This window comes from Nicotiana attenuata, chromosome 6 (assembly GCF_001879085.1).
Source record: "Nicotiana attenuata strain UT chromosome 6, NIATTr2, whole genome shotgun sequence".
Lineage (NCBI taxonomy): Eukaryota > Viridiplantae > Streptophyta > Magnoliopsida > Solanales > Solanaceae > Nicotiana > Nicotiana attenuata.
The window spans coordinates 6,767,785-6,839,873 of record NC_031994.1 but is presented as its reverse complement, the minus strand read 5'-3'; the positions used below and the strand labels follow the sequence as shown (position 1 = coordinate 6,839,873).

General features: G+C 36.2%; 3 protein-coding genes across 3 annotated transcripts; 2 read left to right on the top strand and 1 right to left on the bottom strand.

Annotated features, from left to right (window-relative positions):
* On the top strand, positions 237-5,070 carry LOC109226564 (dihydrolipoyllysine-residue acetyltransferase component 4 of pyruvate dehydrogenase complex, chloroplastic-like). Its single transcript, XM_019391354.1, has 7 exons — positions 237-1,220; positions 1,487-1,678; positions 1,803-1,890; positions 1,997-2,067; positions 2,164-2,247; positions 4,160-4,301; positions 4,379-5,070. The coding sequence occupies exons 1-6, from the start codon at positions 357-359 to the stop codon at positions 4,262-4,264; spliced, it is 1,404 nt and encodes a 467-aa protein (XP_019246899.1). The 5' UTR covers positions 237-356; the 3' UTR covers positions 4,265-4,301; positions 4,379-5,070.
* On the top strand, positions 13,479-21,839 carry LOC109226563 (glutamate decarboxylase). Its single transcript, XM_019391353.1, has 8 exons — positions 13,479-13,752; positions 14,584-14,788; positions 17,468-17,668; positions 18,557-18,771; positions 19,349-19,602; positions 20,026-20,078; positions 20,652-20,936; positions 21,412-21,839. The coding sequence occupies exons 1-8, from the start codon at positions 13,667-13,669 to the stop codon at positions 21,601-21,603; spliced, it is 1,491 nt and encodes a 496-aa protein (XP_019246898.1). The 5' UTR covers positions 13,479-13,666; the 3' UTR covers positions 21,604-21,839.
* Positions 24,058-44,944, bottom strand: LOC109227607 (universal stress protein PHOS32-like). Its single transcript, XM_019392806.1, has 4 exons — positions 44,770-44,944; positions 43,123-43,232; positions 42,899-43,017; positions 24,058-24,151 (listed from the first exon to the last, which is right to left on the bottom strand). The coding sequence occupies exons 1-4, from the start codon at positions 44,942-44,944 to the stop codon at positions 24,058-24,060; spliced, it is 498 nt and encodes a 165-aa protein (XP_019248351.1).

Genomic DNA, 72,089 nt, shown 5'->3' with positions numbered 1-72,089 from the left:
CTGTTCTACCCTTATTTATGTCTTAAGATATAATCTTTTTTCATTGAATATTTATTTTATTTATTTGTTATCTCCATTTTTAAGAATAATTATTACTAAAGTTAAAACAGGCAAAAAAATTATCAATTTTATGTTGAACAACTATTTTAAGACAACTTCTAAAATGAAATAACTATTTTTGGCAAGCAACGACTATTATTAATATGAGACAGGTGGGAGTAGTTGAAATTACTGAAATGTAATGTCCAAACGAAATAACCGTTCCTCGTCTTCTCCGCCCCTTTCTTCTTTCTCTTCTTCACATATATATACGAGCTTAACTAAATTAATTCTTCTAAATCACTTCGGCATTTCCAATGGCGTCGCTTCTCCAATCCAAGTCCCCAGCTCTCTCATTTTCCTCCACAATCTCTTCTCCTTCTTCCCTCCGATCTTCCGCGGCGGCGACGGCGGCGGCATTCCCTCGCCAATACAAACTCCCCGTTGTCCAATCGAAGATCCGTGAGATTTTCATGCCCGCTCTCAGTTCTACCATGACCGAAGGCAAAATTGTCTCCTGGACTAAGTCCGAGGGTGACGTCCTCTCCAAAGGAGAATCTGTGGTGGTTGTCGAATCTGATAAAGCTGACATGGACGTTGAGACATTCTACGGTGGCATTCTCGCTGCTATTGTTGTCAACGACGGCGAGACAGCTCCTGTTGGCGCTCCTATTGGGCTATTAGCTGAGACTGAAGATGAAATTGCCGAAGCTAAGATTAGAGCCAAAGGCCAATCCAAACTAGAAACCTCTCCTGCTGCTACCACTACCACTGATGCTGCTGCTCCACCATCACCTCCACCTCCGTTGGATGGACCACCAATTAAGATTGTCGCCACGCCTTATGCGAAGAAGTTAACGAAGCAGCACGAAATTGATATCAACAAAGTGACTGGGACGGGGGCATTTGGACGGATTACCCCGGAGGATGTCGAGAAGGCCGCAGGGATTACTCCTAAAAGCATCCCTTCTGCAACTGCAGTAGCTGCTCCGATCCCGGCTGCGGCTGCTCCTGCAAAAGCGTATCCCACTAGCTTTCCTGACATTCCAGGGTCGACTGTTGTTCCTTTCACCACAATGCAAATTGCAGTATCAAAGAATATGATGGAGAGCCTCTCTGTTCCCACATTCCGTGTTGGATATCCAGTTAGTACCAACGCCCTTGATGCGCTGTATGAAAAGGTAAGTTAATCTATAGTCAAACCTTTCTATAACAACTTCATTTGAACCGATATTCTTTTGCTGCTATGGTGAGCTACTGTAATAAATGACATGTTATAACATAGCATAAAAATCGGTTATAGCGATGTTGTTATAGAAAGGTCTTACTGTATTATGTTGATGCATCAAATGTTGTGGTGGAAAATTCATAGAAATGGCAAATGAACTGATACCTATTTGCCTTTACGTTCTGGGCTTGACATGCTTTGGAATTCAATTAATAACAGGTTAAGCCAAAAGGTGTTACAATGACTGCACTGTTAGCTAAAGCTGCAGCAGTGGCCCTGGCTCAACATCCGGTTGTGAACGCCACTTGTAAAGACGGGAAGAGCTTTACTTATAATAGCAGTATTAATATTGCTGTTGCTGTGGCAATTAATGGTGGATTGATCACCCCAGTGCTTCAGGATGCTGACAAGGTAGAATTACATTCTCTATTTCTAAATGAAGCAACATTCTCTATTCGCATGGGTTGGTTAGTGAGCTCGAGAAAGATGTAAAGTTTAGTGATATAATGCTTATCGTTTTGTTACCTTGGTGTAGTTGGATCTTTATCTATTGTCTCAAAAGTGGAAGGAATTGGTAGACAAGGCTAGGGCTAAGCAACTTCAGCCACACGAGTACAATTCAGGTAACAATATGCTTTATTTGATTTGTTTGTCTTTGAATGTGAACCTCTGTAGCTAATTCATTCAGTGAGATCTTTGAGTACTGACATTGAAAGGTTTTGTTTTCAGGGACTTTCACGTTGTCCAACTTAGGCATGTTTGGTGTGGACAGATTTGATGCTATTCTTCCTCCCGGTCAGGTTAGAAATTAGATGTACCATTTTCTTCTATTTCTGTTTACAAGTCATCCTGTTCTTAGGAAGTAGCAACTATTCTGAAACTGGGATAACGTTCAGGGGGCTATTATGGCTGTTGGAGCATCAAAACCAACTGTTGTCTCCGACTCTGAAGGTTTCTTCTCTGTCAAAAATAAGATGCTGGTATGTCTTGTATCCAGTTCCTGTGTTCAAGCTGTTGTTGATGAAGTCAATCATGAAAACCCTTTGTTTCTTCCTCTCTTTTGTTGGTTGGTTTAGAGAGTGTTTTGTTGGAGGAGACGGAAAATCAAAAACGAGTTTTAGTTATATAAATGCTCCCTCTTATTTTATTTAAGTTTCTCGCATAACTTGCATGACCCATCACAAAAACTAAATTTGTTTAGTTTTGATCTAAATTGTGGTGAAAGCCATTACTATATTTTCCCCTTGAATGTTGAAAGTTGGAAAACAGAATGTATTACATTCACTATCTACCTATTGAGATCTAAGAAGCCTTGGCCTTCCTTCAGGTGATTGCAATAGAAAATCCTGTTACTTGTTTTTCTTCAACGTTTGGCGGCTTTGAGAAGATTTTAATAATAACTGCTTTATCCTTGTATTTCTTTCTTCTATTATGGGTCTCATATCTTGTTTCATTATTTAAATTCTTTTTCAATAAACTTCATTCGTTTGTCTTGTATATTGTTTCCACTCGTTAACTTCTAATTAAAATTCTGATTCTCTGAAAATCACACATTGAGCTTATGAAATAATTAAGTGTTATCAATGAGATATCCTCAAAGATCTATTACCCACATTCATCCTGACATAGCCCTGCTTTTCTTCTACTTCAGTAGTTCATTCCTATTCTTATCCGTTGCATTACATAGTTGTCCTACATGAGTTTTAAAAGGGCGTTCAGGGAGGTCTATAACGTTCTTGGGCTACTCTACTCATAGTCTAAATGTGTTTGGTAGAGTGGTCCGATTTTTTCACTAATTCCTTTATTTATCTCGTGATCATGGTCCATGGTCTGCTCCGCATTTGTGAAATCAGTGGCCTTATGATTGCATAATTTATTACAACAACTACGCCTCAGTCCCAAACAAGTTGGGTTAGCGATATGGATCCTCACTTGTTTCTTTAAGCTCAACTCATATCATCATCATTACAAAATACAAAATAAAAGTGAAAGTGAAAAATAATTTTATATGGGTTTTGCTAACCTACTACATAGTTGTAGTAGGTTAGCATTGTATGCATATTTTAGTTCTCCAAGTTTTAGGAATCTCTTATTTGCTCTCACATTTTAGCTCCTTTGAGGAGGTTCTATTTATCCCTTATGTGGTGTCTGAATGCTATTTGCACCTTCTATTTCATGTGGTCATTTCTGATATAATCTAATCTTGTATCATCATGCATGCATCTTAACATTAATTTCTACAATACTCACCTTGTAGTAAGTGATGGCCGTTAGAGGTGAGAAACATACTCCCATATAGTATTGGTATGTAGATCTTGCCTCTCATTTGGAGAGGTATTTTCATATCGTATAGCATTCCTGTTGCATTTTCTCAATTTTGGTCATACTATTTTCAGTTATATATGTTACATATTCTTCTATCTTTTGAAATGGCGGAGTCTAGATATTTGAATTGTCATCGATTAGACATCTAGTCCTGTCTAATTACACTTTTGACTCATCCTGTATATACATAAAGCTAGAAGATATAGCACTGTGTCTTGTTGGTTCACCGATCTACTACATGCATCATCAGACCATTTATTAATTGGTTATTCCTTGTGCTTGTACATTTCTTGGATGAGTCCTATATCTCTGCTTCTTCAATGGAGTCTTCTCGAACTGCAAACTTAGGCATGAGCGTAATGATATTTGGCTCTTTGGTACAGGCCAATTTTATGCTGGCTATGTTGCTTGAAAGAGAGTACATTACAACTACTGATATCTTAATTAATCTCAAGTACAATCATTTGAATGTAAAGTAAAGACACGCTTTGAAGCTTAACCGAGGCCCTGCTATAAAATTGCGTGACATAACGTTCTTAAGCTAACCCTCCTTATTATGTTATACAGGTGAATGTCACGGCAGATCACCGGATTATTTATGGTGCTGACTTGGCAGCCTTCCTTCAAACATTCTCAAATATTGTCGAGAACCCAGAGAGCTTGACAATGTAGATGCAGTCAATAGCTTCTGACCGTTTTCTGCTATGTTGTACGTAAAACTTGATGGCCTTTGTACAATGAATGGATTCATGAAATTCTTCATTTGACACCTAGTCCTGTCATTAGACATTGCAGGCAGTCAAAAATGAAAAGGCACAAGAACAAAGGAGATGGACATGAATGTCATAGAGGTAAGAGCACAGCTACAAATGGAATGACGAAACATCTAGTGGGGGAGGCTCCCAGTTAATAATATAATTACACTTGCTTTGTACCTGCCTAGCAAAGTTCTCAATTTTTCAGATTCTTAATACATCTCGACTTCCTTTGGCCATAGATTTTGTCAAGCTTTTTTCAAAAAAAATTTTGGTTTGTTTATAGATTTTATCCATGTTTTGGCAGATTTTGAAAACAAAAGTTCCAAATCCCAAAACTAGCTTTAGACCTGTTTTGGCCTAAAATATCACTGTTTGATTTTTTAACAATTTCAAAATTACCCCAAACTTTTGTATTTTATTTAAAAAAATAAAAAAAATAAAAATAAAACCACCATCTGTTATGACCCAACTAACCACCAGCTAATTACTATCATTTTCTTTTGGACTGATGGATCTTGTAATATTATTGCAATATGATGAATTATAGTGGTTAGTAATTGTGTTATTAGCAGTTGATATTAAAATATCAGGTTATGGATTTAGGATAGTGTATTATGTAGTTCATTATAAAAATGATAAGTTTGTGCCAAACTTATCTATGTTTAGGACTATGGTTTGTGATAATGATAATGAATGGAATTGATACAGGATTAGCAAGTTTGTTTATTTGTTTGATATTGTTGGGTATTTTTGATAGATTTTAGAACTTATAGGTATAAGTCATATTTCATGTTTTTTCAAAAAAGAAAAATAGTGAAATCTTATTTGAAAAATTATGTCCAAACAGATTTTCATTTTCAAACCAAACTTCACCAAACTCAAATTGTTTAAAGCAAATTTCGGAATATGGCCAAACACTAGTTTAATTTTCGGAAACAACAACAACAACCCGACCGGTCGGGTTACTTTGTACATTATTTTAAAGAATTTTACTTCTTGCAGAATATAATCATTGATCGGTTCTTATTCTCTAAAAAGGCAGGAGTAACGATTCGTTCGGTCGTTTTCGTTCGGTCGTTTTGAGCTCTAGCATATCTTTGCAAACTGAGTGGCTAGAATGTTGGATAGGACATCCAATCGAATGCTAAACTTTTTGCTTTAGATATGCAGTGTTCGTTTGACTAATTTAGATTCGCATAAGTAAGCTCATTAAAGGTAACAATTGAGTGGGCGTAAATTTTTACTATGAAAGCGCTCCTTACTAAGGTGTTCTCATTGTTAGAGTTCGAATTCAAAATAGAGATTTTTACATTCCTATGCCACATAGGAAACCTTATTACCCTTAATGTTTAAGGTTTGACTTAATTACACTTAGTATATCAAATTACCAATTCTATACTATAATTAATTAAGGGTATAATTAATTGTACATTTTTTACTCCTTAATTAAAGGAATCTGCACGTTTCTCTCTCCTAACCCCTCAGTCCCACCCACGTTTTACCCATACCCACGTTCTTTTTACCATTTTCCATCTTCTGAAACCAAATTCTCCCTCTAAATTCACAGAAAATTGAAGAAACCCTTCAACAAAGTTGGTTCCCCATTTTACTCCAGTTGAAGTTCATCAATGAAGAACAACAAAGTTCATCAAAATTGAAGTCAAATCTTTAAAGTTCATACACACATTTACCTTCAGCTTCAAATTTTCTCAATGAAGAAGAACAAACCTTCAAAGAGACAAGAGAGCAGCAATTCCACCATTGACAACCATTAAAAAGCTTTGAAACTTTGAATTCAAATTTGGGTTTTCAAAAATCATTATTTGTTTTGATTGGGTGTTGTTGAAAATAATTGGGAATATATTTTGGAGTTTATATCTCAATTTTGAGGGGTTTTGGTGAAGATTAGACTTGGTTTTGACTGAAATTCAGATTGAAACTCGAAGAAGAAGAAGAAGACATATTGCAGAAATTGTAGATAAATTGTAGATAAATTGTAGACTGTTTTTTGCAGAAGATTTTGTAGAAGTTTTAGTCGTTTTGGATTTGTGAAAACAGAAAAAATGCATCTACAATTTATCTACAAAATATCTACAAACTGGATACACTGAATTTTAATATCCCAATTCCCATTTCAATTGTAGCATAATTGGCATTTTCGACATAATTGCATTTTTTTCAGAAGATTTGTAGAAGTTTTAGTCGTTTTTTGATTTGTGAAAACAGAAAACAAAGCACCTACAATTAGAATACAAATAATCTACAATTTATCTACAAAATATCTACAAACTGGGTACATTGAATTTTTATATCAATTCCCATCCAATTATAGCATAATTGTGATTTTTGACATAATTACATTTTTTCAGAAGATTTGTAGAAGTTTTAGCCGTTTTTTATTTGTGAAAACAGAAAATAAAGCATCTACAATCAGAATACAAATAATCTATAATTTATCTACAATTTCTGCAATATGTCTTCTTCTTCTTCTTCGAGTTTCAATCTGAATTTCAGTCAAAACCAAGTCTAATCTTCACCAAAACCCTCAAAATTGAGATATAAACTCCAAACCATATTCCCGATTATTTTCAATAACACCCAATCCAAACAAATAATGATTTTCGAAAATCCAAATTTGAATTCAAAGCTTTCAAGCTTTTTAATGGCTATCAATGGTGGAAAATATCTGGAAGAATATTTACTTCCATAATTGTAGCGCGCCTAAATAGGAATATCTAGAAGAATATGATTTGATCTGATTTACGCCAGATCTTTTTAGAATATTCTGTTCCTCAATTTTAGCTCGACAAATTAGGAAGATTCAGCTACTATTAATTAGTATTTAATGATTGGTATAATAACTGTAGAAAAAATGTGGATAGGGCGGGTAAATTAGAAACTATGAACATTTTTGGTAATAAGGTTTCATATATGGTATAGGAAAGAAAAAATCTCTTCAAGATATCTGGATAAGAGTATAGCAATTTCGATTATCTCACCACATTTTTTGGTGGTAGGTATGATTTATGAAACTCATCAATGAAAAATTCAACTTGAAATTCAGCAAAAGTAAATTACAAGAAAGAAAATAAAAGTCACTCAACTCCAAAATAAAATTTTAAAAAGATTTCTATAAATTAAAGAAAAAATTCACATCTAAGAATATAGTTGAAATTACTGAAATGTAATGTCCAAACGAAAAAAAGGAAAGAGCTATCAAAATCCATCTCTCTCGTACAGGGTGTTTTCATTGCTGTCGCACTCTATTTTCCTCTCTTTTTCTCCCCTTTCACATTTCGAATTGACTCAAAAAGAAAATTTTAGAAATTTTTATAACAAAAGTAGAAGCTTTGGAACTTTATAATGGAACAAATTTAGATCACAAAAGTAGTTTTTTTTCTTAAATTTTAAATCCCTCCTAATTTAGGAGGATCTATAATGTTTCCACACTTTCCCTCTAGTGGCGGCGGAGCTGAAGTTCTAATGATAAGTTCTCTAAATTAAATCGTAATAATTTTGATCAAATTTTGTATTTGTACTAGAAAATCTGCTGAACACAATCAGACATCTCTATAACAACATCTTTATATAACAACAATTCACTATAAAATTCAAGTTTTTCTTGAAATTAATTTTTATGTTATGTTATAATCTATGTCCTCTGTAACAACACTTCACTATAGAAGCCAAAAGATATCGGAACAAACGAGGCCGTTATAGAGAAGTTTGACTGTACGTAAATAATTTATTCACTCATTAAATTAAAGTGCCTTTTTTCATAAAAATTCAAAGTTATAAATTCGCTTCTTCCCCAAGATAACTAAAAAACGCATCAATAATACAATACCCTTTGAATCTGCCTCTGAATGATTATGACTTCTAACTAATCTGATTGTATAAATATTTTTTATATTATCAGCGCATAAAATTTAAATTCTTAAAAATATCATAAGAATTTAAGATGAACAACGTTGCATTGGAACCTCAAAATATCTCTTCAATGTGCAGTCGGCAATGTAGAAATGTCTAAGATTTTTTTGAGGTTCACTATTCATACTTGACTTTCAATATAAAATTATTGCTTTTTATAATTGTCTGGTATCCCAAAATCATTGATATGATAATTCAGATTCACGTCATGTATAAGTGTCATCAAAGGAAAAATGTCATGTCAACAATTATTTTTTATTACTATACTCGAATCCTGCTCTTCTGGTTAAGGATAGCTAGAGGATTCATGCAAGAGGCAGAGCTACAGTATCGGCTACGGGTCGGCCGAACGCAGTAATTTTGGTTCAAATTATGTATTTGTCTTAAAATTTTTATTAAATATGTATAAATTATTGATTTGGAACCCAGTAATTTAGAAGGATTAGGATCCGAATATATAAGTTTGAAATCTTGGCTCCGTCTCTGGTTCATCCATCCACTATACTTTCGACGGGTAAGTTCTTTCAAGTTTATAAGCAGGGTGGAGGTAAAAGTCAAGCTACGGATCTGATCGAAACCAGTAGCTTTTGCCCAAATAATATATTTGTATTAAGAAATTTGTTAAATATGTGTACATATTAAATTTAGAACCCACTATCCGGTACAAATCGTCATTCTATAATCCAGAACCCATCAGACTTTGTTGCTTTAACTTTTATTAAGTATGGTTCCATTTATTGAATTCCTTTAATATTCTAATCAATCATGATTCATGTGTGCATGTACACACATACGCGTAAAGGTGTAAATTAATGACAGAAACAAGACAAAAAACAAAATACTATGAAAATTTTTCAAAAGTCAAACATCCTTTTAATTGAACTTTAAATATGGTTTTTTTTTCTCAATATTATGCTAAAATATAACAATATAAGAAGTTTGCTATACTTGATTAGATGCAGTATTAGAACACAATTCCAATAGAAGTATTTTCGTAAGACACAAAAATACGCATATTTTATTTGGCAAGAGTTGCATGAAATATTCCAGAACCTTGTTTCTTTCTTTTCAATTTTCTAACAATTAACTATCAATTCACATAAAAAGAAAAAAGAAGAAATTTATATAGGATATTAATTATCAGCCAATGCAACGCGGGGAATTGAAAATATCTATCTAACTAATAGTCCAAAGAAAGGAATATCAAGTCATACCATACCGGTATTTCTTCGGCGTATTATTACTTTTAGCTACGCCAAAAATTATTTATCTTCGATAGCCGAAAAAGTGTATAAAATTTATATAATTTTTGTATATAATATATATAATGCATATATATACAAAATATATATATTTCTGACTATTATTTTCAGAGCGGTTATACAATGTCATTTCCCAATTTATTCTTTCTTACCTAATAATTTTTAACAAGAACTTAGTATTCTATCCATCAAAACTTAAGCGATTACAGAAAGCACTTTATGTTTTTTTACCACGAAATTTAAACTCTAGTTGCTTATATTTTTTTTTTAATTTTATTAACCACTAAATCAGGCTATGCAATAATAATTACATATTTTTCTTTTAGTGACTTGGCACTAGTCTCCTTCAATCAAGGCGTCAAGCCAGCCAAGTGGTGTCTTGTGTAAAGTGACTTCTTTAATTAAATTAAATGATAGTTATTTTTTTGTTTCCTTTTATTTTTATATTGATAGGTTAGCATATTATTTGTCCTAATATTATTGATTTAATTTGATATATATAGAGCAGAAAGACACAATGAATGAATAAATGATATTATCTTTTTGGAAATTACCAGCTATGTCCATTTATAAGTAGCTCATTACAAAAATTGGCCAATTGATAAAATATTACTAATATTAGCCAAATTAGCCAATTAGCTATTTGTAGCAAAAAATATCAAATTTTTATTTTGTTTTGAGTGGGTGTTATTAGAATAGATTGGGCACAACTTAAGGAGCTTGAATCTCGGTTTTGGGATGATTTGGTGAAGTTTTGAGGTGGTTTGAATTGAAAATTCGAAGTAAAAGCTGAACATGAAAAAAAAAATGATATGTGTATCACACTGTGTATCATTTGTGTATCACATATATATCATATTTGTATCAATTGTGTATCACATGTATATCCATGTATACCTGTGTGTGTGATACATGCGTGATACATGTTTGATACATGTGTCGCAGAAGACATTTTTGAACTCGATTTAATTACGAATTTTGATACAAAACCAGTCCAAATCACCTCCAATCTTCCTCAAATTTTGTATATTGACTTATCTATATATTTTCAATGAATTTCAACTATACCCATTGAAAAAGTTCCTTTTTTGTTTAGATTTTTGGAATATTATATAGATTTTTGTATTTCATCACCTTATTTGCTACTCCGTCCATGAAATTTCCTTTCCGTCTTGTATCTAATGTTGCTAATCACGCTTAAAAATATGGAAGGTGATTTTTGCATGTGATTCTTTGAGAGAAAGAACCCTATTATTTGGTTTTTCAATTTTCGTTGGCTAGTTTTGGTAAGTCTATGACTAATGGCTAGAGGTTGGTAAGTTGAGATTTATTTGGGACATTTGTGTAAGTTTCCCTTATCTTTTTATCCATCTACTTTTCTTATAACATGGGCAACGAATTTCTTTTTATAAAAAAATAGTTTGTCTTTTACTTTTTGATTTTTTATTATTGCATTTTAAAGATAAAATATTTATTTAAAAATAAAGCAAACAAAAGAAGTATGCAATACTATATGACTGGTGGGGATATTATTTAATTATTAAATGACTTAGGTGGAGGAGAAATTTTAATTATTTAATGGTCCTTGTGGGATTGGTTCAAAATAAATTATTTTTATATTTATATATTCTTTAATTTATTTAGTATCCACCTTCCTTTTATTAAATTAAAAGGAGAGATGCGGGGAGGTGCCAGGAAGTTAACCTATCACCGACGTTTCCCTTTGCTCAAGGCAGTCACAATTCGTTAAATAATTTTAATTTTTTATATTTCAGTATCCGTTTTGAGACCTGATAAATTGGAATTCGTGGCGAATAAAAAACGCTCCGTATCAAAAAAAAATAAATTATTCTTACAACTTGCACCCGAAATCTTTTAGTTAAATATGAGGAACATATCTTTCTTTTTTTTTTAATTACGAAACACGGTCTTAAGTCAGTTTGGGTTAGTATAACTTAATCATCAAATTTAATTTTAAGATATTAAATCCTTCATAAATAAAAACGACATAGTTCAATTCCTCTGAAAAAAATTATTTTTGATAAGTGATTAGCATAAAATTTGGAGAAGAACTTGTCAAGTTCACATTTATTTCTTCTTTAATATATATAATAATTAATAAAAATAAAAAAATCATGAGGTGGACCAAAAAGAGAGTGGACAATTAAAAAATTTATGCTGAGAATAAACATCAGAAAAATCTATGGAATAAAAATAGGTGTCACTTTGGGGAGGGCGAATTTGATGATTTAAAAAATTAGTATAAAATATTGCAGCAATTTTCATAAAGAATTCTTCCAAACATAACTTGATTAGCTGTAAGTTCCCTTCTAACAAAAATAGCAAATTGTTTTAAAAATTAATAAGTTGGAAGTACAAAACACTAGTATATAAATATATAAAAAAATAAAAGTGGTAAGCTAAAAAAATCACAATTATAATAATAAACTTCTATATTTGCAGCATCATTACAACTATTACAGCTATAAAGTTAAAAAGTCTTATCTGCTAAACTTGCCTTTAAATATTAAATTCTCATTAATAAGTACCGTCATTATTCTTTTATTTTTATTTTTTTATCTAATCACTTTTTGAATGAGACTAACTGCTATGTAATGACTTAGAAAAATCCAAATCCTCCAACCTAACAAAGTTTTAATAAATAGTAGGAGAGGTTGTAGTTGAGTGGTAAGTACTCCCTTCGGTCCAAAATAAGTGATTTTTTGGCCTTTTTTTGTGGTCCAAAATAAGTGATTTTTCCAGATTTCAAGAATGAATTAATTATTTTTTCCCTACATTGTCCTTGGAGTAAATAGTGTTGGAATATGTGTTAGGAGTGTTTATGTGAGATAGTAAAGGTTAATATGGTCAATTCCATTGCCAATTAATGTTAAAAGGTGAATTTCTTAATCTGTGTGAAAACATCCAAAAAATCACTTATTTTGGACCGGAGGGAGTATTCCTTTATTCTTACACTCTGTTTGGATCATTGTTCCCCATCGTTTTATAATGTATTGTATTGTATTGTAGTATTGTATCGTATCGTTTTATAAATACAAAGTTTGGATAGATTGTATTGTTTGTTATTGTTAAATAATAGTTTACTGTTTGGTTTGACTGTATCGTACTGTACTGTAACTGATAAGTTTACTAAAATACCCTCAATAGTTTAAATATTAAATTTATCAAAAATTATGCATACAATAATTTTAAAAAACAGAACAGAAGAAGGCAAAACACCTTAAGCAGAATTGAGGAGCGAGACAGAAGAAGGCAAAACAAAAGAGCATAGCTAATTAGAATCGAGTTAAAGCAAATTAGGAGAAAATATAAAACAGAAGGCGTTAAAACACCTTTAAGTTGGCGGCAGAAGTTCTGGACAAAAAAGAGTAGGTTATGGGTTGGAGAATTGGAGTTAAAATAGATAAAAAGGTAAAGGGTAAAATAGAATTGTGGAGTAATAAGTTAGGGCATAATTGGAAAGAAAAATAGGAAACAATCCCACAACACCAAACCGGTTGTTTCAAAAAAGGAGACTTTTCATTGTTCCGGAACAATGGATTTAACAATACAATACAACCAATTTAAATGAAACAATCAAAACAAATATTATTTTGGGATAACAATACAATACGATACGACGGGGAACAACCATCCAAACAAGCTGTTAATTATAGGTTTTCGAAGTTTAACTATGGTCTCGCTTTTAGTAGAGAGCATTTTATCTCGAAAGGGGACTTCCTCGCACGAAACTAAATTAGTCAGGCCGGAACGAATATCGGTCACCAAGTAAAAGAAGAAAGGAAAAATGACATCGTATAGCTCTCAAAATAATAGCCGCATATATATATATATATATATATATATAAATTTTGTACACTTTTTCGACTAACAAATGTAAATAATTTTTGGCGTGTGTTAAAAAATGGAAAAAGTAGTAAATTTCAATAAAGACGTGCCAGCTCTTCCACATAATAATTCCAAGTTTCATTATTTATTTATAGTGACTCTTTTTCTCTATTTCTTCTTCAAGAAAAGAAGAAAAATATCTCCTTATTTTCATTTTCTCTATTGTACGTTTTAGTCTCCGATCTTCTCCGTCGTACTACCACCACTACGCCGCCATGGTTCTGTCCAAGACAGCGTCGCAAAGTGACCTCTCCATTCACTCCACCTTCGCTTCCCGATATGTTCGAACTTCTCTTCCCAGGTACTATTAATATACGTCTCAATTTTAAACAAGTTAGAATTAATTTACGTCGTAAATTCTTTTTATCCTTTCTGCTTAAAGAATTTATATATTTTTCAAAAAAAATAATAATATTTTGTTGTTTGGTTGTCAGAAAAGATTAGTTGAGGAATATAGGGAAAAGTCATTTTTCTTACTTTTAACTTCAGATCATTGTGTTGATCAACATTTAGATGTTACTATCAATCTTTAATACTCAAAATTTCTTTAGAACACTATCGATTTGCTTATATTACTATTAACCATTGATCTTTCACCCAATCAAACACTATTTTTTTTCTTCGGAAAATAAATCCATTTTTGAAAAATATTTTCTGAAAAATAACTCTCGTCATACTAAACACACCCATCATCGCTATTGTTACTATACTTCTTTTCATTTTTTACTGAGCCAACAGTCTTCGGAAATAACCTGAGGTAAGGATAAGGTCTGCGTTCACACTACCCTTCTCAAACCCCTTTTGTGGGATTTCACAGCGTATGTTGTTGTCGTAAACTAAACACACCTATCATCGCTGTTGTTACTGTGCTTCTTTTCATTTTTTTACTGAGCCGAGAGTCTTTGAAAACAGTCTCTCTACTTTCATGAGGTAGGGGTAAGGTTTGCGTATACACTACCCTCATCAAACCCTACTCGTAGAATTTCACTGCGTATGTTGTTGTTGTAAACTAAACACACCCATCATCACTTAGGCTTTCTTTTCCTAAGATTTTCTTTAGTATATTCTTGAAAATGGAGCTAATTTTTTTTGTTTTTGAACTTTTCTTCTTTTGGTTTTCTTGATATTTTAGGTTTAAGATGCCAGAGAATTCAATACCAAAGGAAGCAGCATATCAAATCATAAATGATGAGCTTATGTTAGATGGAAATCCAAGGCTAAATTTAGCATCTTTTGTTACAACATGGATGGAACCAGAGTGTAATAAGTTAATGATGGATTCCATCAACAAGAACTACGTTGACATGGATGAATACCCTGTGACCACTGAGCTTCAGGCAAGTCTCTCTCTTTACGATCGCAGTGGCAGAGACAGAATTTCTCCTAAAGAAGTTAACAAAAAAAAAGTTAAAAAATTAAAAAGATTGTGACCGGTGAAACGTATCTAAGGGATTTAAAATATAAAATATAATCGAATCCTGCCTTATATATACAGTGTAATTTTTCGGTGAAAAGTATTCTAGTTTTGCCCCTGGCTGATCGTATTAAAAATATTATACACGGTCAAGACACTTATAATAGAGTTTAACTTGTATACATCAATGGTGTAAAAAATTTATTTACAAGTAAACTTTAATAAAAAGTGAGATCTGTAATCTTGAAAATAAAATAAATTTATTACAAAAGATAAAAGTGATGTGACAGTGTGTAAGAGAATAAAATATGGGCAAATTTAAGTGGTACTCATGCATCATAGGCCCACGTCTTCTTTTTTTTTTTGTTCCTACACATGCAATAATGCAAATCGTGTCCTTCACATAAGTGCTATAAATAAAATATCTTGGGACTCCCATAAACTTGAAACAGAGTGGGAGTCGGAATTTTAAGTTTATGGGAAATTTCAATCCTTTTAAATTATTGCGTTCTAGTTAATAATTTATAAATATATTGAATGAATTTTCTAAGGCAAATATAAAATTTTAACTTAAGCTATTAAATTCGACCGAATTTGTCCCGGCATCTAGTTCCGCCTTGACTAGACACACTTTATTCAATGTACACACTCTTATTCCAAACATCCATAAAAAAAAAAGAAAAAAAAAAAGAAACATGCCATATATATAAGTTATTAGTACTACCTTCGTCCAAGTTTACTTGTCCACTACTAAAAATAGATATTAATTTTTACTTATCAAATTTAAAAAACCAATAGATAGTTTATCTTTTTATACCTACTTTACCCTTCTTATAATGTATTAATACTTATTTCTAATTCATTTTCAATATATAATAAATATGGGTAATATAATAAAATTATTATGTCAATTATTATTTTTTAAGACGTGTGTCGAGTCAATAGTGAACAAGTAAACTTGGACGGCTGAAATAATGAACATCCATTAATGCATATCGCCCGTCCCCTACCACCTATCTCTTTTCTACTTTAGTAAAGATCTTTCACTTTACCATAGCATAAACCTCGCTAATCTTTTCTACCATCGATAGTGTAAAACAATAAAAGTCACACCCTCCTCTCCCACCAAAAATATAAAATAAATATTGATTAAAAACTAAGGGAAAAACAAAAAACATAAATGTGGATCCCTAGATCATGCTTTAAATAAATGCTCCATAATCTTCGATCTCGATACTTTTTAATAAGTTTTAATAAGTCCTTGTACGTCTACTAACAGCTCCTACATATTTTCCAAATATTAAAAACAAAAAGGGTTAGGTTTAGAAAGGGGAATTCGAGTAGGGTTATTCAGAATTTAAATTTAATAGATTTAATTTTTAAATTATTAGCGCTAAATTTATTATACTTTAAAATTATGTGTTTAAATTTAATATTTGTTGAATATTAATGGTTTTAACATCCAAATTTAAATTTCTTGATAAAAATAATAAATTCAGTTGAACCCGCATCTAAAAAAAAATAACAATAATGACAAAGATGGTTGGACTTCTTCCTCCTTTTTTTTTTCTTGGTGGGGGTTGGTTTGGTGGTGGTGGGGGGTGGGGGGGTGGGGGGGGGGGGCACCACTAGAGAGAGTTGTACTTATTTTTCTCCATTTTGAGAAAAATATTACTATTATCTCAATATTTCAGATAGGGACATCCTTTAAAATGGACAAATTGTGGGGTAATGGAATAATGATGTTGTTTCCTTTAATTTGTTTTTTTCCTTATGTTTTACTTTACCGACATATACGTTGGCTTTTGCTATTCTTCTTTGGGTTGTAATATTAGTTTTTTAAAAACAAGTTTAAATTAAATATTAGTTATTTTGTAGGCGATTGCAAGTAGTAGTTTAATTTTAATTTTAAGGTACTTAAAAGACCTTAAAAAAGAATGTTGAAGTTTAGGGTTTCCATTTTTTCTTCAAAAAGGAATATTCTAGATCGCATTACAGTCGTCATAAAAAATATTATTCCTTCCGGTCCACAATAAGTGATTTTTTGGCTTTTTTTATGGTTCAAGATAAGTGATTTTTTCAGATTTCAAAATGAATTAATTATTTATTTCCTACACTGCCTTTGGAGTCAATAATGTTGGAGTATGTGGTAGGAGTGCTTATGCGAAGAGATAATAAAGGTTAATATGGTCAATTTTATTCCTATTACCATTTTACCCCTCATTCTTTGTTATTACAGCATAGGACTGTCTACCACATGTGATAATATTATGTAAACTCATAAATTGTTTAATGACATTATCATTTTAAGTTAAGTTATATATACATCATCAGTGTAAGTGTAATGAATTTTACATCTTCAAGCCATATTTATTTGTTGAGCAAGTATCTTAACTTATTACATTAGATTGCAAATTTCACATTTTAAGGAGGCTTACCTACAAATATTCGTTGAGAGTCTGAGTGACGTGATAATGAAAAATTCTTTGCACACAAGATGTATATAACTTAAAATCGAAAATTATATCGACAAACTATGAATACGTTTAATTTGGCAGAATTACATGTTTTAAATTTTTTTTTTTTTATAATTATTTTGCAGAATCGATGTGTAAACATGATAGCTCGTTTGTTTAACGCACCACTTGGAGATGGAGAGACTGCAGTTGGAGTTGGAACTGTTGGATCCTCTGAGGCTATTATGCTTGCTGGATTAGCCTTCAAGAGAAAATGGCAAAACAAAATGAAAGCCCAAGGCAAGCCCTTTGACAAGCCCAATATTGTCACCGGTGCTAATGTCCAGGTAAGATAAATGTATATTTTTAGCCGCACACAAAAAATAATAACCGACGAAATATATATCTTTTGGTATATGTGTTTTATATACATATTTAGTAAATGCAATTAGTTTCAGCCGATCGGTCAATTTTGTATTTTGCTCAATCTTAGAGCCCGTTTGGCCATGAAAATTATTTCACTTTTTTTTCAAAAAAAAAAAATCACTTTTTTTTCAAAAACAATTTCACTATTTTTCAAAATCGGTGTTTGGTCATAAAATTTTAAATTTTTCATTTGATGATAAATTTGAAAATTTTCAAAAATTTAAAAAACTCCAAAAAGCTGTTTTTCAAAGTTCACTCAGATCACTCACAAAAATTTAAAAACAACCCAAAAATATATTCATGTCCAAACACAACTCTAATTTTCAAATACCATTTTGAAAGAAAAAAAAATTCGCTTTTTTTCAGAATTTTACAATTTTTATGTCCAAACGCCCACTTAGCCTAACATGGATCTTTACACAAATAGCTGATCGAATTCATTGTTTACTTTTCTTAGCTGGTATACATAGATTATACATTAATTATACACATTTATATAAATATTTATACATATATTTTATATCCGATGCTATTTTTAGTTTAAACGGCTGGATGACCGACTATTTAGGTTAATTCTTCTAACTTTATTATATATATTGACGGTATAAATAATTTTTGTACCATAAGTGTATCTTTCTAGGCTACTAATTCGATTTCTTATGGACTGTTACTTGTATTTATCTTTTAATTTACTTGTTAGTGTAAATTTTTCTTTGCACTGTTGCGTAGAGAAGTTAAACTCTATAAAATACATGAATTTGTTTCCAAAATTTAGGAGTTGAGAGTGGGCTAATTAGTAATTTTACCAGGTGTGTTGGGAGAAATTTGCAAGGTATTTTGAAGTGGAGCTAAAGGAAGTAAAATTGAGTGATGGATACTATGTGATGGACCCTGAGAAAGCTGTGGAAATGGTGGATGAGAACACAATTTGTGTAGCTGCTATCTTAGGTTCTACCCTCAATGGTGAATTTGAAGATGTTAAGCGCTTGAATGATCTCTTGGTTGAAAAGAACAAAGAAACAGGGTAAGTCACGATTTCGCAGAGCTTTTTGGTTGTTAAGTTATAGCGACAAATGAACAACATCCAATAATTCAGACCTTTCTGGTTTGTACTAAAGTGGCTTAAGTAACCTTAAAGGAGTCCGTTTATACTCTTTGTCTGAGCTTTCAGAAGTATATCGATCGTATACATCTTACTATTAGCGTATGTCGTCTTCTAACATTATTGAAAAGAAAATAGGGGATCATGTACAAATTATAATTTGTAGTCATAAACTTATAGTTTTGAATTCACTTTTAGGGTTAAAGTCTTATACTCGTTTGTATTAATACCTTTTTTTTTTTTTCTTCTCGTTATATAAATATCATAATAGAAGGGGTGCTTTAGAATAAAAGTACAGTTGTCTCCGTGTGACCTATAGTTCACGGGTTCGAGCCATAAAAACAGCCACTAATATTTGTATTGGAGTAGGCTGTTCTCGTCACACCCTTTGTGACGCGGTCCTTCTCCGAACCCTGCGTGAATACAAAATATTTTATGTACCGAACTGCCTTTTTTTTTTTTATATTTAAATATCATAATAGTTGATAATTGGTATCAGGTGGGACACTCCAATTCATGTGGATGCAGCAAGTGGTGGATTCATTGCACCATTCCTTTATCCTGAGCTTGAATGGGACTTTAGATTGCCATTGGTGAAGAGTATTAATGTGAGTGGTCACAAATATGGTCTTGTCTATGCTGGTATTGGTTGGGCCATTTGGAGGAATAAGGAAGACTTACCTGATGAACTTATCTTCCACATTAATTATCTTGGTGCTGATCAACCTACTTTCACTCTCAACTTCTCTAAAGGTATAATTCCTTCATTACTAGTCCTTAACTATGTGCATAATTATACACGAGCCAGGATTTGAGGTTAATGAGTTCTAGATTTGTCATCAAATTCATAACTCGTCAAAAATCGAGTCCGGATGATGCCATTCTCTTTTTCTAAAGGGGAATTTTAGAGGAACGGTAAAGTTATCTCCCTGTGACTTATAGGTCACGGGTTCGAGCGATGTAAGCAGCCACTAATGCTTGTATTTGGATAGGTTGTTTACATCACACTCCTTGGGGTATAGTCCTTCCGCAGACCCTACGTGAATGCGTAATCATAAAACATATGATGCTCCAATTAACTATATATATATATATATATATATATATATATATATACCACTTGAGTTATATCACTAGCCTTGCAAATCTAATCATATTTTGCTATTGGTAATGCAGGTTCTAGCCAAGTAATTGCTCAATATTACCAACTTATTCGCTTGGGTTTTGAGGTGAGTTCAAGATTAATTTTGTTATTCTCAATGAAGCTATGGGGAGGCAATTGCTACCATTACTTCTAAGTTCTATTAGTGCAATTTAATCAACTATCAATTGCATAAAAATACGAGTTTAAATTATATACATCATCACTATAAGTAATTTTTACACTATCATATCACTTTTATATCGGTAATATCAAGTAATCATTCTTAATTTAAAGATTACAAATCTCGCATTTTACGGCGTCTTGCCTATGGATATCTTTTGAATGACCTGATGTAAGAAACTTGAACTCTAAAAATCATATCTTTTTCACAAACAACACACTTAAAATATACTCTTTACAATTTGAAATTTTCGAAAGGGAAGCCTTGGCATAACTAGTAATGTTGCTACCATGTGACCAAAAGGTCACGGGTTCGAGCCGTGGAAACAGTCTTTTGTAAAAATGCAGGGTAAGGCTGCCTACAATAGGCTCTTGTGGTCCGGTCCTTCCCTAGATCCCACGCATATCGAGAGCTTATTGCACCGGACTGTTTTTTTTTTTTTTTTTTTTACAATATGAAATTCCCATGTTAAAACAGGGTTACAAGAATGTTATGGAGAATTGTCAAGAAAATGCAAGGGTACTAAAAGAAGGACTTGAAAAAAGTGGAAGATTCAACATAATCTCCAAAGAAATTGGAGTTCCATTAGTTGCATTCTCTCTTAAAGACAACAGTCAACACAATGAGTTCGAAATTTCTGAAACTCTTAGAAGATTTGGATGGATTATTCCTGCATATACTATGCCACCAAATGCTCAACATGTCACAGTTCTCAGAGTTGTCATCAGAGAAGATTTCTCCCGTACACTCGCAGAGCGACTGGTAAGTATCATTACGCCTCAGTTCCAAATAAGTTTAAATTAGACTATATGAATCGTGACTTCTTCATTTAAACGAGAAGTTGTGTCTTAAAATGAAAGGACATTGTAAATGTAACCCATGCAAAAGTCAAAAAAAAAAAAAAAAAATCTTCTTGTCTTGACATCTATTATCAAAATATCTTTTTGCTTTTCCTCCAAAAAACACTTCCTTCTTTCCAAATTATGTACTTAAAAAAAAAAAACTTGAAATATGTCATGCTTTACTAACCAAAATTCTCCACTATTTCATTAGCATAGAAATTCGAAAGACTTGTCACTTGTTATATTTACAAGAAGAATTAACCCTAATAGTACCTCAGTCAACCACTTAAACTAAAAATAGCCAGTGAATGGATAATATATGTATAATTAATGTACAAAGGCTATTTGCGTTCAATTCCTTTGTGTTTTTCATTAATATTTTTCTAATTCAACAGGTAATAGACATTGGAAAAGTTCTCCACGAGCTAGACACACTTCCGGCGAGGGTCAACGCTAAGCTCGCCGTGGCCGAGGCGAATGGCAGCGCCGTGCATAAGAAAACAGATAGAGAAGTGCAGCTGGAGGTTACTGCTGCATGGAAGAAACTTGTTGCTGATAAGAAGAAGAAGACTAATGGAGTTTGTTAATTTAATTTAACAAAAAATGTTTATAATATGATGATTTATGACTACTAGCATTGGTATTGCTTGTTTTTATATTTGAGTTGTTGGGTTTTTTGAGTACTTGAGGAGCTAGCTATTTATTGCTAGTGCAAAACTGGTTGATTTTGGACTATATTGTATTATTATTCCCAATTTTCTTTAGTACTTAATATGATTTTCTTTTGCCAAGAGATATTTATCATGTATTTGATTTAGAAAAAGGTTGCGAGTGCTTGACGTCTTTAATCAATATGATTTTCTTTTATTACCCATGGAAAACTTGTGATCGATCCTATATATTCAAAGTTATATATATACATGGGCGGTGGAGGCGGACACAAGAATTCATGCAAAGGGGACACAATATTTTGTTCAATCAATGGCCTATGAAGGCTTTTTGCATTAAGTGTGTCCAGTGATTTAAATAAACCATTTTCAAAGTATACACATATACATATACAAAATTTCTGCCGAATTTTATAGGGTCCAGTAACCCCTCAACATAAGCTATAGGTCCGCCTCTAATGAACAGAGGTAGAAAAGTCCAGCTACGGGTTCAGGTTGAACCCAATAAATTTTACTCAAACAGTTTATTTGTATTATGAATATCATTATAGTATTAAATTTTAACTTAACTATTAGCACTTAAAGTCAAGCAACTTGGACGTCTTTTGCAATTCAAATTAAGCCTTTGATAAAAACAAATGATTTGACAACAATAAAGGAAAATAGAAAGCATCAAAATTATACATGATTATAATCTTGAAATATGACACTGCCCCACAACCATCTCATTAACCCCGAGAAGTTTTATTTTGTGTCTCATACAACTGACACTAATTGTATAAGGCTCCTTTTTGTCTCAAAAAGTTGTGGACCCCAATCTTACACTTCTGGGTTCACAGAAATCTGGGTCCACAAAACTGTAAGACAAAAAAGTTGCCTCATACAACGGGAGAAGTGCACGGTTGGCCACTAATAACATAAGTATTTACTTTTAAGCCACCGTTTAAAATGTCTTTAGTCTTTAGCCACTGCTTTAATAAACTTTAACTGCCCGGACGAAAATACCCTTCTGCTCATGTCCTTAGCTTTTGTACTTAACTTCACGACTACATATCCTTAACTTTTGAACTTGGAACTCTAAGTTTCAGGACTTCAGGACTACATGTCCTTAACTTTTGAACTTGGAACTCTAAGTTTCAGGACTACATGTCCTTACCTTTTGAACTTGGAACTCTAAGTTCAGGACTTCAAGGCTACATGTCCTTAACTTTTGAACTTGGAACTCAAACTTCAGGACCAAGCGTCCTTAACTTTTGAACTTGTAAGTCAAAGTTAAGGACCTATTGTCCTTAACTTTTGAACTTGTAACTGTAAGTTAAGGACTGCTTGTCCTTTACTTTTTAACGTGTAACTGTAAGTTAAGGACTGTATGTCCTTAACTTTTGAACTTGGAAATCAAAGTTAAGGACCTATTGTCGTTAACTTTTGAACTTGTAACTGTAAGTTAAGGACTATAACTTTAGAACTTGTAACTGTAAGTTAAGGATTGTCTGTCCTTAACTTTTGAACTTGTGTCCTTAACTATTGAACTTAACTTTAGGAATTCAAGACTACATTTCCTTAACTTTTGAACTTGAAACTCAATGATTTGAATCTCTTTGAATTTCAACTTTAAGAAAAGCTTTCAAAATTTGTTGCCGATTTTTGATAGAGTAGAACATTTTATTCAGGCGGCAACAGTTTATGAAGACCAAATCTTTCAAAAGAGAGGTAGGATAAAGCAGGTGGTCTCTTTAATTCCTGCTTAAAAATCATAGCACAGAATGATAAAGAGAAGATCCTATGAAGAAATTAGAATTCTTTTAACCTGTTTCTGGTTATCTAACCATGCTTATAAAGCTGTAAGATATCTCAATCGGAGTTCCGAGTTTAGAGAGAAGCGAGGGTTTGAGAAGAAAAGCAATGGAAGAAAGGGCAAAAATATCTTTTTATATTAATTTTAATAGAGTTGTGGCTATTTTTGCTTAACATTAAAATTGCTGGATAAAAAATAAATACCACTTTCAATAGTGACTACCACGCGCCATTTTTACTCATACAACTAGTGTCAGTTGTATGAAAACACAAAATAAAATTTTTCCATTAACCCCACTCAAACAAAAAACCACATAATATCTATGAATGTGATTCACACCCCAACAAAATACACAAAAAGCAAACAGTGGTAAAGTACTACAATAATATGTTTATTGTAATTTCACAAGCAGGGTATCGGAAGGATGGTGCGTATACAGACTTTACTCCTGCACACGAACCTAGAAAATTTGTTTTCGATAGATTCTCGACAAAAAGGATAATGTACCAGCTGGAAAAATGAAATGTTATCCAAAGTAATTAAATAAATTATATTTTTATTTTGGAAGCCAGACAATCTTAGGCCTTTGTAGGTTGAGGACTGCCTTTCACAACTGTGACCGGACAAGATGCATTATGCACCACGTACTTGCTCACACTTCCAAGTAACACCCTGAAAGTATGTCAAATTGTAAATTTAGCCCCATTCTTTTATGGTATATTTTTCTTAATGACATAACTTGAAAACAAAAAATAATTAACCATGTAATAAAATATTTTTTTAATCATTTCTCTAGTAATGGACCGCTTGTGTTTGTCTAGGACTGCTAGCGGTTTATGTTATGTTTCATACTTTTGCATACTATTTGTGTTATTCCCTTTCTATATATTTGCTGTCTCTCACGTTGTTAATATTATTTTTACTGTTTCTGTTGTTGTTACAGATTTTTTGTCTCTAAGCCGAGAGTGTCTCGGAAATAGCCTCTCTACTCTTGCGAAGTAGCAGTAAAGTCTGCGTACTCTCTACCCTCCCCAAACTCCACTAGCAAGATTTTACTAGGTTGTTTAAGGTCTGCCTCGTTTTTTAGGGTACTATTTAAGTACATGTGATTAGTTGTACACCACCAAAAAAAAGTTAAGATGGATTCTGAAAAAAGGACAAATGACAATTTTCTACACTAGAAATAATCAAATTGTATTGGGAAAAATTTACTTTGCATATTAAAGATGACGTGTCATGACACGTGGACTGGTCAAACAGTCAAAGAATTAAGGTTGTTCAATAAGTACGGGTAGCAATAGACACGAGCAAGTTAAACAGAAGAGACACGAGCAAGTTGAACAAAAGAGACGCGAGCAGTCATACAAGACATTCAATGCTCGTACTCGTTCAAGACATTTAAAGGTCAAAGATCGTGAAGAATCAAAGGAATGAATCTGACAGCAAATAAAAGCCCAGATACAACATTCAATGCGCATTAAAATGCGAGAAACGTTAGAGAATATGTATTTAATGTATATGATTGCATAACGTAACATGTAAGGTCATTGATTGCTCATAATTACCTTATTATGACAAAGGTAAGGTCTGAATTCTCATAATAGCTATAAAAGGGAAAGGAACACATAATTGTAGACACGAAACACTATTGGAATATACTCTAATTATTTAGCTTTCATACATTGTTGTTCTCAAAATTCTTTTCTTTATATTATTTTCCGATTATCAGTAACTCGTATTCTTCTAAGTCTTAGCTTTGAGTAAAAATCTATTTTTTGGTTAAACAAATTGGTTCCGTTACCGGGAATCTGATAATCAATTATATCTCAACTTGATTTTCCTTGTGGAATCAACTATGTCGAACAACAATGACAACGTCTAAGGAAACCCAATCAATCAACAAAATCAGGGAGATCCACAAAATGATGCTATTCAAGATCAAACACCACGAGACTCACCTCGACAATCTCGTGAAGGCACTCCTGAAAGATCTCACACAGAAGAACGAGGTCAATTTGAGAATGCTGAAGCTATGGATGATGCTTTACAAAAGCTTATCGCTACTCAGGTCAACAAGGCTTTACAAGCTTTTGTTAGTCAATTACCTGTTGCTCCACCCACACCTACTCCAAACAACAATACTTTGGAGAACCCTCGTTCTGGACTGGTTAATTCAGGCAGCGGTGGAACCCCCAGTGAAACACAGGAGGAAGACCCAGGTAATCCAATTAATTCTGATTTACAAAATCTAGTACTAACATTGCAGAAACAGCTTAAGGAACAAAACGATCGCATAGAACAAATACCTGGAGTACCACCTGTGATCAAAGGAGTAGATATAGATAAATATTCTCAACAGCCATGGAAGCCAAGTGCCGCCCCTCTCCCAATTCCAAAGAAGTTCAAAATGCCCGATATTTTGAAGTATGATGGTACAACAGACCCACGAGATCATGCTACTGCATTTACAACAGGAGTCAAGGGCAATGATTTGACTAAGCAAGAGATTGAATCAGTCTTGGTCAAAAAATTCAGTGAAATGCTCACTAAAGGGGCTCTAACATGGTATTCTCTCTTACCTGAAAATTCTATAAATTCTTTTGCTGAGCTTGCAGATTTATTTATCAAAGCACACACGGGAGCACAAAAAGTTGAAAAAAGAATGGAAGACATTTTCAAAATCAAGCAAGGAGATTCAGAGCTGCTCAGAGAATTCGTGGATAGATTCCAGCGCGAAAGAATGATGTTGTCACGAGTACCTGACAATTGGGCAGCCATTACCTTCACCAGTAATTTGAATGAGAAAAGCTCAGAAGCCATGAGACGACTTAAGGAAAGTCTTCGAGAATTTCCAGCAATAATGTGAAATGATGTCTATAACAGATATAGTACCAAGATGAGGATTGAAGAAGACATTATTTTACAACATAAAACAGAAGAAAAAAGCTCAAGGCGTGTAGAAAATGAAAAGAGATCCGGTAAAAATAGGTAAGAACTTTACATGGGACCTGCGGGAAAGGACTCACAATCAAGGCAATATAATCAAAGGTACGATCACAAACCTAGAAACAGGGAATCAGGCTCCTCATCAAGGTTTGGAAACGATCGAAATACACGTGGGTCACGAGACGAGAATGGAAGTCTAAAAGCAAGGTTTGGTGGTTACAGTTTTAACGTGAGCAACTCAGAACTCGTAGCTGTTTTGAGAAGCATGGGAGATAAGGTACGATGGCCGAAGGAGATGAGATCAAATCCGAGTAGACGAAATCCTGATCATTGGTGTGAATTTCACAATGACCACGGGCATAAAACATCAGATTGCAGATTTTTGCAAGGTGAAGTTGATCATTTGCTTAAACAGGGGTACCTCACTGAGTTATTCAGTGAAAAAGGTAAACAAGCATATATGAAGAACAGGCAGGAGCCTCCGAAACCACCCTCTCCCAAAAGAACTGTCAATGTTATAAGTGGGGGCAAAGATATCAATGGTGTTTCCTATACCGCAACTAATAAAACTTCCAAAATTACAATCACTCATGGGAAGCGGTTGCGACATGTACTGGAAGAAGAGAATATTATATTCAGCGATGCAGACGCCGAGGGTCTCCTGACTCCACATAATGATACACTAGTAATATCTTTACTTGTACATGACACTAACGTGAAACGAGTTTTGATTGATCCAGGTAGTTCTGTAAATATTATTTTGATACGAGTATTGCGCGAGATACAAGTAGAGGATAAATTGATTCCAAAAGCACATACTTTGTTGGGATTTGACAATTCTAGTGTTGTAACGAAAGGAGAAGCAATGCTTACTACGTTCGCAGAAGGCGTTTTTAAAGATACCAAATTTCAAGTCATAGATATGGAAATGGCTTACAACATGATCCTTGGGAGGCCATGGATTCACGACATGGATGCTGTTCCATTAACCTTACATCAAGTTATTAAATTTCCATCACCATGGGGGATATGTCAAATCAGAGCCAATCAACAAACTTCTAGAAGCATCAATTCCGTTGCCGATTCAACTGTTAAGAGTGGCGACAAATAGCAATTATAGAACTCAGGTGGGGGTAACACGGTATCAACCTCATCTGAACAAGAGCAAATAGATGTGGATTCAAGACCTGATACAATTCAAGAACCGGAGGAGAACGAGAACATCAAAACAATGATAGAAGAGTTGGAGGCCGTTATGTTATTTATACATTGGCCCGAGAGAAAAGTGTATATATGAGCTAATCTTAGCCCGGAGGTAAAACGTAAACTGATTGAATTAAAGCTAATGTAGATTGTTTTGCTTGGTCCCATTCTGACATGACAGGAATACCACCGGAAGTCATGACCCATAAATTGAATGAATATCTATCATATCCCCCAGTCAAGTAAAAGAAAAGAAAACAAGGAACCTTCAATAATAAGGTGATTCAAGAAGAAGTTTAAAAACTACTGAAAATTGGCTCAATTCGTGAGGTAAAATATCCTGACTGGTTAGCTAACACCGCTGTGGTTCCCAAGAAGAACGGGAAGTGGCGAGTTTGTGTAGATTACACATACCTTAATAAAGCCTGCCCAAAAGATTCTTTCCCTTTACCGCATATAGCTAAATTAATTGATGCTACTGCAGGGCATGAGTTATTAAGTTTTTTAGATGCATATTCAGGCTATAATCAAATTAAGATGGATCCAGGAGATGAGGAAAAAACTTCTTTCATAACAGATATGGGGACTTACTGTTATAAGGTAATGCCCATTGGTCTCAAGAATGCAGGTGCAACGTATCAGAGGTTAGTTACCCTAATGTTTCAAGAACATTTAGGTAAGACCATGGAGGTGTATATAGATGATATGTTAGTTAAGACTCAGCATTCAGAAGGTCATATATCACACCTGTCTGACACGTTTAAAATTTTACGAAAATATAATATGAAGTTGAATCCAGAGAAATATGCATTTGGTGTGGCATCAGGTAAGTTTTTAGATTTTCTTGTTTCTAATCATGTTATTGAAGTGAATCCTGCACAGATTAAAGCTATCGAAGAAATCCCTGATGTACTTTCGAACAAGAAAGAAGTTCAAAGATTGACCGGAAGAATCACAGCTTTGGGAAGATTCATTTCTAAATCATCGGAAAAGTGTTTCAAATTTTTCTCAGCCCTCAAGAAGCAGGATCATTTTGAGTGGGATGAGGAGTGTCAACAGGCACTTAGGGATTTGAAAACATACTTATCAAATCCACCTTTGCAAGCAAAACCCAAGGCTGGAGAGAAACTTTTCATCTACCTGGCTGTTTCGGAAGTCGCGGTAAGTGCAGTTTTGGTTCGAGAAGAACAAGGTAAACAATCTCCTATCTATTATGTTAGTAAATCTTTGTTAGATGCAGAGACACGGTATCCACAACTGAAAAAACTAGCACTTGCTTTAATCATGGCATCTAGAAAGTTAAGACTATATTTTCAATGTCATCCCATTGTTGTAGTAACTGCATACCCCTTACGTAATATATTGCATAAGCATGAATTGTCAGGAAGATTAGCTAAATGGGTCATAGAACTAAGTGAATATGAAATCATGTATCTACCTAGAACAGCAATAAAATCCCAAATATTAGCTGATTTCGTGGCTGACTTTAGCCAAGGGATGCAGTTAGAAGCAGAAAAGGAAGTACAAAAACTTAATGGGGCTAATCCAGGAACATGGACCTTATTCACTGACGGTTCATCTAACGTAAAAGGTGCAGGATTTGGAATCGTCTTAGTACCACCTACGGGTGAAACTATTAGGCAAGCTATTAAATGTCATTCTATAACTAACAATGAAGCGGAGTATGAAGCTGTCATTGCAGGTCTAGAATTGGCACGAGAACTTGGTATAAATCAAGTGGTGATCAAGAGTGATTCGCAACTCGTGGTTAATCAAATGCTGGGGACTTACACAGCTAGGGAAGCAAGGATGCAACAGTACTTGGAAAAGGTAAGGGAACTGATAAAGCAATTCCAAACCTGGAAGATCATACAAATATCAAGGGATGAAAATGGTGTAGCAGATGCCTTGGCCAATCTCGCATCTGCAGCTGATGTGGTAAGTGATGCAAACGCCTCAGTTATACATTTATTTCATTCAGTTCTCGAACCTGATAAGAATGAGGTAAATTTTAATAATTTAACTTGGGATTGGAGGAACGAAATTGTTGCTTTTTTACAGTACGGTACCGTCCATGATGACAAGAGGCAAGCGCATGCACTTCGAAAAAAGGGTGCTCGTTACTATTTAAAACAGGGAAACCTTTATCGTAAAATGTTCGGTGGTCCTTTAGCAAGATGCCTCGAACCTTCTCAAGCGGAGTATGTGATGAGAGAAATACATGAGGGGCATTGCGGGAATCACGCAGGAGGAAGATCACTGGTGAGAACCTTGATTAGAGCAGGGTACTATTGGCCTAAAATGGAAGAAGAAGCGGAAAGCTTCGTGGCTAAATGTGACAAATGCCAAAAGTACGACAACAATATGCACAGACTGGTAGAATTATTACATCCTGTCATTTCGCCGTGGCCATTTATGAAATGAGGAATGGATATAGTAGGACCATTAGCTCAAGCAAAAGAACAGGTAAAGTTTCTTCTCGTACTTACTGATTATTTTACTAAATGGGTAGAGGCAGGAGCATTTAAACAGGTGCGAGAAAAGGAGGTAAAGGATTTCATTTGGTGAAATATCATCTGCCGATTTGGTGTACCAAAGGAAATCGTATGCGACAATGGACCTCAATTTATCGGAGCTCAAGTCACAGAGTTTCTTGAGAGTTGGCAAATCAAAAGGTTTACGTCTACACCCTATCACCCAGTGGGTAATGGGCAAGCAGAATCAATGAACAAAGTCATAATCAACAATTTAAAGAAACGGTTAGAGGAGTCAAAGGGTAATTGGCCTGAAGTGTTACTCGGAGTTTTACGGGCATATTGCACAACGACAAAAACGAGCACAGGTGAAACACCCTTCTCTTTGGTTTATGGAGCTGAAGCATTAATCCCGGTTGAAATAGGAGAACCAAGCATAAGATTCTCTCAAGCAGCACAAGAATCAAATGATGAGGAAATGCGAGTCAATTTGGATCTGTTAGAAGGCAGGAGAGAAGCTGCATTGATAAGAATGGCAGCACAAAAACAAGTGATAGAACGGTATTACAACAGGAAAGCACGCCTGAGATATTTCAAAATTGGGGACTCGTGCGTAAAAAGGTTTTTCAATCTACAAAGGCAGCCAACGCGGGTAAACTAAGTCCAACATGGGAAGGACCCTACAAAGTTTGAGATATTGCAGGAAAAGGAGCATACGAGTTGGAAACAATGGACGGGAAGGTGCTTCCTTCACATTGGAATGCAGTTCATTTGAAGAGATACTACTTCTAAGGGAAAACCCACGGTCAGGTATCAACATGTTAAATTATATTTTTCAATCATTATAATTTTACTAACGATTTTAGATGATAGGCAAAATGTTAACTCGTGTTACATGATGAGTCACGACCTGTAAGACCAAATGGAATAAACTAAAATTCCTAGCCCAGGGTTACAATTATTCTGATAGAGATATACACGGGTTAAGCAGTCTTCATCTATAATCGCACCCCTGAGTCCCGTATGTATTTCCTTTTTAGGAAAAGGACCAGGTGATGAAGGAGACTATCAAGTGCTCGAGGCTTCATACTTCAACACTCAAACACTTGGGGGACTACATACACATATACAGTCACGTGTATAAAAAGGCAAGGAAGATTTAGAAAATCAAGACTAGAAGACTCAAGTATGGAGTGAAGGTTACGAAGTCATGGCATTCATCATAGTATTCTTTCCCATGAGAACAATGGCATTCATCATAGTATTCTTTCCCATGAGAACAATGGAGTCACCTCTCAAACTCTTCCTAATGTTCTGGAGCCAAAGGGACCCATGTACCCCAAAATGGTTAGGATAAAGACTATGTAGTAATACGGGTTAGAAGGAAAAACCCTGTATTTATTGTTTTTCTTTTGTATAAATCTGTTACAAGAAAAACAGTTACGAGAAAGTTATAGATGTAATTCAAATAAATGTAAAGTATTACTCAAAACTTGTCAAGGTTCAAAAATAAAAGCTTGTCAAAGTTGTTGCAAAAAACATGTGTGTTCCTATTTCTTTTATCGTATGATAACACCATTATGAAGTTGAGACGTCTTCTTCATTAAGTGTCAAAATATAAAAGGGCCCTCTTTTATAAAACTCATGTTATTTAGTCATGAGGTTAACAGAAGCATTTTTCAAAGAAAAAAAATGCAAACTATTCTTTAAGTCCTTAAAAATAAAAAGGCAAGAATAGAATAAACGGAAGTTTAATGATAATAAAAACTTCTTAATATTCAAAACTAGAGACTAAGTATAAACTCAGTCATCGAATTGTTTAATGCCCCATAACAAGACTTGGGGACTTGTACTTCTAAAAATCAACCCTCAAGTGATAGCCAAGGGTTTGATTACAGAAATTCTCAAAAAAAAAATCCAAGAACTCTAAACATTGTTTTCCAAACAGGTACCTGCAAAAAGGGAATTTAAAACAAATGTACATTTTTTTCATTAAGAAGAAAGGACTGAAGTAGGATCATCAGCGGGCTCAACTGGAATAACATCATCAACAGAAGTGGGTTGGACGTCAACTTGACTTGCAGTAAGAGGCACGGTTGAGCTTGAAGAAGGTGCGTCACCCAAGGCAGCTTCAGTATTCATGGGGACTTCAACTGCAGAAGTTTCAACCAAGGGAGCCTCACTCATTGGAACTTCACCCATGGGAGCATCAACTCCGAGAACATCACCCACGGGAGCATTAACTCCGGGAACTTCAGCTTCGAAAACTTCAAGCGCGGGTGAAGGAAAGTCCAGTGGTTGCTGAGCCTTTTCAATGGTCTCCATTACCTTGGCTAATTCTGACTCCAGATTAAAATTTTCTTGACTAGCCTCAACTAAGGCATCACGACGAGAGTTCAGAAAAGCCCAGCTCACATCAACTGCAACCTTATCTTCAAGAATTTCATAGTCTCTTTCCCAAGCAACAATTTTGTTCTTGAGACCTTCATTTTCATCCAGGCTGAGTTGTAAGAGGCTTGGAGAGAGGCATGAGATTTTTCCAAGGCTTGCACCTTGTCTTCAGAAGCCCGCAAATCTTCTTGTGCCTGAGTCAAACTCTGCATAAGATCCCCGGCATAAACTTCTTTTTGGTTCAACAGAGCTTTCAACTCATTAATTTCCTCATTTTCTTTAGTCAATTGCTCTGAGAAAGAAGCCTCAAGACGCTCTTTCTCTCACTCTACTTGACTTGAAGAAGCCCTAATGACTGAAAGCTCTGAGGATAAGGCTCTCACCTGCCGTTCCAGATTATTCTTGTTCTCTTGCAAATCTTCAATAGTGATTTGTGCACTGTCAAATGAACCCTTCCAAGTAGCTACTTCGAAATGAGATTCACGACCAGCCCTCTCCGAATTAAGAATAGCTTTTTCAGAGTCACGTGCCACTTTCTCTAATAAGGAAACTCTGCTCATCAGCTCCGTACCAATAAGGTTGGCCTGAAAATGATAAGGCAGGAAAGTTAGAATTTTTAAAAAAAAAAAAAATTCTTCTGGCAAAGTAAGGAAAGGGACATACCTTCAAGGTGGAATGAACTATGTCGTTCATCAGAGTCAAACAACTATGGCTATTCATTTTTTCTTTTTCAATTGGGCCTTTTAAAGGCTCGAGCCAAACATCTGCCTGACCAGACTTCCTCAAGAGGTTGTTATTGGCAGGAACTTCGATAGTCACGCTCCTCATAGCAATACTTCTACTTGAGGAACCCACTTCTGTAGTATGGGCAGTAGAAGGAGGAGAGGTGGAAGAAGTAAAACCAGCAGAGGGAGGTATGGAAGCAGATGAAACAGGTACGGAAGCAGATGGAGCAGGTAAGGAAGGAATCAAAGACACGATAGAAGAAGGAAGGGAAGGAATTGAAGATACAAGAGTTGAAGAGGAAGACAAGGGAGGTTCATCTAAAACAGGTCCTAACTCACCACTTTCAAAACCACTAACAAAAAGCTGGTTAATCGACTCACGAGTGTCATGGGGGTGGCAACATCATCATCAGAGACAAGGTTAACAGGAACGGCAGGAGAAAGATGAGGGGAAGTTTCAGTTTCGCCAGAAACGATACGTCTCCTAACTCTTGGCCTTGTCATCAACGAGCCACCTTCATCTTCTTCATCGGAGCTATCATCATATGCAGTTTTTCTTTTCAGAAGAATATCTTGAGCACTTTCCAAGGAGAGTTGAGTTCCTAGATGAGAGGCCGCAACTTTATCAGCAGTAACGCCTCTAATAGCAAATCATGACAAAAGAGAAGGATGAAATTTAGAACAATGAATTTTTACATACGAGGAAGATAGAAACTCTTACCGTGAGTCTTCACTCTCCAACCATAAATACTGGAGATACACTTCCAAGTCCTAGCCTCCATGGGTGCAGCCTTCAACAATTTATCTACCCAACCACGAAAATTGGGAATGTTCTCCACAACTCCCATGGTTGCTAAAGAAGAAAAAAAAAAGAGAAGAGGAAAACAGACTTAAAGAAATCAATAAACTCGAAAGAAAGAGGTACAGGAAAGGGTAAGGTACTTACGTGCAAAATTCCACTTCTCAGGGAAGGGAACATTTCCTTCACCCACCAAATCAACTATGGGGGCAGCAACAAATCGAGCATACCAGCCTCGATCTTTGTCATCTTCCGGACTTACCAACACTCTCTTACTCCTAGCCACTAAGGTAAAAACACCATTACGAAATAACCTAGGGTAGTAGAGGTGAATTAAGTGAGGGAAGGTAAAATTAACATCTGCCAAGTTAGCCAGGTGTCTTAAACAAGCCACAACCCTCCACACCAACGGGCCAATCTGTGCTACACAAACCTTGAAAAAACGACAGAAATCAAGAATCACAGGGTCGATAGCTAGTTTAAACCCAAGAGTAAAAGGGTATGTATAAACGAAAGAAATTCCAGTCATATATGAAGTAATCCTTTGATTTGGGTTAGGGATTACAATGGGAAAATCATCTTTCCAATGACAATCTTTACGAACTATGGGAGCTAAAAGCTTATAACCAAAGTGGGGAAAGCATCAGCACGATCTAGACCTTCAATTTGGCTTTGAAGTGATTGTCTATCAAGGTGAAAGGAAAAATTGTTAGGAACTATTTCCTCTACCAAAGACTCTTCTAGTGGTTCAGAGGTTTCCTTGCCCTTAGAAGATGATCTCTGGGTAAAAGAACCCCTGGTTCTAGAAGAAGAACTAGGGTTAGAAGAAGGCCCGGCAGAACCACCACCGCGAGAAGACCCTAAACTACAAAGTCTTCCACCCCTTCTATGTCTGACAGGGGCATTGGGATAATTTTCTAAAGCAGGGGCTTTTCTAGGGTTAGGGTTTAAAGAAGACATGATGTGGAAAAAGATGAAGAGAATAAAGATTTGCACAGTTCGAATGTTCGAAAGAGTTTTTTGTGTGGTAAAAGTTAGAAAGTAAAACTATATTTATAAGCAACCGTCAAAAAGTGAAAACGCAGTAATGGAAGAGTCACAATAATAGTAACTGGTACTTCGTGAATAGTGGAGCTGTAAAAAAGAGCCTTAAAAAGGGGTGCAAGTTGCAGAATCAATAAGGAGTTGACACGTGCGAAGAACATTAAATAGATGTGCCCATTGAAGCGTAAATCTTGTCACAACATTAATGGTGACAAAAATTGTTCTTTTATGAAATCCACTTCCCAAATATTCGACTGACGAATAAATAGAAAGTGGGGGGGGGGGGACTATCTGTATTGGGAAAAATTTACTTTGCATATTAAAGATGACGTGTCATGACACGTGGACTGGTCAAACAGTCAAAGAATTAAGGTTGTTCAATAAGTACGAGCAGCAACAGACACGAGCAAGTTAAACAGAAGAGACACGAGCAAGTTGAACAAAAGAGATGCGAGCAGTCATACAAGACATTCAATGCTCGTACTCGTTCAAGACATTTAAAGGTCAAAGATCGTGAAGAATCAAAGGAATGAATCTGACAGCAAATAAAAGCCCAAATACAACATTCAATGCGCATTAAAATGCGAGAAACGTTAGAGAATATGTATTTAATGTATATGATTGCATAACGTAACATTTAAGGTCATTAATTTCTCATAATTACCTTATTATGACAAAGGTAAGGTCTGAATTCCCAAAATAGCTATAAAAGGGAAAGGAACACACAATTTTAGACACGAAACACTATTGAAATATACTCTAATTATTTAGCTTTCATACTTTTTTTGAAGGATAAAGGATAGATTATATTACTTAATAAAAATACTAAACCCATGTATTGCCCTAAGGGACATGTCCCGTTGAGCTATCATGGTTACATAATTGTCTTATGCCACTTAGGGCATTATCGTTTCCAAGTGATGCCAAAATATTACATGCCGACAAAGAACATTCCCTAACATTATTCCTACCCTCCTTGTCGTTGTAGTACATATTTTCCACAAAATGAGGAGGTTTCTTTAGAAAACTAGTTATACTAACGGTTGATTGTACTAAAGCTTCCTTGGCTAAGATGTGTGCCACCTTGTTTCCTTCACAAAAATTATGGTTCAGCCTGGTCTCCCCCATCTCCATTAGCTTGTTCATTAAGTACCTGCATTCATCAAGCAAATTCTTGTAAGTAGGGTAGTCCTCTTCAAGAAAACGTATTACCTCCGTGGCATCTGTTTCAATTTCACATGGAATGAAGTTTCCCTGCATGGCTATGTGCAAAGCTTGCCGAAAGGCTAGTAACTCCGAATGTACAGGTGAGGTACATTCACATTTAGCGTTGAACCCCAGTATCCAATCTCCACTGTTATTTCGTATGACTCCACTAATGCCACCCTGCATTTTTTCTTCATTGAAAGCACCATCTATGTTTATCTTGTACCAATTTTTAGGGGGAGGGTGCCATTTTACTTTAATTTTGATACTGGACGTAACAATTTGTTTTTTAGTGGCTAATAATTGGTACTCTTGTACTTGCTTAAAAACTTTAGTAGTGATTATATTTTTGGCAGTGTTATTGATATTATTATCATTTCTAGTGTTCCAAATAGACCATAAGGCAAAAGGAAAGGCATTTTCCTAGCTCGTATTGATGTTTTGAGTTTGAGGGGATTTGTCCCTTGGGAAATTGACCCAATGTTCTTGAGGACTCGGGTTGGTAAAGGGAACTCCTATAGATGCCCAAAACGTTTTAGCTACTTGGCATTCCCAGAAGATGTGAAGAAGGGATTCGTTTGTTTTGCAGATAGGGCAATTTGTATCAATGTTGACACCTATTTTCCCTAGGTATTCTCTAGTGGGTAGCCTGGAGTGGCAACATTTCCATATAAAAAATTGAATTTTCCTAGGGCACTCTAACTTCCATATCCAATCAAACTTGTATCCCGTGTAATTATAGTTATCACAAGTTCTATTGTCAATAAGTTTATAACAAGAAGAGGTTGTAAATATACCACTAGTGTTAATCGACCAAACAATGTTGTTCCCTTGACTTTTGGAGGTCGTAAGAGAGTGTATGCTATTGAGGATATTGCTTGGGAGACTAAAGGAAATTTGAGACATATTCCACTTATTCTGGCTCTTAATATCTCTTAGGGTGAGCTCACATTTCTTTTTATTGAGGGGTCCTATAACATTCATGCTTAGGGATCCAAACTTTGGAATCCAGTTTTTGTCCCAAATGGACATATTAGGATTGTTCTCTATTGGCCATCTAATGCCTTCCTTACAATATTTCCAACCTTTTAGGATGCTTTTCCAGGTGTGAGAGGTGTTGTTAATCGATTGAGAAAGTTTGTAACAACTACTAATAACACGTACCCAAGTTGAAGAGTGGCTATTAAGCAACCTCCATACTAAACTTGTGAGTAGGGCAAGGTTTTTATCCTTAGCTTTTCTGATACCCAGTCCACCCATCTCTTTAGGCATTGTAACCTTATCCCAATTAATTAGGTGAATCTTCTTTCTTTCAGTGGTAGTACCCCATAGGAAATCCCTTTGAATTTTGTCAATTTCTTGGAGTGTTATACTAGGGAGCATTGACAATTGCATTTGATGATTAGAGATTGTGTTAAGAGTGGATTTAATTAGGGTACACCTACCAGCTATATTGAGCCAATTAGCATTCCAAATATTTAACCTGGCTCTCATTTTCTCTAATAGAGGTAAATAGTCTTTATGCTTAGGAGGGGAGCCACTCATAGGGAAACCTAGGTATCTACCAAAACCCTGACTGACCTTGATTTCTAACAGGGAGGAGGTCCAATCACACATATCTTTGGAGCAATTCTGAGATAGAAGTGATTTAGACTTCTCCTTGTTAATATTTAGACCTGATAACTGGCAAAAAATATCCAAGTTTTGCTTCATAGTGGTGATTGTTTTTTTGTTTGTATTTCCCATTAGGGTAAGGTCATCCGCAAACAAAGGTGGGATAGGGGTGGGCTTTGTCTTTTTAATAGAATAGGATCCCATCGAAGAGTGTCAAGTTGATATTCAATATTTTTTGAAAGCATGTCCATGCATAAAATGAAAATGTAGGGTGACATTGGGTCCCCTTGTCTAATACCTCTTGAAGGGTTGAAAACCCTAGTCTTATTTCCATTAACAAGGATTGAGATGGCCGTAGAAGAAATACAATTCAGAATAAGAGTGGAAATATTTGGAGGGAATTTATGGAATCTTAGGGCTTGGTAAACAAACGACCATTCCAATTTGTCAAATGCCTTTTCCAGGTCTAGCTTTAGGAGCCAATTTCCTTTCCTTGCTTTTGTATTAAAACGTTTGAGGACTTCCTGAATAATGATGGCATTATCACTAGGTCGTCTATTTTTGACAAAGCTAGTTTGGTGTTCACTAACCAATTTATTAAGGAAAGGCTTAAGTCTGTTAGCAATTATTTTGGTGATTACTTTGTAGAGAGTGTTACAAAGGCTAATAGGTCTGAAATTTTATAGTTTGTTTGTATTGTTGAATTTAGGAATTAAGCAGACATAAGTCTTGTTAAGGTCAGCAGGAATTTTCCTTGAGCTGAAAATCTCTTGACATAAATTGATAACTTTATGACCTAGGGTAGGCCAGAATTTTTGAACAAAGAAGGGATGAAGTCCGTCAGGTCCAGGTGATTTGGTGGGATTGAAAGAGAATATAGCTCTTCTCACCTCATAATTCCTAAGTGGTTTGTCAAGGCAAGATAAGTCTAATTTATTAAAATTAGGGCTAGTATCAGTTACTTGTTTCCATGTAGTTAAAACATGAGAAGTAGTAAAGATGTTTTGGAAATAATTTGACACATGATCCATGATATCCTTTTGATTTTCAATCCAGCGACCATTACTGTCTTTGAAGAAGACAATATTGTTTTTCCTTCTCCGGTTAGTAGCTTGTGTATGAAAGTATCTAGTATTTGCATCACCATTATTTAGCCAATTTATCCTAGATCGAAGTTTCCAATAGTCCTCCTCTATTTTAAGAATATAGTCGTAATCATTGATGAGATTAACTTCAAGGTTCCTAAGAAATTGACTGTGTTGGTAATTAGGGGAGTTTTGTATTCCAGTTATACGTTTTAGAAGGATTCTTTTTTTTAAAAAAATATTCCCAAAGGTCTCCTTCTTCCATTCCAATGCATCTTTTTGAAATTGAACCGTACCTTCTAAAATATCCCTATTTTTCCAACTTTGTAGGACTAGCCTTGGGAAATCTGGACGAGAACACCAAAAAGTTTCTATTCTAAAAGGTCTAGAGTTATTATTATTAAGCTTGTTATTAATATTAACAAGTATGGGATTATGGTCAGAGTGTAACTTTGGGAGGTGGGTCACAGTGACTTTATTAAATTCATGTAACCAAGTATCATTAGCATAAACCCTATCTAGTCTTTCCATTATTAGGCCCCTATTTTTTCTACGGTGGTTGGACCAAGTATATTTGCAACCCTTGTACCCAAGGTCCATCAAATGGCAGTGTTCAAAACAATCCAAGAGAGATTTAGCTCTTTTTTTATTAATAGGTCTCCCACCAAATTTATCCGTGGAGTTTGTTATCTCATTAAAATCACCCGTTACTAGCCATGGACCCTTATACTTTTCATAGTTATATCTAAAATCTTCCCATAATAACAGTCTATTGTCAATGTAGTTACTAGCATAAACAGTAGAAAAAAGCCAAGTAAGGTTTTTAGGTTTACCTCTATCATTGCATGGATGGATTGGCCATTTCTTGTGAAGTTGTATACCTTCACTATAGTCGTGTTCCATAGAAGCACCATTCCACCAGAATTTCCCTCAGCTGGGACCTCCACCATTTCGTTAAAGTTGTAACCCTCCAAGAGTGAAATATGGCTATCCATTTTTGTTTCAAGCAATGCAACTAGACTAGGTCTATGTGTATCTATCATTTCACGAAAATGCCTAGTGAAATTATAATTGTTTGCACCCCTTACATTCCAAACGATTATATTACTAGGCTGTATCATTGAGCTCATTGTTAGGATGTTGTTTGGATTTCTCCTCAAGGAAGGGACTAGGGTTACCACATTCTTGCCTACTGTGGGATCGTGGGGAGGACGGATGTCCAAGGAGCATTTGTAGAGTGTCGTTGGGCAGCTGAAGATACACTTCTTGTCTAGCTCTTCCTTGAATATTAATATTTTTAGCTCGTTTATGCTTGAAAAGGTCACTAGTGGCTCCAACAGTATTTCTAGGTCGTCTTCCTCCTCCTCTTCTTCCCCCTGAGCTCCTTGTTGACCTTGCATGTTTGGCACTGGAGGATTCACATCCATTGGTTCTGGTTGTGGACCTAGTGGCTGGTCTTGCATGTGTTGTTGTGGTGTCCATGGTGTGAAAATGGGGTTCAACATCATTAGATCCTCCGGTGCAAAGAATGGTAGGTTGATCGGGGGATTTTGTGGGAGTTGTTGGTTGGGGTTGTGTGGAATGTACCACATCTCTTGCATGTTTTGAACTAGATGTTGGTTTATTGATGGGGCAAGGGGTTGGAGAATGTTGCTCATCCACATTTGATTGACATAATTGTTCATTGCTAGGGTCATTCCCTCCGAAATTAGCTGAGCCAGAAAGTGAGTGTTTTGGATAATGAGTATGGAGTCTTGGCCGTTGATCCCTATGTTGAAGGAGGTGGCTTGCCCCTGGAGCCCCAGTTCCACCCAAGATTGGGGTACATGGTTGGGAGGGTTTGGAGGTTGGGCGTAGATTATTGGTTGAGGTTGGATTTGGGGTGGTAGTGGTGGAAGATTGTTCAGTGTGGGGTTTCTTGATAGGTGGAAGAGTTGTAGTAGACGGTATCTTCTCCTTACTGTCAGTGGAGTCCTTGCCATCTTCGGACCTTGGGGGTATTATAGATATGGAGGGGAGTGTTTGTGTAGTAGGGTTGGTAGTTTTATGATGTAGAGTGGTAGAGGAATGAATGTTTTGCGTGTTTATATCAAGATTTGGAAGATCTTGCATGGATATGCTACGTCCATTTGGCAAGTTTCTTCTTCCAAGTGGTGCATGGATGATTGGTCTTTAGAGGAGGTAAATTGCATGTCATTAGTATGATGATTGTAGTGTTTGATTTGTAATTGGGTATTAGTGTTGCCAGGTTGGCTAGGAGTAGAGGTAGTTATGTTATTATCTTTTGGTAAGGTGATTAGTCCGTTAGTAAGGTGATTGTCCATTTTGTTAGTTAAGAGATTTGTATCTTTAATGGTAGGATTTCCTTGTGACACGTATGGGCCACTTGGTGAGATAGTAGCACTATTCCCATGCAAATTATTTTTAGAGTTTATAATTTTTTTTTATTTGAGTTATGAAAAACCATGGGCTCTTGTGGTTTTTTGCTCAAACTATTAACACTAATATAGTATGGTTTTCCGGTGTGCTTTGGTGGCTCTAAGGTTATATCCCTACCTAATTTTGATTGTGTATCAATATAGGGAATTGTAGCAACTGATGTCGAAGTAGAAGGGTGTTGTTGAGCAGAGATATTGGAGAAAACCTTGCCTGGGGAGTTGGGCGACTTACCTGGCTTTTGTGCCATGAATTGTGCACTACTACCTGTTGTATTTGGGATGATTGTTCTCCCTTGTTGGGAATGAGGTTGCTTGCTTTTCCCTCTTCTTGGAAAGTACACTGTCTTCCATTCATTGGTGATCATTTCTTCAGAGATAACTTCTTCCTTATTGGCCATATCTTGATGTTGCCCAGATGGCTCATTTTTGTATTGGCATTCAATGGTTGTATGTCCCAACCGTCCACAATTCTTGCATAGGAAGCCCTCACCTTCGTATAAGATAGGTTGATTATGTTGGCCAATTAGAATGGAGGTTTGTACTGGGTGGTTTAGTGGCAATTCCACACAAAGGCGGGCATATTTGCCTCTCAAAGTAGCCGATGTGCATGCATCCACCTTTAGGAGCTTGCCTATGCAATTTCCAATCTTATTGAGAATAATTCCATCGTAGAATTCCGTAGGTAGTTGGGGCAATCTAATCTAAACTGCTGTGCAACTTTGGGATGCCTTGTTTGCCATAAAATTTAGGATCCATTTTTGGACTGATAAAAAATGGCCATTTATGACCATGGACCATTGTGGAGGATTTTGATCATACTTTCCTCTTTCATTAGCTTCACAGTGTAGTAATCTTCCCCTAAGTCTATTAGGGGGTAATTTTCATCAATTTCCAAAGGTCTTGTGTTTTCTTTTTGAGGTATTGATGCATTAATCTCTTGCGCAATAGCTTAATTATTAACGAGTACCTCCAAGGATTGTACATACGTTGTTTGTCGTCCTCACTTAGAGCGATTTGTTTCAAATTCTTGCATATTGGATCCAAAATGGGATCTTCATTCTCATAAACTTGTGTGTCCAGTGGTGTACAAAGTGTTCCGACATATGAAGCTTGTTCCATTGGGAATAGTTCTCCTTGTGTTAATTTGTCCTTGTAGGAAACAATTGTATTGGGAGGTACTTCCTTGTCTTGGGTGGTGGGTTATGTGGTTTATGTAGTATGTCTGGTGGTTTAGGAGGGATTGATGATGAATTTTCCGGCGTAGGTTGTAGTGAGAAGTTGGACATTCTCTTTCTAGATAGCTTTAGCTTTTATTTTTAGCTTTCATACATTGTCGTTCTCAAAATTCTTTTCTTTATGTTATTTTCCGATTATCAGTAACCCGTATTCTTCTAAGTCTTAGCTTTGACTAAAAATTAATTTTTTGGTTAAACACAAATATCAATTTAAAATTTACTTAAATCACTTGAAACGTAATTAAAAGATGAACTTTACCTTTTAAGGACTCCTAAACCTCTACTTCCAACCACAAGAGTATCAAGCTTGAGATGTTCCACAGCGTCACAAAGTTTCTCCCTCGCATCTCCCCAATACACCTTTGCCACCACTGTCACCTATTTTTATTTTTTTTTAAATAATTAATTACAAAATAATAATAAATTATTATAGAAAAAATTATTTAGTATTAAAAGAAGAAGAGAATGATTTTAAAAGTATACATTCTTAACCTTGGAAACGGTGTCAAGCATATTAAGAACCTCTTTATCAGGGTTTAGTCCATAATGCTTAGACACGTTAATCTCTCTAAATTCGTCTAAAGGTATCAAAGCTGTGGAAAAGATGAATAAATACATCAATAAAATTATAAATTATCTAAACATGACAGTCTAAAAAAGAGTTCAAATTTTGTACAACAATGCAAAAATCCTTTTAATTAGACCATGTATCCATTTAAGATGATCAACGACAATAAGTTTTCTAGCTAATTTACGATAATAATTTAATAAGCTCAGTGTAATTTTATAAGTGGGGTTTGGGAAGGTAGTGTGTGTATTGGGGAAAATTGTATTCATAAATATATGGTGACGTGTCATGACACGTGGAATAGTCAATGGGTTATGATTAGTCCAAAAATTACAAACAGGTGCGGACAGAAAGAGGTACGAGGCGAAAGGCCCAGAAAGAGGTACGAGATGAGAAGCTCATAAAGAGGTACGAGATAAGAGGCTCAGAAAGAGGTACGAGATAGAGGCTCAGAAGCCCCGTCCCTACTCAAGTTTCACTATATACGAGCAGTAAGAAGAATGAACCTGGCTAAAGAAAAAGATACAAATACAGCATTTCAAGAGTAATAAATGCTAGAACCGTTAAGGAATATTTACATTCAATGTAATGATTATGTAACGCATCATTTAATGTTAATAAATGCTCATAATAGCCTCATTATAACTTAGGCATAACGTGCATCCTCAAAGATTCTCAAAGGGATCTATAAAAGGGGAAATATGTAATCAGTCAAGACACAAATGATTATTGAAATATACTCCGATTTACTAGCTTACATACTTGGCTACTTCAAAATTTCTTGCTTTATTTACTTTTTCGATTAACAGTAACCCGATTCTTCTAATTTCTAGCTTTGACTAAAAATTTATTTTTTGGTTAAACAGTGTGTACGCAGACCTTACTTTACCTTCAGAAGGTAGATTGTTGTTTCTGATAGACTTTTGATTCAAGAAAAGATTAAAAAACACCACTAGCAACAAGCAGTAACAACAAGAGAGTAAAATATCAAAGCGAAAGAAACAACAAGTAATAATAGAAATCCACGAATAAGAAAATACAAGACTAACTAATACTAATGGTACTGAAAAGAAAACCGTTCGACGATCTATTAACTCTCTACCTTAATTCTCGACCTACACACCATCCTATCAAGTATTATGTACTCGATAAACTGAAGCATTATTATGCATATTGCCTAATCACCTCTCCTCAATACTTCTTTCGCCTACCCCTACCCCTCCTCAAACCCGCCAAGACCAACCTCTCACAAGTCACACCTCCTTTTCTAATTTAATGACTTCAAAACAAAGTATATAACTTACTATAAAGGACAATCCGGTACATTAAGCTCTCGCTATGCGCGGTGTACGGGGAAGGATCGGACCACAAGGTCTGTTTCCACGGCTCGAACCCTTAATCTCCTAATCACATGACAACAGTTTTACCAATTACGCCATATAACTTACTATAAACTGTTAGTAAAAGATACCAACAGTAAGAGAACTATTTACACTGTCACACATATAAGTTAAATATGATTAAAAATATTTAACAACAAATTAGGGAAGTAATTAACATACGGGAACCAGTGTTTTCAAAGAGTTGCTTATTAGTAGGATCAGCTTTGGGAGAAGCAACATGAATAATGATAATCCGATCATCTTCTTTTTTAAGATTATCAATTACCCATTTTAATGCTGCTTTGCTTGTTGCTGAATAATCCATTCCAATTCCTACTATTCTTGCTTTTCCCATTCTTCTTCTTATTGTTGTTATTTCTTTCTTTTATTTTTTCTCTTTCTTTTGTTCTTCTGATTTTTCACCAGCTAATAGCTATATATGTTTCTATGACTGTTTAACCAAAAAATAGGTTTTTTGTCAAAACTTAGAAAATAGAAGAAACGGGTTACTGATAATCGAGAAATGAATAAAGAAAAGAATTTTCAAGTACTCAAATATGAAAACTAGTAAATCAGAATATATTTCAATAGTCACCCCCTTTCACTGATTACATATTTCTCCTTTTATAGGTTTCTTTGGAGAACCTTTGGGAATGTACGTTACACCTAAGTCATAATGAGGCTATTATGGATATTTAATGACATTAAATGCTGTATTACATAATCATTGCATTGAATACAAAGATTCCTTAACGGTTCCAGCATTTATTCCTCTTGAAATGCTGTATCTTTCTCTTCTTCTTTGACCAGGTTCATTATTCTTCTCGTAACTCATGCGTAATTAAGCTTAAATAGGGACGGGGCTCCCGAGCCTCTTATCTCGTACCTCTTTTTGTTCCCGTATCTCTTTTTCTCCCTTTTGTCTCGTATCTCTTTTTGTCCTTTTGTCTCGTATCTCTTTTTGTCCGCACCAGTCTATAATTCTTAGGCCAATTAAAACCTGTTGATACTTCCACGTGTCATGCCACGTCATTATTCATTTATGTATATAATTTTTTCCAATACAGATAGTCCTCCCACTTTCCATTTATTCATCAGTTTGAATAATTGGGAAGTGGAATCCATAAAAGGGGAATTTTTGTCACCATTAATACTCTGACAAAGTTGACGCTTCAACTGTCACTTCCTTTTAATGCACTAGACACGTGTTGCTTCCTCATTGGTTACACTGTCTTGCAGCACTTTTTTAGGCTTTCTTTTCGGCTTCACTTTTCACGAAGTATCAGTTATCATCATTACGGTTCCTTCATCATCGTACTTTTTCCCTTTTTCAGTTACCCAATATTATAAATATAGCCTCTCTTCTTGTCTTGTTCCTCATAAATTGAATTGAACACTTTTGTCTTTCGAATTCTCTTCATTATTCCCTGTTTTAATTCAACTTTTGCATCCATGGCTTCATCGAGTTCTAACCCTAGGAAAACTCCAATTCTAGATAGTTTCCCTAATGCTCCTATAAGGCATAGAAGAGGAGGTAGACTACGCAATCTGAGCTTTGCTCGTGGCAGTACTTCAACGCCTCCTTCTGGTTCTGGTCCTTCTTCTGGAACCAGAGGTTCGCACTCTCAAAGGGGTTCCTCTCGAAGCAAAGATTCTTCTGAGCCACTGCGTGAACCGTTGGTGGAAGAAATAATCCCCGCAGACTTTTCTTTGTATCATGACAAAGAGACTTTAAAAACTCAAGTTGTTGTGCTAGATCATGCTGATCCTTACCCAACTCTAATCACAAGTGTTTTAGCACCTGTAGTTCGAAAGGAGTTCCATTGGGTTGAAGATTTCCCTATTATCATTCCTAATCCCAATCAAAGAATCACCTCTTATATTGTAGGTTATTCCTTTGTTTACACCTACCCTTTTACTCTAGGGTTCAAGCCAGCCATCGACCCGGTCATTCTAGACTTTTGTCGCTTCTTCGATGTTTGCTTTGGTCAGATTGGACCAATAGTGTGGCGAGTTGTGGCCTGCTTGAGGCATCTTGCTAATAAGGCGAATGTAGAATTTAACTTCCCCCACTTAATTCATCTTTACTCTCCCAGATTTTTCCGAAACGGCATATTTGGATTAGCAACTAGGAGTAAAAGAGTCTTGGTGAGCCCTGAAGACGACAAAGGCCGTGGCTGGTATGCTCGGTACGTTGCTGCCCCTGCTGTGGGTTTAGTCGGTGAAAGAAACTTCCGCTTCCCGGAGAAGTGGAATTTTGCACGTAAGTATTAGATATCCCGTGCCTTTTTATTTTCAACCTTACCTATTTTTTATTACCGTGCTTCTCTTTCTTTTCAGCAACCATGGGTATTGTTGAGTCTGTATCCAATATCCGTGGTTGGGTGGAAAAGCTTTTGAAGGTTGTACCAATGGAAGGTAGAACGTGGAAAACCCTTTCTAGTCGTTACGGTTGGAAGCCAAAGACCCATGATAAGAGTTCTTGTCTTTTTCCTTGATTATTTCCGTTGTTTTGGCTTTTTAACCTTTTTTATCTTAGGTTTTGCCACTTGAGGAGTTACTTTTGAAGGTGTTTTGGCATCTCGTGGCCAGGATATATTCCTAGGATCTGAGGAATAAGATGTTGCAGCTCCTCCGAGGTCTGAGAAAAGAAAGGCGGTTACTGAGGAGGATTCTGAGGGAGAGGGTGAAGGCTCTTTGATAACGAGGCCACGAGCAAGGAGACGTATTGTCTCTGATGATGAAATTCCTGACCTGCCTCTTTCTGAGCCTGTTATGGCCCCAGTAATCATTCCTGACGATGACGTTCCTCCCCCGTCTGATACTGTTGACTCCATAAACCAGCTTTTTATCAGCGGTTTCAGTAGTGGTCCTTTAGGGCCGGTTTTGGATGAGCTTCCTTTGTCTTCTACTACCTCCACCGTTCCTATAATTGCTCCTCTGCCTCCCTCATCTATTACTTCCATTCCTTCCTCTACTACCTCTTCTCCAACAATTACTCCTCCCATAATTCATCATACGGAAGTGGGTTCCTCAAGTAGGAGTTCCGCTATGAGGAGTGTTACCATTGAAGTTCCTGCTAATAGCAGTCTCTTGAGGAAGTCTGGGCAAGCCGACATATGGCTCGAACCTTTGATCGGCCCTATTGAGAAGGCAAAGCTTGAGAGTCTTAGCAATATGACTCTCTTGAATGACATTGTGCATGCAAGTTTGAAGGTATCTTTTAACCTTTTATTTTATCAATACTTTTTGCTTTGGGATTCCTAACCTTATTTCTTCTCTTTCTTTCTGTTTGAGCAGACTAACCTCATTGGCACGGAGCTTATGAATCGAATCTCTCTTTTAGAGAAATTGGCTCGTGACCTAGAGAAGACTGCCCAAGAAGCGGAAGAAGCTGCTCGGGGTTCTAAATTGGAGGCCAACAATTGGAAAGGCCAGTATGAAATCTCACAGATTGATATGGAGAATTTAGAGAAAAGGAAAAGTTCTTTAGAGAAACAAGTTCAAACTCTTACCTCTGAATTGGCAACGGTCAAAGTTGCTTCAGATCAATCTAAGAGAGAAAAAGAGCTTTTTGCGGAGCAGTTGTCCACGGCTAATGATGAAAATAGAGCTCTAAAAGCTCTTTGGCTCAAAAGGAAGTGCATGCAGGAGAGGTGGCACAAGAGCTTTCTCGTGTACAAGAAGAATTGCGCACCTCTGCAGACAAGGTCCATGCTTTGGAAAGTTCCCACGCCTCATTGCAATCATCTCATGATTCTATCTTGCTTAAGAATAAGGAGCTCAAGAATGAGGTTACTGCCTGGGAGAAAGATCATGAACTTCTCGAGGAGTCAACCAATATTGAAGTGAGTTGGACCTTTCTCAAGACCCGCCGTGACACCTTGGTAGAGATGAGCCAAGAAAATTTTAATCTTGAATCTGAGTTGGCTAAGGTAAATGAAGCCATTGAGAGAGCACAACAGCCACCAGATTTTTCATCTCCTGAAATTGGTCTTCCCGTAACTGAGAATCCTTTGGTTGAGGTCTGTTCGAGTGAGACTTCTTTAGTTGAGACTGCTTTGGTTGAAGCTCCCATAAATGAAGTTCTCGTATCTGAAGTCCTCGAGTCTGCTGCATCTGAAGTTCCCATGTCTGATGAGAATGCTACAAGTGTTGCACTCCCATTGAGTTCTTCCGCGCCTATTGCTTGAGATCTCGCCCGTGAATGCTTCCACTACCATGACTGAAGATCAACCCTTAGCTGATGATACAATTGCAGTTGAGCCCGTAGATGAACCTTCTTCAGTTCTTTTTCCTTAAAGAATTTCGTTTGTAATTTAAAGTTTCCTTTTTGCAGGTGCCCCTTTGGAAATCCATGTTTAAAGCTTTTGGTTTTTTGTAATTGTACTTCTGGCTTAGAAGTTTAATAGTTTTAAGTCCCCAGGCTATGTTCAAGGGGCACTTTCTTTATATGAACAATTTCAATGACTAAGTTTTATACTTAGTTTTTAATATTAAGAAGTTCGTTTTTCAAACTTCCATCTGTTCTGTTCATGCCTTTTATTTGTAAGGACTTATATAATAGACTGCATTTTTATTTTCTGAAAATGCTTTCATTATCCTCACGGTTAAATAACATGAGTTTTATAAAAGAGGGCACTTTTATATATTGACACTTGATGAAGAAGACGTCTCAACTTCATAATGGTATTTTATACGATATAAAAATAGGAACACACATGTTTATTTGAATAACTTGAACAAGTTTTTATTCTTGAACTTTGGCAAGTTGTAAATCATTCTTTACATGTATTTGAATTACATCTATAACTTTCTCGTAACTGTTTTTCTTGTAACAGATTTACAAAAAATAGAACAATAGATACAGGGTATTTTCTCATAACCCGTTTTAGTATACAGTCTTCACCCTAACTGTTTGTGAAGTATAGTGGGTTTCCCTTAGCTTCAAAACATTAGGAAGGGTTTGAGAGGTGACTCCATTGTTCTCGTGTTTGAGAGATGACTCCATTGTTCTCATGGGAAAGAACGCTATGATGAATGGCATTGTTCTCATAGGAAAGAACATTATGATGAAATGCCATGACTCATTAGCTTCCACTCCGCACTTGTTTTCTCTTTAGGCTTGATTTTACTCCATCTTCTTTGCCTTTTATATACACGTGATTGTATAGTCTATGTAGTCCCCCAAGTGTTTGAGTGTTGAAGTATGAAGCCTCGAGCACTTGATAGTTTCCTTCATTTGGTCCCTTTCCTGAAAAGGAAATACGTACGGGACTCGGGGGTATGATTATAGATGAAGACTGCTTTACCCTTGTATGTTTCTATCAGAATTGTTGTAACCCTGGGCCTGAAATTTTAGTGTATTCCAATTTGCCTTATAGGTTGTGACTCATCATTTAGCACGAGTAATCGTTTTGCCTATCATCTAAATCGTTAGTCAAATTTTTAATAATTCAAAAAATAAAATCTAACATAATCGTACATGACCATGTGTTTTTCCTTAGAAGTAATATCTCTTTAAATGAACAACATTCCAATGTGAAGGAAGTATTTTCCCGTCCATTGTCTCCAACTCATATGCTCCTTTCCCTGCAATACCATGAATTCTATAGGGTCCTTCCCAAGTTGGACTTAGTTTGCCCGCGTTAGCTGCCTTTGTAGATTGAAATACCTTTTTAAGTACGAAGTCCCCAATTTTGAAGTATCTCAAACGTGCTTTCCTGTTGTAATAACGTTCGATCACTTGCTTTTGTGCGGCCATTCTTATTAATGCAGCTTCTCTCCTGCCTTCCAGTAAATCTAAATTGATCCGCATCTCTTCATCGTTGGACTCTTGCGTTGCTTGCGATAATCTCATGCTTGGTTCTCCTATTTCAACTGGGATTAATGCCTCAGCTCCATAAACAAAAGAAAAAGGTGTCTCGCCTGTACTTTTTTTCGTTGTTGTTCGATATGCCCACAAAACTTCAGGTAATACTTCAGGCCAGTTACCCTTTGATTCCTCTAATCGCTTCTTCAAATTGTTAATGATAACTTTGTTTGTTGATTCTGCTTGTCCATTCCCTACTGGATGATAAGGTGTAGATGTTATCCTTTTTATTTGCCAACTTTGAAAAAATTCCGTGACTTGGGCTCCGATAAATTGAGGACCGTTGTCACATACAATTTCCTTTGGTACACCGAACCGGCATATGATATTACGCCAAATGAAATACTTGACTTCTTTTTCTCGTACCTGTTTAAATGCTCCTGCTTCTACCCATTTAGTAAAATAGTCAGTAAGTACGAGTAGAAATTTTACATGTCCTTTAGCTTGAGGCAGTGGACCCACTATGTCCATTCCCCATTTCATGAATGGCCACGACACAATAACCGGATGTAACAACTCAGCAGGTCGGTGCATATTATTACCGTATCTCTGGAATTTATCGCATTTAGCTACGAAGCTTTCTGCTTCTTCTTCCATTTTGGGCCAGTAATACCCTGCCCTGATCAAAGTTCTTATCAGTGATCTTCCTCCTGCATGGTTTCCACAATGTCCCTCATGTATTTCTCTTATTACATACTCTGTTTGCGAAGGTCCAACGCATCTTGCTAAGGGGCCACCAAACATTTTACGATAAAGGTTACCTTGCTTAAACAATAACGAGCGGCCTTTTTACGAAGTGCATACGCTTTTTTCTTGTCATCAGGCACGGTACCATACTGTAAAAAAGCAACGATTTCATTTCTCCAATCCCAAGTTAGGTTATTGAAATTTACCTCGTTCTTATCAGGTTCGAGAACTGAGTGAATTAAATGTATAACTGAGGCGTTGGCATCGTTTGTTATGTCAGCTGCGGATGCCAGATTTGCTAAGGCGTCAGCTTCAACATTATGGTCTCTTGGTATCTGGATGACCTTCCAAGTTTGTAACTGCTTTATCAACTCCCTTACCTTTTCCAAGTATTGTTGCATCCTTGCTTCTCTAGCCGTGTAAGTCCCCAACAATTGATTAAGGACAAGCTGAGAATCACTTTTGATCACCACTTGACTTATTCCAAGTTCTCGTGCCAATTCCAAACCTGCAATCACAGCTTCATACTCCGCTTCGTTATTAGTTACGGGGTGACATTTTATAGCTTGCCTGATAGTTTCACCCGTAGGTGGTATTAATACAATTCCTAATCCTGCACCTTTAATATTAGACGATCCGTTAGTGAACAAAGTCCATATTCCTGGGTTTGCCCCATTAAGTACCTGAACTTCTTTACCAGCTTCTAGTTATATCCCTTGGCTGAAATCAGCCACGAAATCCGCCAGTACTTGGGATTTTATTGCTGTTCTAGGTAGATACGTAATTTCATACTCACTTAATTCTATAGCCCATTTAGCTACCCGCCCTGATAAAGTATATTACGTAAGGGATATGCCGTTACTAAAGCAATAGGATGACACTGGAAATACGGCCTTAATTTTCTAGATGCCATGATTACAACGAGTGGTAATTTTTCAGTTGTAGACATCGTGTCTCTGCATCTAACAGTGATTTACTAACATAATAAATAGCAGACTGTTTACCTTGTTCTTCTCGAACCAAAACAACACTTACCGCAACTTCTGACACGGCAAGATATGTGAAAAGTCTTTCCCCAGCCTTTGGTTTTGCTAACAAGGGTGGATTTGACAAGTATGTCTTCAAATTCCTAAGTGCTTGTTGACATTCCTCATTCCATTCAAATTGATCTTGTTTCTTGAGAGCTGAGAAAAACCTGAAACACTTTTCTGATGATTTTGAAATGAATCTTCCCAAAGCTGCAATCCTCCCTGTTAGTCTTTGAACTTCTTTTTTATTTGATAGTACATCAGGGATTTCTTCAATAGCTTTAATTTGAGCTGGATTCACTTCAATACCACGGTTAGAAACAAGAAAACCCAAAAAATTTCCTGATGCTACGCCAAATGCACATTTTTCCGGGTTTAATTTCATATTATACATACGCAAAATTTCAAATGTCTTAGGAACCACAAAAGTGTTAGCTAACCAGTTGGGGTATTTTACCTCACGAATTGACCCTATTTTGAGCAACTTCTGAACTTCTTCTTGAATTACCTGATTCTTGAAAGCTCCTTACTTCCGCTTCTTTTGCTTGATCGGAGGATATGTTGGATCTTCATTCAATTTATGAGTCATAACCTCCGGTGGTATCCCTGTCATGTCGGAATGGGACCAAGCAAAACAATCTACGTTAGCTTTTAAAAATTTAATTAACTCACGTTTTACCTCCGGGCTGAGATTGGCTCCTATATACACCTTCCTTTCGGGTTGGTGTTCGAATAATACCACAACTTCCAATTCTTCTATCGTCGTTTTGATGTTCTCGTTTTCCTCTGGTTCTTGAATAGTGTCAGGCCTTGAGTCCACATCTGTTTTTCCTTGTTCAGTTAAGGTTGACATTGCTTCCCCCTCAATTGAATCCTGTAATTGCTATTTAGCTTCGCTCCGCGCAACTGAATCTACAACGGAGTTTATACTCCTGAATGTTTGCTGATCACCTTTGATCTGACAAATTCCCCATGGTGAGGGAAATTTAATAACTTGATGTAACGTTGATGGTACAACATCCATATCATGAATCCATGGCCTTCCAAGAATTATGTTATAAGCCATTTCCATATCTACCACTTGGAATTTGGTATCTTTGACAACACCTTCTGCGAAAGTAGTCAGGATCGCTTCTCCCTTGGTTATTACACTGGAATTATCGAACCCCGACAAGGTATGCGCTTTTGGAATCATTTTATCCTCAGCTTGCATCTCACGCAGTACTCGTATCAAAATAATGTTTACTGAACTGTCTGGATCAATCAAAACACGTTTCATGTTAGTATCATGTACGAGTAAGGATATTACCAGTGCATCATTATGTGGAGTCAAGAGGCCTTCTGCGTCTGCATCATTGAACGTAATATTCTCCTCTTCGAGCACGTGTCGTAACCTATTCCCATGAGTGACTGTTATTTTGGAGGTTTTATTAGCTGCGGTATGTGAGACACCGTTGATATCTTCTCCTCCACTTATAACATTGACTGTCTGTTTAGGTGAGGGTGGCTTTGGAGGCTCCTGTCTATTTTTCATATATGCTTGTTTACCTTTTTCACTGAATAACTCAGTGAGGTATCCTTGTTTAAGCAAATGATCTACCTCGCTCTGCAAAAATCTGCAATCTGAGGTTTTATGTCCATGATCGTTATGGAATTCACACTAATGATCGGGGTATCGTCTGCTTGGGTTTGACCTCATTTCTTTCGGCCACCGTACCTTATCTCCCATTCCTCTTAAAACAACCACGAGCTCGGAGTTGCTCACATTAAAATTGTAACCGCCAAATCTTGCTTTCAAGCTTCCATCATCATCCCGCTGTCCACATGTACTTCGATCACTGCTAAACCTTGATGAGGAGCCTGATTCCCTGTGTCTGGGTTTATGATCGTACCTTTGTTGTTTTGACCTTGAGTCTTTTCCCGCAGGTCCCATATAAGGATCGTACCTGTTTTTACCGGACCTCCTTTCACTCTCTACACGCCTTAAACTTGTTTTCTCATCTGTTTTAGGCCGTAAGATGATATCTTCCTCGATCCTCACCTTTGTGCTATACCTGTTGTAGACGTCGTTCCACGTTGTTGCTGGGAATTCTCGAAGGCTTTCTTTGAGTCTCCTCGTGGCTTCTGAACTTTTCTCATTCAAATTATCAGCAAAATCTATGGCCGCCCAATTGTCAGGTACTCGTGGTAATGTCATTCTTTCCCGTTGAAATCTATCTACGAATTCTCTCAACAACTCGAAATTTCCTTGCTTGATTTTGAAGATGTCTTCCATTCTCTTTTCAACTTTTTGAGCTCCCGAATGTGCTTTAATGAACAAATCTGCAAGCTCAACAAAAGAATTTATAGAGTTTTCAGGTAAAAGAGAATACCAGGTTAATGCTCCTTTGGTGAGTGTTTCACCAAATTTCTTGACCAAGACCGATTCAATTTCCTGCTTGGTCAAGTCATTTCCCTTGACTCCTGTGGTGAATGTAGTAACATGATCTCTTGGGTCCGATATTCCATCATACTTTGGAATATCGGGCATTTTAAATTTCTTCGGAATTGAAAGGGGGGCGGCACTTGGCTTCCATGGTTGTTGGGAATATTTGTCTATGTCAATTCCTTTGATCACGGGCAGTACTCCGGGTATTTGTTCTATGCGTTCATTTTTCTCCTTCAGCTGTTTCTGCAAGGTTAGTACAAGATTCTGTAAATCAGAATTAACTGGATTACCTGGGTCTCCTTCTTGCGTTTCACTGGGAGTTCCTCCGCTGCCTGAATTAACCAATCCAGAGCGAGGGTTCTCTAAAGTATTATTATTTGGAGTTGGTGTGGGTGGAGCAGCAGGTAATTGACTAACAAAAGCTTGAAGAGCTTTGCTGACTTGTGAGGCAATTATTTTCTGCAATGCCTCATTCATGTTTTCTACATTATCAATTTGAACCTGTCCATCTGTATGAGATCCATCAGGGGTGCCTTCACGAGATCGTAGAGGTGAGCCTCGTGGAGAGCCTTGTGGAGAACCTTGTGGGGTATCTCCTTGAAGTTGTTGGATTGCTTGAATTTTTGGATTTCCTTGGGTGTTGTCATGGTTGTTTGACATGATTGATACGCATAAGGAAATCAAGTGGAAATAACGTTGATTATCAGATTCCCGGTAACGGAACCAATTTGTTTAACCAAAAAAATAGGTTTTTAGTCAAAACTTAGAAAATAGAAGAAACGTGTTACTGATAATCGAGAAATGAATAAAGAAAAGAATTTCCAAGTACTCAAATATGAAAACTAGTAAATCAGAATATATTTCAATAGTCACCCCCTTTCACTGATTACATATTTCTCCTTTTATAGGTTTCTTTGGAGAACCTTTGGGAATGTACGTTACACCTAAGTCATAATGAGGCTATTATGGATATTTAATGATATTAAATGCTGTATTACATAATCATTGCATTGAATACAAAGATTCCTTAACGGTTCCAGCATTTATTCCTCTTGAAATGCTGTATCTTTCTCTTCTTCTTTGACCAGGTTCATTATTCTTCTCGTAACTCATGCGTAATTAAGCTTAAATAGGGACGGGGCTCCCGAGCCTCTTATCTCGTACCTCTTTTTGTTCCCGTATCTCTTTTTCTCCCTTTTTTCTCGTATCTCTTTTTGTCCTTTTGTCTCGTATCTCTTTTTGTCCGCACCAGTCTATAATTCTTAGGCCAATTAAAACCTTTTGATACTTCCATGTGTCATGCCACGTCATTATTCATTTATGTATATAATTTTCCCCAATACAATGACTATGTGGGGTTCGTGGGGTATTTAATAATGCAAATAGACAGAATTTGATCTCCTTGGAGGAGATTCTCTTACTTTTATAGGAGTAATACAATGGGCTAATTAGCTGGTATTCAAGAATTGCGTAAATTAGTTTGCTTGCTCACTTTATTCTCTCCTTTGATGATAAAGTATTTAGATATTACCTAGTTTTGATAGATAGAATTTTTCTACTTTTAATTAAAAGTTTCGGATTGGAGACCTGATGTAAAAAAATCTGGTAAGGAACGCTTCTTCTTTTAATGAGTCTTGTGCAACACGAGTTCTAATTAAACGGGCCCGAAAAGAGTATCGGATACCGAGTGGCGAAAAAGGGTGGAAATAGCATCGACTAACCGGCTTTCGGACGGTAATTGAAAAATAACCAGTGTTTGTGAAGCCATTAGAAATAGCCATCGTGTTGCTGAAACACGAAAAGTTCTAGCATAATCTGTTGGATTATGGAGCTCCTACATATAAACTTCCAGCCAATGGCGAAGCCAGAAATATTTTCAAGGGTGTTCAATAAATATATAGGCAGAATAGTCTAAGAGGCACTCGTACTTACACCGTTTTGACATCCCGGTCCCCATACTTCATAAGTTTTCATCTAGACACCTCAACTTAGTCAAAACTTATATTTTAAGCACCTCCGACCATGAGTGTTGCTCACTCGCTTAACGTGGATGACACATCAGATCCACATCATTTGCCATATCATTTTTTATATGCTATCTATTAAAAAATCTTTATTATTTTCTCTTTCTCCATCATTAACTTTATGTGCCATCAAGCTTAGACCCAACAACTCCCATGGGTGTCCACTCTATAAGCAATAAGTCCCATCACAAAATGCACAAAATGGTGACAATCTTTAACAAAACGGGACAGCCATTCAAGACTATCCAAGTCATTCACCCATAGAAAAAACCCTCCTTTGTTCTTCAATTTCAAGAACTTACGTTTTGTGAACAACGTTATCTTCTCCCTGTTGTTATTTTTCTTTTTTGCTTTGCTTTGCTTTGTTTTCGACAAAATCATTAGAGAAGCCAACTCCAGTAATTAAACTGCCCCCACTTAAAAAGGAAGAAGAATCATCACTTCAACAATCACCATCGGCGCCGCTCGAAGCTTTCTTCGGATTCCTTCTCATCGTTGCGGCACAATTCGCTTTAACGTTAATCTCAATATCCGGTTTGTGAGTTCCTAACTGTAGCACGACGGTTTACATTTGTGATTCTGGCGCATCACTGTTTAGTGGTGGGAAGGTGATAAAAATGAATGATGAGGGAATAAAAATGAGATGGCTAGAAAGGGAGTCACAATGGGAAAGGGAAGGGATGAAGAAGATTGGAAAAGAGGAAGGCTACTGAAGGGGAGGGCAAAGAATATTGGCGGGAAAAGGGGTTGAGGGAGGAACAAAAGACGAATTGGGCGTTGGGGGAGGGGGATATTTTAATTCCTTTTCCTTTTCTTTTTTATGTTATAATTTTCTTTTGATTTTATTATTATTTAAACAAAAATAATCGTTCTTCACTCGCTTTTAGAAGCGTGTATTCACACACTTTATTATACTCATTAAAATAAATGCCACATAAGCTTGGTCAACGGTCAAAAGTGCTTAAAATATAAGTTTTGACTAAGTTGAGGTGTCTAGATGAAAACTTATGAAGTATAGGGACCGGGATGCCAAAACGGTATAAGTATAAGTGCCTCTTAGGCTATTCTGCCAAATATATATTATAAATCTAAAATACATAGTTTACTTATATACACTATGTACTTTTTCGTAATATTTCGGTGAAGGGTTGGTCAGTTGACCACCCTTTGTATAAGGTGGCTTCGCCCCTGCTTTCAGCATATTATGTTGGAACTCCAACACACGGAAAGTTCCAGCATAATATGCGGGATTATGGAGCTCCTACATAAAACTTCTAGCATATTATGATGGAACTCCAGCACTTATAAAATTTCAGCATATTATGCTGGAAGCTCACATGTAAAAAATTCGAACTCGAGCATATTATGCAGGAGCATTTCCGAAATTTTAAGAGTATTTTTGTTGAGATTTTATCTTTACATAAAAAGTAGCTAAATTTCGATTATTTTTGAAACTATAGATATTTTTCAATTACCAATTGTACAAATGGTTATTTCTGATTATTTTTCTCAAAAAAATTAGACATTAGATAATATATGACATACTTAATTAATTAAAGTTGCTATTTATTATGATAAAAGAATATGGCATAAAAAGTGCTTCATGACATATTAAGGGGTCCTCTTTGATTCTTTCCAACCACATACTCTTTATTTTCCCTTATTTAATTCTTTCTATATTTATTTTTGAGATAAATTTTTGACATGATCGTATGAATTGTTCTTTAATCTAGAAGTAATTAAAGAACATCTTCAAATAAAGTCATAAAATCATGTAAACTGAGTCACAAAGATTTCGAAAAAGCAATATTTTTGAAAAAAAAAAGAAGATAAAATGAGTTCCAGTTGACCCATTTTCACTTTTAGGCATATAATGAATCTTGCTAATGGGAGACTTTCTAGAGAGAAAAGTTCTCCCTTCTCTCTAAAACCTAAAAGCTCATCAGAATCACTTCTCAATACTGATGGGATATACTATTAACCATGCGGTTTAGATATAGTATTATATTTTGTTCTTTATGAAACAATTGTTTATTTAATTTATTTAATTCAATAAAGCACTGTTTTAAATAGATCATTTGTAACATGTGTGTCCTTTTGGTTATGTAGTAGACAATTTAGTGTACGGAGTCTTAGCTCATGCACAGAAGATTAAATTGTTGGTTCTCATAATTAATAAACTATGTTCACAATCGAAGATATTATCGGACAAAATATCTTGATGATTGTAGCACAAGATTATTGTATAATTTGTCTTGATTATGGGAGTAGGTTTACTCCAACTTCTTGTGCTAGTATACTCAGTGTATATTGAACGGACCAAGTAGAGAAAAGGTGTTTTTGTACTGAATACATATAAAACATTTTTTCTAATTCATTAAATGAGCTTATTCTCCTAATCTTGATATAATTGTTATGATCAATGTGATTTGTTTATTGTTTTGATTTATCAAAAGGTACGACTCTATTTAGAGTTAGTATATGCCTAATAAATTGAACAATAACAAATAACATTTGTGAAATAATAATTAGTTGATAGAATCCATGACTTGGTTTTGGGTTTGATGATACCCCTTTATATAAGCTTATAAGTTTTCATGTGAAAACCCGGTCGGTAGATTTTGTATCCGTCACATGAGATGGTTTAAGCGGAATTATAAAGGATTTAATTAGTTAATTGAATTAAATTTTCAGTGATTTAATTTAATTAACTGGTATATGAAATCTTAACATGGGGAGTTAAAATAAGTGTTGATGAATTTTCGAAATTCATATTGAGGAGTTCAATTGCAGTTTTTAGTGGAATAAATTGCAATTAATTATAGTAAGATCTAATTCATGCCAATTTCGAATTAGTACTATAATTAGTAGCCTCTTATTATTTCTGTGGTCCCTGCTATACCTAGTAAAAACCTGGACAGACTTGGGTAAAAAGTAGCTTGGGAGAAAAGTTACCTTTTGAGTTAGAGTAGGATTCCACTTGTAGAATCCTACACGATTTTGGGCTCCTTTTAGGGCTTAATTTCGAGTCTATAAAAGGGAGACAGGTTTCACCTAATCAGATACCCAAGAGTTGCATTGTTCTTGCCCACCCAAAAGCAAAATTGTCCAAGGCTTTACTAGGCAAATAGCAGAAGACTGCAGCCCTGGATTCTTGCTGCTTGGAAGATTTGTGCAACTACTTCAAGAGGTTAGTGTTCCTAATATCGTTATTATTGCGTTGTCTAGTTCACATGTAATTGATATCTGGATAGAATACTTGCTTCCGCTGCGCATGTTCTAACAATTGGTATCAGACGCCGTCTTACATCTAACTAGATAATGTTATACAGCATGCATAGAGTAATATTAAAACATGTTATTTATTGATACATGTTTCGGATAATTATTCTATGTTAAAAACGTGAATGTTTTGTATGATATTCTGTAATTTTGGATTAATATACAGAATTTTTTGGATTAATTCTGTCAAAACACGTTTTTTCTCTGAAATCACGTATTAAATGGCCGCGGTCCGGGCGTAACCGCGGTAGGACCGCGGCAGAACACTGCCTATGATTCTGAAGGTCACTCTAGCCGCGGTCCTGGCGTAACCGCGGTAGGACCGCGGCAGTACGTGTAACCTTCAGAGACCAAATTACAAAACACGGGATTTTACACCCCTAAACCCTAAATTAAACGGGTTCTACAGTAATATAATGAATTTATATGTTGACATAGGTCTTCTTCCACATCGGATAAATTCATTATAGATGATTACTGTGTTTTGCCTCTAGTTATTTCATTACTTGTATTAACTCTCCAACTGAGTTACATGTTGATTGAATGAAACCAGAGTTCTATAAAAAGTGATATTTACCTATCTTAAATTAACAGTTTACTCTCCATCTGAGTTAGTCCTGTTTAAATTTATGGATTTAATATCTGACATCACTCATATATTTTGCATGAATAGTTAAGTTTCCCTAACGAATCTAACTGTTCAATGAGCATGGTTATATGTGTAACGTGTAGTTTTGAATTTAATAATTCTTAATACATAACTAATGATCTATTTAATGTGAATATCTCCCAGATTAACCATGTCTTCATTCAACCCACTTACCTCAATTTTGAAACAAAACAAGTTAGAAGGACCAAATTATGTTGACTGGAAAAGGAACCTTGATATTGTCCTAACTGCTGAAGGTTACAAATTTGTAATCACTGAGGAGTGCCCAGAAAAACCTGAAAATGCTACTGATGATCAGGTTAAGGCCTCTGACAAATGGGTTAAGGCTGATGAGATGGTGCGATGTTACATTCTTGCCTCTATGGCGAATGTTTTGCAACATCAGCATCAGTCTATGGGGTCTGCTTATGATATGCTCGAAAGTCTCACAGATATGTTCGGTGAGCAAAATCGTGCAGCTAAGCAGACAACCATGAAAACCCTTTTGAACACAAAGATGGCTGAAGGATCATCGGTCAGGGACCATGTTCTGAAGATGATGAGTCTTCTGAATGAACTGGAGGTCCTTGGAGCTGTGATTGATAAGGAGTGTCAAGTTGAGATGGTCCTACAGACTCTGCTTGACAGTTTTCAACAGTTTCGCTTGAACTATAATATGAACAAAATGGATTTGTCACTAGCGAAATTGTTGAATGAGCTGAAAGCGGCAGAATCTATTATCAAGCAACAAGCTCTAGTTGTGGCACTCAATGTTGAGAAACCTTCAATTTCTAAGTCGAAAGGCAATAAGAAAAAGAAGAAGGCTCAAAAGGTTCTGGCACCTGGTGGTGCGGCTGGTGTAAACAAGCCCAAAGGCAAGTGCTATCATTGCAAGCAACCCGGTCATCACAAGAAGCAATGCCCTGCCTATCTGGCAAAGTTGAATAAGCAAGGTAATTCAAATTTAAATGTCGTTGAAACTTGTTTAGCGGCTGTTTCTACCATGTTTTGGTGTGTAGATTCGGGAGCCACTAATCACATCTGCAATACTTTGCAGGGGTTTCAGGAAATGCGGCGGCTAAGTGAGAATGAAGTTTGCGTTTTTCAAGCCAATGGAGAGCCAGCACCAGCTTTAGCTTTAGGAGATATTAGTGTTTCGTTTAGTAGTGATAGAGTTTTAGTTTTAAAAGATGTTCTCTATGTACCTTCCATTAGAATAAATTTGATTTCGGTTTCGAAAATAATGGATGCTGGATATAATGTTTATTTTGCTAACAACTCTGCTGTTATTAAGTTTAATAAACGTTTTATCTACAATGCTGCTAGAGTACATGACCTTTTTGTTCTTGATATATCTCCTCATGTGCTGTAACAACCAAAAGAACTAAATAACATTAATCTACCACATAAAAGAAAACGTATTTCTGAATTGAGTCAAACTTATTTATGGCACTTACGTCTAGGCCATAAAAAATTAAATAGGACTTCGAGATTGGTCTCTGATGGACCTTTGAGTTCATTGAAAGTGGAGTCACTACCAACATGCGAATCCTGTTTAGAAGGCAAAATGACCAAGAGACATTTTCCCTCAAATGGGAATAGGGCCAGTGATAAGCTAGAATTAATTCACTCTGATTTGTGTGGTCCTATGAATATACAAGCAAGAGGTGGTTTTGAGTAATTTGTGACCTTCACAGATGATTACTCAAAATATGGATATAATTATCTGTTGCGACGTAAGTCTGAATGCTTTGAGAAATTCAAAGAATTCAAGACGGAAACAGAGAAACGACATGATAAATATATCAAAACATTGCGATCTGATCGTGGTGGTGAATAACTTTCTGCAGAATTCATAAAATACTTCTCAGATAATGGAATTACATCTCAATTATCTGCCCCAGGAATACCACAACAAAATGGTGTGGCAGAAAGAAGAAATAGGACCCTTATGGGAATGGTTAGATTAATGTTAAGTTATTCCGATTTGCCTCTTTCCTTTTGGGGATATGCTTTAGAAACAGCAAACTACATTCTAAATTTGGTTCCTTTAAAGTCAGTACCTTCAACTCCAGTAGAATTGTGGACTGGGCGCAAGCCAAGTTTACGACATACTCAGGTTTGGGGTTGTCCAGCACATGTGCTGAAAGGGAAAGCGGATAAATTGGAATCAAGGACAGAAGTATGCATTTTTATTGGATATCCAAAAGGAACAAAAGGCGGTTTGTTTTATTGTCCCAAAGAAAAGAAGGTAATTGTTACGACAAATGCCAGATTCTTAGAAGAGGACTATCTAACGAACCATATTCCTAGAAGTAAACTAGTTTTACAGGAATTAAACAATGGAATAACTAAAGACTCATCTCTTGAACGTATCCCGGAAGCCAGCATTGACATACCACTGCATTATCGTAGTGGGAGAAATGTCAATAGGCAGCAGATTGCACAAGAACAATTGCCTGACATCTCACTACCCCAAAGTAGTGGAAATAATGTTGAGCAACCTCAGATTGTTGAGCAACCTCAGGTTGTTGAACAACCTGAAATTGTTATGCAATCTGCAGAATCCGAAAGCCACTCTGGCCGCGGTCCTGGCGTAACCGCGGTAGGATCGCGGCAAAACGATGCTGCAGATTCTGCAGGCCCTTCTAGCCGCGGTCCGGGGGTAACCGCGGTAGGACCGCGGCAGAACAATGCTGCAGAATCTGAAGGCCAATCTGAGCGAGATCCTGCACTCCAGGAAGAAGTCAATGATATCCTAGCACCGCCTGGTGTGGAGGATAACATTGAGGCTTCAGTTCAAGGAAGTGGTGATGTGATTCAACAACAAAATCAGCCTCCACCTGTAGTGACTAGTCGTAGTGGGGGAATTATTAGAAAACCTCTCCGGTTTGCGCTCTTGGGAGAATCTTATGATAGAATCCCTCAAGAGCCTAATACAGAACCTATTAATTACGGCGAAGCACTAATGATATAGATGCTGATAAATGGGTTGATGCTATGAAATCTGAAATGGAGTCCATGTACTCAAATCAAGTCTGGGATCTTGTAGAACCACCTACTGGAGTCAAACCCATAGGTTGTAGATGGATCTATAAGAAAAAGAGAGTAGTGGATGGAAAAGTGCAAACTTTTAAAGCTAGGCTTGTCGCAAAAGGGTTTACTCAAAAAGAAGGGATCAATTATGAGGAAACCTTTTTGCCAGTAGCCATGCTTAAATCCATAAGGATTCTCTTATCCATTGCGGCTCATTACGATTATGAGATCTGGCAAATGGATGTCAAGACCACTTTTCTAAATGGAAGTCTTGATGTGTGCATCTATATGGCACAACCAATTGGTTTCATAAAAAGTGGCAATGAGCACATGTTGTGTAAATTAAAGAAATCCATTTATGGATTGAAACAAACTTCTAGGGCATGGAACACTTGTTTTGATGCATCGATTAGGACATTCGGTTTTGATCAATGTGAAAATGCGTCTTGTGTCTATAAGAAGTGGAATGGAGATAAAGTTACATTTTTGGTTTTGTACGTAGATGATATTTTGCTCATAGGAAATAATGTGAGCATGTTGAATTCAGTAAAGGAATGGTTGTCCTCACGTTTCGATATGAAAGACTTAGGACAGGCAGCACATATCCTTGGGATCAAGCTTATGCGAGATCGCAAGCAAAGGATATTAGGCTTGTCCCAAGCGCTTTATATTGATACTATTCTCACCAGGTTTAGCATGCAAGATTCCAAGAAAGGGTTTCTCCCCTTTAGACATGGAATCTCTCTCTCAAGAGATCAGTCCCCAAAAACGACTGATGAGATAGAAAGGATGAAGGCAGTCCCTTACGCTTCGGCTGTAGGGAGTCTCATGTATGCTATGCTATGTACTAGACCTGATATCTGCTTTGCTGTTGGCATGGTTAGTAGATTTCAGTCTAACCCTGGTCGAGAACACTGGACTGCTGTTAAGCATATAATCAAGTACCTGAAAAGGACTAGGGATTATATGTTGGTGTATCACTCAGGTGATCTTGCACCCATTGGCTACACTGATTCAGATTTCCAGTCAGATAGAGACTCTAGAAAATCTACCTCAGGATATGTTTTTACTTTAGGAGGTGGAGACATAAGTTGGAGGAGCATCAAGAAATCGTGTGTTGCTGATTACACCATGGAAGCCGAATATGTGGCTGCATCTGAAGCAGCCAAAGAGGCTGTTTGGCTCAGGAACTTTCTGAAAGAGCTTAATGCACCAATTGTACTTTATTGTGACAATATTGGTGCAGTTGCAAACTCGAAGGAACCAAGAAGCCATAAAAGAAGTAAGCATATTGAGCGTAAATATCACTTAATTCGGGACATAACTCAAAGAGGTGATGCAAGAGTGTTGAAGATTGCGTCGGAGGATAATTTGGCAGACCCGTTTGCAAAGAGCTTGACACAGAAGATTTTTGACAAGCATGTAGAAGGAATGGGTGTTAGAATATTAGACGCATGGTTATGAGTCTAAGTGAAAGATTGTTGGGATATACTATTAACTATGCGGTTTAGACATAGTATTATATTTTGTTCTTTATGAAACAATTGTTTATTTAATTTATTCAATTCAATAAAGCACTATTTTAAATAGAGCATTTGTAACATGTGTGTCCTTTTGGTTATGTAGTGGACAATTTAGTGTATGCAGTCTTAGCTCATGCACAGAAGATTAAATTGTTAGTTCTCATAATTAATAAACTATGTTCACAATCGAAGATATTATCGGACAAAATATCTTGATGATTGTAGCACAAGATTATTGTATAATTTGTCTTGATTATGGGAGTAGGTTTACTCCAACTTCTTGTGCTAGTATACTCAGTGTATATTGAACGGACCAAGTAGAGAAAAGGTATTTTTGTACTGAATACATATAAAATATTTTCTCTAATTCATTAAATGAGCTTATACTCCTAATCTTGATATAATTGTTATGATCAATGTAATTTGTTTATTATTTTGATTTATCAAAAGGTACGACTCTATTTAGAGTTAGTATATGCTTAATAAATTGGAAAATAACAAATAACATTTGTGAAATAATAATTAGTTGATAGAATCCATGACTTGGTTTTGGGTTTGATGATACCCCTTTATATAAGCTTATAAGTTTTCATGTGAAAACCCGGCCGGTGGATTTTGTATCCGTCACATGAGATGGTTTAAGCGGAATTATAAAGGATTTAATTAGTTAATTAAATTAAATTTTCAGTGATTTAATTTAATTAACTGGTATATGAAATCTTAACAAGGGGAGTTAAAATAAGTGTTGATGAATTTTCGAAATTCATATTGAGGAGTTCAATTGCAGTTTTTTAGTGGAATAAATTGCAATTAATTATAGTAAGATCTAATTCATGCCAATTTCGAATTAGTACTATAATTAGTAGCCTCTTATTATTTCTGTGGTCCCTGCTAATAGTAAAACCTGGACAGACTTGGATAAAAGTAGCTTGGGAGAAAAGTTACCCTTTTGAGTTAGAGTAGGATTCTACTTGTAGAATCTTACACGATTTTGGGCTCCTATTTTAGGGCTTAATTTTGAGTCTATAAAAGGGAGACAGGTTTCACCTAATTATCTACCCTAGAGTTGTATTGTTCTTGCCCACCCAAAAGCAAAGTTGTCCAAGGCTTTACTAGGCAAATAGCAGAAGACTGCAGCCCTGGATTCTTGCTGCTTGGAAGATTTGTGCAACTATTTCAAGAGGTTAGTGTTCTTAATATCGTTATTGTTGCGTTGTCTAGTTTACATGTAATTGATGCCTGGTAAGAATACTTGCTTCCGCTGTGCATGTTCTAACACCTTCATCTCTGGGCAATCAATTGTGTGCATGTTAGTTAGCAAATGCAGATTAATAAGATAAACTTCTGTGACGCCATCTTCTCTAAACGGCCTAAGTTCGGTTATAGTAATACTGCAATAATATTATTTGTGAGCGAAAATACACCAACTGGCTTGAGTCGTGCTAGGCACTGTCCTAAGAAACTATTTCAGCAATGTGAAATGTTTCCCTAGGATTAAACAAGCCTACCTTTATTAGGGAGGATACAGGAATCAGCAAAATAGTAAATTACAAACCCAGCTATTTTAAAAGAGGGAACAAAACAAATATACTATAAATGTTTTAAGGAGGAAGAAAAGGAACGAAAGAAGCAAAGTGAAAAATGTGTTGCACCATGATGTCTACTTGAAGGCCTATTTATAGGCTAATTGAGGGGCTTAGGTCATGCCAAGTGTATGACACTTGTTTATAACTTTCCATGCAAGTTGCCACATGTTTGAACACTTGACACTTGTTTGTAACTTTCCATGCAAGTTGCCACATGGTTGAACGCTTGTCCATTTTTTTTGGAAAATATCACAAAAGTTCCCCCACATATTTTCAAAAAATTCATACAAAGAAGAGTAAGATTTGCTGGATTTGTATAGTCCAAATGCAATAGGTTTGGTGTCTTTTGGACTATGAACCAAACTTAGATCAATAAAGTTTAACTCACTGAATTACTGGTAAAATATAATATTTCTATGAACCAATAATTCTTATTGTAAGTCAAAGATTTTATCAACCACATTTCAACCCCCGATAATTTTGCTGTTCAACGCGATTTTGCGCTCAATAGGCCATGCACGTGCCTGGTTATCCACGAGAGGTCTAGAGACTAGGCCAAAATCTCATAGGAGCAGCCCACTCCACTCTCATATAGGTGAATTCAACAAGTGTATACTGTTTTTAAATACACCATTATAAGGACTATGAATTTCATTAAGAGTTATAACTCAGCCTCTCAATTAGTAGCAGTTAAGCACTCTCTTTTAGTACTTCAGTGCTAATATCGACTTGTTATTACCCATATGAACCTATTTCATGGGATCTCCAATCACATAGGTTGGGTTACCATCTTTATTGACAACTTGTCGGCCTTATCCCCATCTCTTTTGAGGTTTGAAGAATTAATTTTCTTCCCACGGGTTTAGTCAGAGGATCGGCAAAATTTATCTCTGACTTCACATAGTCAATGGAAATTATTCCATCTCTCAACAGTTATTTTATGACATCATGTCTCAATTTCATGTGTCTACTTTTACAATTATAAGATTTATTCTTTGCAATAACTATTGCCGCTTGACAATCACAATGCATAGTCACAGGAGGCAATACGTCCTCTGTTAATGGGATATTAGCTAAGAAGTTTCTTAGCCACTCAGCCGCAGAACCAGCTAACTCTAAAGCTACAAACTCTGATTCCATAATCGATCTAGCAATGATCGTCTGTTTAGCTGATTTCCACGATATTGCACCACCACCAAGGGTGAATACATAACCACTAGTGGATTTTGTCTCATCTGAATCAGAGATCTATTTAGCATCACTGTACCCTTCTAAAGTAGAAGGAAATCCACTATATAGGATACCATAATTCATGGTTCCTCTCAAATATTTCATTAGTCTAGCTAATGCAGACCAATGCTCTCTGTTAGGATTATGAGTATATCTACTCAGTCCACACACTGAATAGGCTATATCAAGCCTTGTAAAATTCATTAAATGCATCAGACTCCCAATAATCTGAGCATATTTAGACTGAGAAACTGGGTCACCATTATTCTTTTTCAACTTAGAGTTAGCATCAAAAGGAGTGCTTACATATGTGACATTAAAATATTCAAACTTCTTAATAAGTCTCTCAATATAATGTTCTTGTGACAACATTATTCCATCTTCACTCCTTATAGCTTTAACTCCCAATATTGTATTTACTTCACCCAGATCTTTCATATCAAAATTAGCAGACAGAAATAATTTTGTACTTTGCACAATATTTAAATTCATACCAAATATAAGCATGTCATCAACATACAGAGATATTATCACATAATCATTGTCTACCACTTTAGTATAAACACATTTATCCACCTCAACTGAAGAAAAACCGTCTCTCAGTAAGACTTGTTCAAATTTCTCATAGAGATTTAATTAATTTACAAACTTTATTTTCTTGTCCAAGAATGACACAAACTTCAGGTTGAACCATATAAATTTCTTCTTCTAAATCACCATTCAAAAAAGCAGTTTTGACATCCATTTGGTGGATAAAAAGCTTACGGATTGAAGCCAAGGCAATTAAAACTCGAATAGAAGAAATTCTAGTCACTGGTGCAAATGTATCAAAATAGTCTATATTTTATTTTTGAGAAAATCCTTTTGCTACTAACCGAGCTTTATATTTATCTAAAGATCCATCAGGATTAATTTTTTTTTTTTGAAAATCCATTTACAACCAATAGGTTTTGCACCAAGAGGTAAGTTAGTTAACATCCATGTATTATTTTTCATAATGGAATCAATTTCAACTTTTATTGCCTCTTTCCAATATTTAGCATCTAAAGAAGATATAGCTTCAAAATAAATTTGATGGCTCATTATCGACAAGAAATGTTTGAAAATCATTTATATATGAAAAATATTCTTTCCTAGGCCTTTTACTCCTTCTCAATTCCTCATTACAGGTAATTTCACTATTTGTTTCAACAGGTGTATGAGAAATTTTATCAGATAGTAGAAAAATATGTTCAAAGAATTCTGCATTCTTTGTCTCAATTATAGTATTACAATCAAGTACATCACTTTTTAAGACAAGAAATCTATATGCAGCACTATGTTCATCATATCCAATAAGCATGCAGTCAGCAGTTTTAGAACCTATTTTTCTCTTTTTAGGTTCAGGCAAAAGAACTTTAGCAAGGCGCCCCCACACTTTTAAATATTTCAAGTTAGGTTTATAGCCCTTCCACAATTCATAAGGAGTTTTGCCTGTTCTTCTATGTGGTATTCTATTTTGTAAGTGACATGCAGATAAAATAGCTTCACCCCACAAATTATCAGGAGCATTAGAACTAACTAACATAGAGTTTATCATTTCTTTCTGTAACGACCCGACCCGTCGTTACGGGAGTTACCGCCCCGTTTTCCCCGTTTTATGCTTCTATATGTTTCATTATATGTGTTTGGAGAATTTGAAGTAATTCGGTTAGAGTTCGGTTAGAAATGAGTCAATAAGTCTCTTTATGAGAAGGTTAGTTTGGAAAAGTCAACCGAATGTTGACTTATGAGTTAGAAGGCTCGGAATGGATTTCCGATGATTCGACTAGTTTCGGGGGATGATTTGCGACTTGGGAGCGCAATCGGAATTGAATTTGGAGGTGCGGTGTAGAATTAGGCTTGAATTGGCTAAGGTTGGATTTTGGCTAATTCCGGATGGTAGGTGAGATTTTGATCCGAGGGTCGGAATGGAATTCCGAGAGTTGCAGTAGCTCCTTTAGGTGATTTTGGATATGCGTGCAAAGTTTCAGATCATTCGGAGGTGTTTAGGTCGGGTTTTAGATCAAATGCAAGTTTCGGAAGTTTTAGTTTAACTTAGGCTTGAATCCGTGGTAATTCGACGATTTTGGTGGTTATGATAGTGTTTTTATGTTACGAGAAAGTTTGAATGAAGTAATAGAACATATCTGTGCGTTTGGTTGAGGTCCCGAGGGCCTCGGGGTGATTTCGGATGGCTAACGGGTAATTTTGAACATGAAAAGTGCAGCAGAAAATTTCAGAGGAATTTTACTCTATGCGATCGCGTAGGTCTGGATGTGATCGCGTAGAAGGCCTGCAGGGGGTGCTCAGAATTGCTCTATGCCATCGCATGAGGTGGTCTGCGATCGCATAGATATGGGGGATGGTTCAGTGCGGTCGCGTGGGTGCGTATGCGATCGCGTAGTAGGAGGACGCAGTGCTTTGCGATCGCAAGGAGTCTTCTGCGATCGCGTAAGAGGAATTGAGGGCCTGGAAATTTTGGCCTACGCGATCGCAGGGGTAGTGATGCGATCGCGTAGGGGTCGCTACAGTAACCTGGCAGAATGTTTTAAAACCCTTATATCTGCGACCCACATTATTTTTCCACCATTTTTACTCCGCCAAGAGAGCTTTTTGAGCGATTTGAAGAGGGTTTTCAACGGGTATTGATTTGAGGTAAGTCTCTTGACTAGAAAACACCATTTTTTGGAAGAATCAACACTCAAAATCATGAAAGTGGGTAGAAATTGTGAAGAACTAGGGCTTGGTTTTTGAAAACGAATTTTTAGGATTTGAAAGGCCATTTGAGCTCCGTTTTCGGTAAACTTTATATGCACGGACTCGTGGAGAGACGAGGAATCCGTTGGTGTGATTTTCGGAATTTTTCGAGAAGTGGGCCCGGGGCTCGGGTTTTACCAACTTCGTGAATTTTTGTACTTTTCGAGTATTTTTGATTGGGTTATGTTTCTTTAACCCATATTTATGTATTCGTTGTGATTTTGACTAGATTCGACGCGCGAGGAGGTCGATACGAAAGGAAAAGGCATTGCGGACCATTCTACGGCCGGTTAGAGGTGAGTAGTTGGTGTATATGATGGCCTGAGGGTTTGAAACCCCGGCTTATCACATTGTGACGCTATTGTAGGGCGTGACTCACACCCCATGGCAGGTGCGGGATTAGTTATGATTGGGGATTGAGACTTAGTCCATCCCGAACAAGAATGTTTCTAGATTGGCGACTGATACGCATTGAATATATCTGGGCTTATTGCCGTGTTTGGGGCCTTGTGACGATCTGTAGCATCCTTAGAGGTTGAATCATGAATGTCATTGTGATAGCATGCTTTGTATAATCATTGATCTCAGTCCTATGTCTAATCACTGTTATAAAATGCTAAGTCACTTTTCCTGAAGTTAAATATCTAAAGTATATTCTTCTTAATAAATTAGAAATTTGGAAATTAATTGAATCTGTTACGCGACTCATATGCATATTGTGGACTGAGTATGGATCGGGCTGCACGTTGCAGCGAATGGTATGATTATATTACGCTTGGGCTGAAGGAGCCCCTCCGGAGTCTGTACACACCCCCAGTGAGCGCCGTCAACGTTAAATGGATCGGGTTGTACGCCACAGCGTGTTCATGTGCATTGCATTGCATCCTTACATTTTACTTGACTGTTATATTTGAAGTTGTTTTGCTGTTGGTTCGTAGTAAGGTGTAGGAGTGTTAGTTTTAGCTTTGCTTTGTGGTACTTCGTGGATTTCTTATCTTCAGACATTTTATATGCTTATTACTCACTGAGTCGGTAGTACTCCCCCCTACTCCTGCACTTTGTGTGCAGATTCAGGTACACCGGAGGCTTAGCTGAGCAGTCTTTGTTTCCCAGAGCTTATCAGAGTTGTTGAGGTAGCTGCTTGACGTTCGCAGGACCTGACTACTCTTCCTATTTCAGTTTTATTTATATATATACATTTCCAGACTTGAGTATTTTCGTTCAGACATTGTTATTCAGATTGTTTTAGAGGCTTTAGACTCGTGACCCCAGATCTTTTGGGAGTGTTGTTATCAGACTTTGTATTTTCTCAGTATTATTCTTCGATAAATATTGGATTATTATTCTAAAACTATTATAATCTCTTTAGATTGTCGG

Bases quoted from the DNA above. Each gene is read 5' to 3' on its own strand.
- LOC109227607 (XM_019392806.1), bottom strand. From the start codon at position 44,944: ATGGGAAAAGCAAGAATAGTAGGAATTGGAATGGATTATTCAGCAACA. The intron at 43,018-43,122 runs GTATACTTTTAA...AAATAAAAATAG, and splicing joins CCGTTTCCAAGGTTAAGAAT to GTGACAGTGGTGGCAAAGGT. The intron at 24,152-42,898 runs GTAAAGTTCATC...ACATACTTTCAG, and splicing joins GGTTTAGGAGTCCTTAAAAG to GGTGTTACTTGGAAGTGTGA.
- LOC109226564 (XM_019391354.1), top strand. From the start codon at position 357: ATGGCGTCGCTTCTCCAATCCAAGTCCCCAGCTCTCTCATTTTCCTCC. The intron at 1,679-1,802 runs GTAGAATTACAT...ACCTTGGTGTAG, and splicing joins TGCTTCAGGATGCTGACAAG to TTGGATCTTTATCTATTGTC. The intron at 2,068-2,163 runs GTTAGAAATTAG...GATAACGTTCAG, and splicing joins CTATTCTTCCTCCCGGTCAG to GGGGCTATTATGGCTGTTGG.
- LOC109226563 (XM_019391353.1), top strand. From the start codon at position 13,667: ATGGTTCTGTCCAAGACAGCGTCGCAAAGTGACCTCTCCATTCACTCC. The intron at 13,753-14,583 runs GTACTATTAATA...TTGATATTTTAG, and splicing joins GTTCGAACTTCTCTTCCCAG to GTTTAAGATGCCAGAGAATT. The intron at 18,772-19,348 runs GTAAGTCACGAT...AATTGGTATCAG, and splicing joins GAAAAGAACAAAGAAACAGG to GTGGGACACTCCAATTCATG.